This window comes from Tetrao urogallus, assembly GCF_951394365.1.
Source record: "Tetrao urogallus genome assembly, chromosome: 7".
Classification (NCBI taxonomy): Eukaryota; Metazoa; Chordata; class Aves; order Galliformes; family Phasianidae; genus Tetrao; species Tetrao urogallus.
This window is the reverse complement of record NC_136820.1, coordinates 10,929,996-11,001,356: the sequence shown is the minus strand read 5'-3', so window position 1 is coordinate 11,001,356 and position 71,361 is coordinate 10,929,996. Positions and strand designations below refer to the sequence as shown.

Sequence of the window (71,361 nt, the reverse complement as noted above, 5' to 3'; positions counted from 1 at the left end):
ATTTGTAGATGAAGCAAAATAGGGTTTCCATTTGATACAGCATTTTAACAGCTTTTCATTCAGTGCTCTGAATGCTTTATGAAGGATGGTAATTATTGCAGGTTATTGGCTGCTAAATGGAAGCACAGAGACATGAAGGAATTTGTGAAGGCTCTCAAAATGAACTCAATATGGGTTTATAGCTCATCTCTTAACTCCCAGTTCTTCATACTAAACTTTAGTGGACTGTTACTTCTCCCTGTCAAATGTAATTGTCAAATTGTGAAATGAAAGCTCTGTGTTTATTTCTGTGGGCTCTTTTTTCCTAGTCTGAAGCAAAATATAGCCACTGAAGAGGCCAATTTGAAGCCAAGTAAAAGTTCAAATTTTATGACTTAATGTATTACTTAATTGCTTCTGATAAATAAAGAACATTAATCGTGTCTGAGATTTTTCTATTTTTCACAGGACTATGATGAAATCCTAGATAATGCAGGCTATTCTACAGCCTCATTAAAGCACTTCCAGAGCTATTATTTACTGAGTGATTTTTAGTTCCACTTTAACAAATTAGCTCTAAAAAAGAGAATGGATGCTAAAGGGACCAAATAAGAAACTGGCCTATCTATGTAAATTTAAATCCCATTCTTACTGTGTGTTAGAATTGTTTCTGAATGAGAAATTCTGTTCTAGTGTGAAGATGTGCTTTGGAGGAAAAATTGGGATAGGGAGAATGAAGAAAAAGGAAGGAAAAAAGTGAACTGGTCTTACATTGGTTGTGTGAGCTGTTGTTGTGCCTTGGGAATATCTGTGGCTGTCTCATGGACCGCCTCTGCTTCTTATTCATTCTGATCGCATTTATCTTAATAATTTTCATGTAAATATTGGTTAATGCTTGAGAATTCCTGTGTTACTAGAAATGTGACTCCATTATTCTTGTACAGTTGGCAACCAGTCCTATATTTTTAATTTAGCAGAGTCACTATTCTGCTACATCAAGTCATTACTACGTAGAATGATTTGAACAGTGCCTGTTTGTAGTGTATCTGACCTCAGATAACAACACTGATGCTCCATGGCAATGAATCCATTCTTCCACTCTTAGAAATAATCTTAAATTTGGGGAGGAGTAAATGTTTCTGATTCTGTTCAATTTACTCATATGAAGTTTCAGTTGATGCACAAGTGCTATTTATTAGTATTTCATTAATGTGGATTCTCCATTTTAAAAGAACACACACTGTTTATGGCCAGTCCGTGTGGTTTCCTGTTGGGCTTATGATGACATAAGCCTGCCTTCCTGCTGAAATTGGTGGTCTCTTTCGCCCTTCTCAACGTATCACCTCTTCTGCCTCTTCTAGTTCTGGTGCTCCTAAGCCACACGATCAGCTCTTTTGTCAAGCCCATCACCTACTGAAAAAGAGTGTGTGCCTTTGTTTTCTACCAAGTAGCAAGAGTTTAGTATGGCTTAAATTTCCAGAGGAATCACACCTGAAGTAAATGAAGCAAGGGGTGGGAAAAGAAGGATATTGAGTTGTAGCTAATATGACAGGTCAGTAGTGTGGGCAGCCCTCTCTGTTGCATAGATCACCTTGTCTGTGAGGCACTTCTGCCATCCCAAAGGGAGATAAGCTTTGAATTGTGGTCTTTTGTGTTTGAGAAAGGTCTTCAGTTTGACTTAATGCAGACTTGGTACCACTACAACCACCTCACTGTTTTTTTCCTTTTTCTACTGAGCAATGGTTTGTGAAGGTCAAGTAACTTAGGTTTCTTCTCAAGCAGAGATGCATTTTCAAGTCTGGATCACTTCCGAAATATTTGAAATAAGTGTTGTGTTCACCTGATGAAGCCAGCTGTGCAACTCGAAAATGCATTGGTGTCAATCACAGGGAGAATGAGAAAGCTCAATAAAAATAAGAGATGTGGCATCTTTTGGAAACTAAACAGTAACTAGCTTAAGTCTCAGTTTTCAGGCTGTTTTGCTTAAGTTGATGTTTCCAAAGGTGTCCTGTATTGATTTTATTCAGAAGTGCAGCAGTCAGCTTGCACAGAACAGCTTGAAATCTAAAGGCATGTGTGGTTTTTCGTACTCTAACACATTAGAATGTAAGCTTATAAAAACACTGGCTAGTGCTTTAAAAATAGCAGAAACATAATTTTTCGTCTAATGTTTTTTTTTTTTCACTTCTAGAGTTCTTGTCTCAGCTCTTCAGGGCAGAGGGATATGAGGAAGTGGTCAACGAATACGTGCACCGAGAAACTGTGAATAGGAAAGAAGACTTGCGTGTTCCAAGAGTTTTTCTTCAAAGCAAATTTCAAAAGCCTTTCAGTAAGACATAAGTTCTTTCTGATTAGCAATAGCATCAATGATAGCACATAGTTTTTCCTTGTGGGTGTTTGTCTGCTTCATACTCCATAAATGGCTGCATCCTCTTGGTTTTCATCCTCAGATATGAAATATGAATGTTAATTCTAATTAAAACTTTAAGATGGTTTTGCAAAGCAGGAAAGTTGATGAGTACCTGTATTCCTGTTTTTAAAGTAAATCCTCTGCAGCACTGTCAGGTGAAAGAGATTTTAAAAATGTTTAAGTTCTAGTTTTTCTTACTAACTGGCACAATCACTATTTCCATTTTTATTAAAAACTATTTTTAAATAAGCATTCTTTTTCTATCACTTGTGTTTGTGATTGACATCTTAATGTTACAGTATTTCATCTTTCCATTTCTCCTATGAAGAAAGGTTGAGGGAACTGGAATTGTTTAGCTTGGAGAAGAGAAGGCTCCGGGGGGACCTCATTGTGGCCTTCCAGTACTTGAAGAGAGAGTATAAACAGGGGGGGAACAGCTGTTTACAAGGGTTGATAGTGATAGGACAAGGGGGAATGGTTTTAAACTGAGATGGGAGGTTTAGATTAGATATTAGGAAGAAGTTTTTCACGCAGAGGGTGGTGACACATTGGAACAGGTTGCCCAAGGAGGCTGTGGATGCCCCAACCCTGGAAGCATTCAAGGCCAGGCTGGATGTGGCTCTGGGCAGCCTGGTCTAGTGATTGACCACCAGGGCAGTTGAAACTAGATGATCTTTATGGTCCTTTTCAACCCAGGCCATTCGTGATCTTCTTATGGCATTTATAGGGCTTCTGAGTATGATTTCTCAGGTGCAAGAAATGGAATGAAATGGACTCAGTGAGGGATACTTTTAAGTTGCTTCAGTATTTTAATCTTTTTAATGTGCTCAGCGTTTAGATATTTTATATGAACATATGTAAACATATGTTCGTAATTTTATGTTGAAGGAAATCGTTAAAGAAACAATTTGTCTTTATCCCTAATTAATTTCATATGTTCTTCCTTTGCTGAGCCAAAGCAGTCAAGATTTTTCAAGTGAGTTTCCCCTTTGGAATGAAAATTTGTAAGCTAGAAGTACTTTATTTTACATTAAGTATATTCTGCTTCTCCTTTCCTGAGCAGAGGTCTTAACTCTTCTCTGTCACTCTCAGAAAAGTGTTGGTCTTTGCTCTTTCTGTCACTAAAAGGGATGCTGATGTTATGCCTCAGCCTGTCAGAGTCCTGACTGCTTGAAGGGAATTTTTCTTTTTGCTTTGGTGGCCCTGGCTCCTTGTAACGCAGAGCCACTTGTTCTTGGATGATATCTGAAAAACATGTCTGCATCTTTAATCTGCATTTTGACCAGCTGCTCTGCATCAGGGAAAGTATCTGGTGACTTGTGCAATTGGCAGCAGCGGTAATGTAACGCACACAAGTTGCAAGAAGGGAAATTTCGGAGAAATACTGTCTTTTTGGGTGTGGTTTTTTTTTTTTTTTTTTGTGGAAGGAGTGGGGAAGATGTGTGCAGGCAGATGTTGGGACAGGGCCAGAGAGGCGTGGAACCTCCTTACTTGGAAATACACGGAAGTTGACTGGGCAAGGCCTTGAGCAACCTGCTTGAGAGTGGCTCCAAATGGGGATTTGATCTCTTGTGGCATAAATTACTCAGGTTGTTGCTCCACTCAACTCGTGTGTTATTAGATGACACATGCATCTGATACAGATCAAAGGTGTTTGCTTATCTTTGACAACTATCTGCAGTGCGTGATACTGAATTTTTTTCAGCACTTATACTGACTCTGTGGGCACGGAGCCCACAAGTGATATCTTTTTCAGCGTAAGGCCTGTTACTGTTACAGAGTTAATCAGTCAGATTTTTGAACAAATGTGAGCTGTCAGAGGTCTTATACAATTTGAGAAGGTTGTAAATAAATTTTCAGGAGATCATTGCTTTGTTTCAGGGCTTTACAGCTTTCTTCTGTTTATTTTGTTGGTTTTTTTTTTGTTTGTTTGTTTTTTTGTTTTTTTGTTATCTGCTACCATAAGCCCCAAAGCTAGATTTATTGTACAATCAAACTTGGGCCTCAGTGGAAAAAGAGATTAAGCAACACAATTCTTACAACCCTTTGAGGATGGTTATTATATGATATCTCCTTATTTTATAGAGAGTATCATCCTGGGATTTATGTATTACTGATTCCCTGCTGTGCAATCCATTAGCACTTTCTGCTATACGAGCAATAAATGTCTAGTAACATTTACAATAAATGGAAAAATACATTAGAAGGGGATATAACAGTGATAGCATTATTATAATCTAAGCAATCATCATTTTGTAGCTTCCCTCAGTAAATGTTAATCTTTACTACAGCAGCTTTGCTATGATTGGATGTAGCTCTGTTGGCTTTAGAGCAGTTTGGACCCTGCAACTCCAGGTGTCCTGCAGGGCTGGTGCTTGGTCCTTTCAGAGAGATGACACATAAATGAGGCAGAAGGATTGCCCTATCATGGTTTCTTGTTACTTCAGCATTCCTGAAAAGGAACTGAAAAATAGGCAAGTATTTAAAAAAATATTAGAAGTTTTCAAGTTTGAGTCAACTCAACAGACTTTAGCTGCAGATAGCAATTAACTTCCTTTTTCACTATGAACTAAGCATTTCCTGAACAGTAGTGCACCATTTAGTGGCTGTAGCTTCAGTACTTTAGTACAATTCTTCTGAGGGAACTGTTGCCACTTTTTGTATAGGACACATTCAAATGAAAGTAGTAGTAGTCTTTTTTTTGTTCTCATTTAGTCTCAATTCCAGTCAGACCTCGAAAATGAAATAGCTTTCATTACTCTACTATGCTACCCTGCTAGAAAGGCTTTCAACTATAGTGGTCATAACGCAGAGGTGGTTTTGAGATGACTGGTCTCTATACCTCTGCTTCAATGCACTCCAAATCATTGCAAGCATTTTTAACTGTGGTAAAGTTTGAGGAAGTCGAGGGAGCTTTAAGAAGTCATCACATGAGATGTGATAACTGATGGGGATGCATGTGTCTGCTGTTGTGCTGAAAAAAGCGCTGACCCCTTCAAACCCATGCAAGCTCACTAGAGACAGTCAATAAGGACAGATGTACCTGGAATAGTCTCAAAAGGACTTGACAAAAATAATTACGTGCACCGAGTTGTGCTCACCTTGCACAAACAAGCTACTATGCCATTGCTGTAATTAATATATTGATCATTCTGTGATTGAAGTTGTCTTCAGTCAGTGAGGGCTGCTGAGACTGAATTAATTGCTTGTAGAAAACCTTCCTTTCATTTCCCTTAAGCTGAGCTAGCTGCTTTATCTGGCAGGTGCAAATAATGTGGACTCTGGTTGAAGATTTTCCTGCAGTTATGGAATCTTAAACATCACTCTCCTCTGTGGGATTCTCCAGTGTGCTCTACTAGAACCACATGTGTTAAGAGAATCTATTAGAACAAAGGCAGATGGTGACCATTTACTGTGGGGAGGCACACAGATATGTTGCAAAGATAGAAGCTATTAGCCAGGTAAGATGATTCATTAGAGAACTCTTTTCAATTCCTACTTCCCACCATTCATTGTGTTTGCACTGAGGAGAAAACGCTGCTGCTGTGAAACCGAAGAATGTAAGGCCATGAGGAAAGTGCGTGTGATTTTTCGAAAAGACTCTTGATCTTGTGTGCCTCTACATAAATGATCCTAGTTTAGGAACATCTACCCTTCTGTAAGTCATGAGTCTCATCTTAAGAAAATTTTATTTGATTTTGAAGGTCTTTGCCAAAGATTCAGTTACAGCCAAATATGTTGAAAGATTTAGAAAAGCAGCTGCATGACTGAGAAAAAATATCTAGGTTTATTTTTCTGATTTGACTTGTAAGGTGCTTAATACTTCACAGTCACTTCAGTGCTTTTTCAGAGTTCCTGCCATTCTGTGCTGTGTTATCCTTTGTCAAGCTAAGTGTGCCCTATCAACAACAGCTCAATTTTACATCTGTACTACCTAGTGGACTTGCATCTGAAATAATGGAGGGTACTCAAAGGAAAATTCACAGAGCAGACAAGCCTACCTGCTATTTGGGCTCCATTTGGTGTTTTTCTACAATCACCTTCTTTTGACTTCTAACTATCTGTAGTAGATTTGATGTACTACATGCCAGTGGGATTGTTGTACAGCTGACACTTAAGGATTTTGTTGCTACTTTTAAAATTTTTTAAAATTTTTTTCTAGCTTTAGCTTCGGGCTTCTATGTGAAAGGTGATGTTTAATCGGAATTTCTGTCATCTAACAAAAGCCTTTTAAATAAACCAGATCTGATGCTGTTATGTTAAAACCATGTTATTCAAAGGAAGGAGAAAAGAGAAGTGGGCAGAAGGAAAAGAGAGCTGTTTCCTACGCTAATACAATAGAGCATGGTTGTCCAACCCTTTGGCTTGCCTGGGCCACACTGGGTGAAGAGGAATTGTCTTGGGTCCTTGTAGCAAAAATGCTAAGGCATGGCTTGGACCTGTCATTGAGCACCTGGTGGGAAGGCAGGGCCAATCCAGAGGAGCTCAGGTGCCAGCAATGCACATGAATGACCAGAATAGGTGGAGCCAGGATCCACCCCTTCCCAGACCTCATTTAAGGGTTGGCAGTGTAGGCAAAAGTATCTTCTCTAGAGATTTCTGCATATCTGAGGCCTTTTAAAGGTAAGCAACGTTTGTTTGTTTTGTTTGTTTTGTTTGTTTTGTTTGTTTTGTTTGTTTTGTTTGTTTTGTTTGTTTTGTTTGTTTTGTTTGTTTTGTTTGTTTTGTTTGTTTTGTTTGTTTTGTTTGTTTTGTTTGTTTTGTTTGTTTTGTTTGTTTTGTTTGTTTTGTTTGTTTTGTTTGTTTTGTTTGTTTTGTTTGTTTTGTTTGTTTTGTTTGTTTTGTTTGTTTTGTTTGTTTTGTTTGTTTTGTTTGTTTTGTTTGTGTCTACTGCTGTTGCATATGAGTGAATCCTCACTTAGTGTGGCCTGGGATCTTGCTGCTCTGCTATCACTGTTGTACTTTCCATCATGTTATGCTTGGTGACTGAGGTAGATGTGACAGCAGTGCATGAATTTAGCATGGATTATCTTAAAAGCATAATGTGTTGGTTGGTTTCTGGGATCCCTAGCAGCCTGAAGAGGGAGCTCCTGGGGGAAACTCCAAGATTCCTGGCTTCCCCGTGGCTGCGTGCTTCATGGGCTATTGAAGAATAGGGACTCAATTTTCAATTAATATAAATATATCATCTGCAAATTTTCAAATGGATTGTACAGTGTTGCAGTCAGACATTAGATTCAAAGAAAATTCTAGTCGTACTTCTCTGACCAGAGAGAAACACCTTTCACTTCACAATCTCACCTTCATGGCTGCTGTTAGTGTATCAAAATGCATAAAATCACTTGTTGTAGCTTGAGCTTGCCACAATGTTAAGATTCATTTTCAATGCTTCTGTGATTTGAAGCACGGCACAAATGATCCTCATCTTGAAGATGTTGAAAATAACAAAATTTGTGAGCACTGGGCAAGTATTCTGGATATTTCTTCCACAGTGAACATGTTGGCTTATTAAATTGCTTTATAAAATAACATAAGCCCAAGTTTGATAGTTAAATACAAAAACTTGTGTATCTGCTTCATAACAAAATACATTTGTCTTCACAGGCATGCACAGTGTAGGTGGGTTGAAATATTATTGGCAATCACCATGCTAGTTGCCAACTGGCACTACACATGTAATGTACAATACGTGTGGGTTTGGATTTGATGGGGTGTGTGTGTGTGGCAGTGCTGAAAGGCAGAGTCAGCCCTGCAAGAGGCTGCCTTCCCCTTCTCCCTGCTCCCAGCACCATTAGCACAGCTTGTACTCCTTTTTGATAAACTGAAGTTGGAAAAAAAAGACTGCTCTGCAGGGAAAGTCTCATTCTTATCCAAGATGGAGCTGGTGCTGCCACGTGCAACTGTTGCTCCATGGAAGGATTTAATAGGTGTGTTCATGTGGCACTTGGGGATGTGGCTCAGTACATGAGCATCCAACCTTTGGGTTTGTCCAGGCTGCTCTGAGTGAGGAGGAATTGTCATGGGCTGCATATAAAATATACCATGAAGTTAAAGTATGTAACTAACAAAACTTAATTTTTTTTTTTTTTTTTTTTTTTTTTTTTTAATTAAAACATAAAGAGCAACAAAAACAAAACAGTGGGTTATTTGACATTGTTTTTGTGACACTAATGCATCAGTCTGGTTTGGTGGCTCTGGCTGCAACTCTCAGTCAGCTCCTAAGATGTCCATCAGAGATTTTTTTTGATGGCGTTTTCCTCTTCCTGTGATTCATCCTTGAAAACAGTCATTTACAAATGTACGTACAGCCAAAAAGCGATGCCACGCATAAGGTGTGATAGCAAAGCAAGGGGTGCATTCCCTTTGGTCAAATGAGGCTTATAAAGGTGTGGTAAAGAGACATGATCAGATAGTTGAGTTGAATGTCTGATTGCAGCTTTATACATTCTGTTTGAAAATTAGTAAGTAATGTATTCATGTCAACTGGGCAAGGGATCACAACTCTGGCAAAAAATTGACGATTTTTTTTTTTTTTCCAGCATTCTTGAAACCTATTCTCAAATTCCTTTTTGAAAACAGCACAGCTGCATATCTTTCACTATTCATAGGACTGTGTTCAATCAGCGTACCAAAATGCACACCATTATTTGGTGAAACTTGTGTCAGCACTGTCCTGTGCCCTCCCAGTGCCAGCCCAGGCAGTGTGGATCACACGCTGCTGTGTGGTTGCTCTTGAGCCAGGCCAGGCTGCTTGGTGGGCAGAGCCCCATGATGGCATGGGGTGGGGGGCAGCAAACTTAGTAACAAAATAGTTTGAAGAATATACAAAACTTTTACAGCTGTCCTTTTCTGAACTACCTTCAGAAAGTTTATTCGGAAACCTGTTCATCCTGGAGAAGGGTAGATGAGGAGGGATCTTACCAGCTCTTATGAATCACTAAATGGTGGGAGTTGTGTGGATGGAGCCAGGCTCTTCTTGTTAATGTGTAGCGATAGGATAAGGAGCGATGGCCTAAAACTAGAACACAGGAAATTCCATGCAAATATGAGGAAGAACTTCTGTACGTGAGGGTAACAGAACAGCGAAACAGGCTCCCTGGAGGGGTTGTGGAGTCTCCTTCTCTGGAGGTATTTGAGATCCATGTGAAAGCTTTTCTGTGTGACCCGCTACAGGGAACCTGCTTCAGCAGGGGCATGGACTGGATGATTCCCAGAGGACCCTTCCAAGCCCTATGATTCAATGACCAGCTGGTTTCAGTATCTAAATGCTCAACTGGCATTCAGCAGTCCGGAATGCTCTATTATATCCATTAGGACCTGTCTAGTTTTGTCATCTCTTGTCTGGATGAATATTATATGCTTACTGTAAGATGAATATGCAGGCATACGCAGATTTATTATTATTATTTTTTTTCTCTGCTCAGTCAGATACAGTTTGAGCAAAGGAATGGCATTTGGAATTTTGTTCGCAAGATGGCAGTAGTCACTAACCACCGCACTACATTACTTTTAACCCTAGTGCTCAGCTGTTGTCCCGGCATTTAATGCAGTGTAGAAAGAGCTGGTAATGGTTATATATGGACTAGACAGCCTGAGTCTTTTATGTGGTTAAGTCATCTTTTTCTCTAATTAAATAGCTCCTGGATCTTCAGGAAGGAAAGCAAAAGGTATTTAAAGAAAACATAGTATTTTAGCAATGCTTGTTATTGAGAAAGATTGTTCTTAGAATGTGAAGGAGGCTAAAGTGAAATACTATCAGCTGGTAGTAGCAGCTGGGATCCTAATTACCTCTACCTACAAGGCAGTGATTTGTTGCACTGACAATTTGCAGGTTGTTCCTGTAGAATCTGATCCCTGCTAAACTGTTGCCGTAGAAACTGCAGCGATTTAAGATAACAGCTTTCAAAGCTTTGAAGTGCAGTGCCTTAATGAGATATTTTATCAACTTCTGAAAGATATTAGACAAATCACTGTATGAATTGTTCCTGTTTTCTTTCTACAGCCATCAGAACTAAGTGAGATGCAGGGGGCCAGAGAGGTTGTGTCTCTTTCATTATTTACTGTGCTGAACTCAGCTATAGTGTCACTTGCCATTTTGCAGTTTCTGCTACTGTAGTAATCCCTATTTTGTCTCCAGCAAACCTCACTTAAATGAAATTTTATTCCATGCTTCCTTTTACCTCTTGCTGGCTTTACATCGCACTTTAAACACTGTGTTCAGTGTAATTGTTACTAGGCAGCACAAATAAGCTATGTGTAATGCTGCCTAACCCACATTTTAAGCAACAGTAATTCTTCTGGATATTTAATATCTGAATTATTGTAAACACTAATCATCTGTCACTGCAGAAGCGTAATTGGTTTGAAAAAGGAAAAAAAAGAGAAGCAGATTTTCTCTGTGCCTGTCCTGCAACATTCATGGGTAGACAGTAATAAGTAATAAGACAAGGGTGAATGGTTTTAAACTAAAAAGGGGAATATTTAGGTTAGATGTCAGGGGAAATTTTTTCACTGAGGGTGGTGAAGCAGTGGCACAGCTGCCCATAGAAACTGTGGGCCCCATCCCTGAAGGCTCTCAAGGCTGGGTTGGATGGGGCCCTGGGCAGCCTGATGCAGTGACTGATCTAGTGGTTGGCAATCCTGCCCGTATCACTGCCCGTATCAGAGTGGCTGGAACTAGGTAATTTTCGAGTTCCCTTCCAACTCAAGCCATTCTATGATTTTATGTGTGTTCATGTATATGTACAGACTGGGAGAGCAGCAGAACAAGAGGTAAAGCCAGCTGAGAGGGTGGATTTCCTGAGAGGAGAAAGGGATTCCTGTTCAGGTTAACTCAGGCTGCTAGAGTGTCACAGAGCTGTAGCACTATGGAGCTTCCCTGTTTGGATCAGGCTTGTGTTCAGCCTTGGCGTCTCTTTTTGGTAGGCTGTGAAGCAGTACCAGAGAAGGGATGTTGAGTTGGATCTGGACTGCGGCGTTTCTGTTGGCAGATTGCTCTTGTCATTGCCTACAGCTTGGAGCAGGCAACCTGCAAGAGTGAAGGATGAAACCTGCTTTCCCCTGTGCTTGCACCGTGCTAGCTACTAAGTGCCAACAGCCATAGAGCCCTGCAAGAGTGATACTAAAGCTGTCCTCTGCCCTTTATTTAACAGGTTGTACCATCCTGGCATATACTCACTGAGGCTGCATCCAAAACAGTTGTGGTCAGCACTGGTATCCCAGCCTTCATTATGTAGCCCCTTCAGTACCCCCTGGCACCAGGCAAGGCAGTGGAATGGATGACAATGTGTACCCCTGATGTCCTTTTCTGATAGTGCTTTGCTCAGATCCTAGCATCACAGTCCTGTTCCTAGCGTGAAACTGGGAACAAAAGGTAAGTAACTGGAGGCCTACAGAGTGGTTGCTCTCTCCTCTTTTCACAGAAATTGAATGGAAGCATGACTGTTCTGTGTTGTAACTAATCAGTGGTTGCAGCTGCCTCTGAGACTGTGCTGGGGTATTGTACCCTTGAGAAACTGTGGCAAAAGCAGTTGGAGTTGGATGCAGTGCTGTGGCTCACATGGTTCCAGGCTAAGAAATTAGGGCTCATTCACTTGGTAAAGGTGGATGTGGCCAGGCTTCTTAGCCATGTGTGACTTGTTCAGCAGATGGTACCTGGAGTGTAATGGATTAAGAAAATATTCTGAGTGGGAAAAATGGCACAGTTAAAAATGCCACTGCAGCTGACGTTTTCTGGAAGAGAAGAGGCCAACTGACAGGGTCTTTTATGCAGGCTGTGGGTACTGGCCAAAACAAAGACAATCATGAGATATATATATTTTTTTCTGGCAATAGTTCAGAATCATTTGACATGTCTCAGAATTCTGAGGCATGCTTCGCTTTCCAAGATTGGTTCCAGGGTAGGGACCAAACGAAGATAAGAGGGAAGGATTTTTGTATTTTTGGTGTGGAACCATAGAGCGACTTAGGTTGGAAGGGACCTTAAAGCCCCCCCCAGCTCCTGCCATGGGCAGGGCTGCTGCCACCAGCTCAGACTGCCTGGGGCCCCACCTAACCTGGCCTTGAGTGCTCCAGGGATGGGGCACCACAGCTTCTCTGGGCAGCTGTGCCAGGGCTTCATCACCATCTGAGTAAATAATTTCTTCCTAACTTCTAACCTGAATCTACGTCTCCCCTCTTTGATCTTAAAGCTATTCCCCCTTGTTCTATCACTATCAGATAGTGTAAAAAGTTGGTTCCCCTTCTGCTTATAAACTCCCTTCAAGTACTAGAAGTAGTATGGAAACACAAAATAAAAATAGAAACAGAGAAACCAGTTTTTCCAACTGAGGTAGCTGGTATAGTCCCTGATACATCGATTGGGATCTGAAACAAATCAACCTGAGAAAGATTATGAGAGAATGCAAAACCAAACAATTATGTATATCAGTTGTAATTTGCAAGGTAGAGTGGAGTGCCCAGACCAAATTACAAAATATGAAGGATGAACAAATCTCCAGCACTGAATACAGTAGAAAATTACAACTACAAGTGCTGATCTAATGCAGACAGGTGTGCCAGAACTCAAAACTGGATTCTCATGAAACAAAATGTGGTGAATGTTGCAAGCCAAGATAGTGCAGCTTTTGAAAGAATACAAGTATGCTGGTAGGTTGTATCATTCGCTACTGCCAACAGTGCATGTAGCATGGGCTGCAGAGTGGGGAGCTTCAGAAAGGAAAGAGAAGTAAATAATGCTTCAACCAAGGCTGTGCAGACTAACCTCTCTAAAACAAATGGAACACTGGAACAGGCTGCCCAGGGAGGTTGTGGAGTCGTCTTCTCTGGAGATATTCAAGACCCATCTGGACACCTACTTGTGTGACCTGCTGTAGGGAACCTGCTTTGGCAGGGGGATAGAGACTCAATGATCTCTGGAGGTCCCTTCCAACCCCTTTGATTCTGATTCTGTGAAATAGGATGTGTTAACAGAGAGTTAGCCTGTGGGCCACAGACCAGTATAACATCATAAACGGGAATATCAACACTGAGAGTGTTCATAAGCCAGAAGAGAAACAGATAAAGCCTTAGTGATAATGGTAAGACATGTGAAATGAGTATCTAGATAAACTGTGATTTGGCACTGTTACAGTTTTCTAGGGGGTGAGAGGGAGGAGGGCAGTAATTGCTAGTGAGCCTGGGACTCACCTAATAATTGACCTCCTCAAATGGGTATGCCTGCTGGAGAGATGGGGCAAAAAATGATGATAAAAGAAGTTGAGAATGTCTTTGTAGGATCAGTCTGTTTAAAAAAAACAAACAAACAAAAAAACAAATTAAAAACAAAAACAAACTTAGAGTCAGTAAAGATCTCCTTAGCCTAGGGCTGAAGTCTGGGTAGGGACCCAGAGAAACTTAATAAGAATTCTAAAAGGAGCATTTTTCTATGCCCTAGAAGACTTTAAGACATCAAATATTTCTTTTGTTGCCCCAGCGAAGTTCTGTAAGGCACACCTTACAGGATGGTGGATGTGTGTTTCCAATCCTTCTGCTTTCTTGTGGCAGTGCTGTCTCAGCTTGTAGGTACGCTCTGGGGCTCCTACCTGACAGTGAAGCACTGGAACATGTTGCTCAGAAAGGTGGTGGGTGCCCTGGAGACATTTAAGATCAGGCTGCACTTGGCTCTAAGCAACTTGATAACTCAGTAGGTGTCCCTGTTCATTGCAGGGGAGTTGGACTAGATGGCCTTCAGGGTCCCTTCCAACTCCAACATTTTTTGTTATTATATGATTCAATGCTGGTTCCAGAATGACTGAATATTGGGGTAAGCTCGTTATGCACCATTTTCTTGAAGCCCTAGTATTGCTTGGAAAGGAATGTAGCTGCATGGGCAGGGAGTGAAGGCAGGAGGACACCCACAGGTGTTTCCAAGTGACTGTTACAGAATATCCTAGTTCTGATAGCCTCAATTTATCATTTGTGATTTCCTTGCTCTTGAGCAATGTCGTTGGAAAATAGAAAGGACAACAAACGTTAAGAGAGCAAAGGTTTATACTTTATACACCAAGGCAACTACTTGGGATGTCTCTGTCCATTACAGACTAGTGTGGGATTTATATTCATAACTGACATTTATCTCTGAGTGATCAGACCCGTGCGGCGTGGGGATGCTGATGAGTGCTGGCTATGCACAGCAGGAAATGAACTGCACTTTTTGGGAGGATCTTTCTCTGGCTTCTTGTTCATCTGACTAGTGTGTTCACACAGGCTCATATCGCTCTTCACATGTGGAGATACAGACTATGCCATCCAGCCTCTTCCCTTCAGCTGTTCCCACCTCAGCAAGCTACTAGAGATCACAAATTGCATTAGTTGATCTGAATGTGCATGTAACACAGCCTGCTTTGCAAGGCTGCGCAGGAATAGAAAAAACCTCATTAAATATATGCTGATGTTCTAATTTCTTTCAGCTAACAGGTGCTTGCAGACATCTGTGCAAAGAAAAGCACAGCTCTCTGTAGGGGGAGTGATCATTTCTCAGTTTTGGGTCATGTTCCCTTTAGAAAATATGGGTGAAAAGAGGAGCAGCCCAGCTGAAGGAAGGAACTGAGAGAACTGCCTTCTCACCAGGGAGAGCAGAGGAGTATCCTGTCTGAATCTGTGGCTCCTGCAAATCAGAGAAGAGGTGCATGAGCTGATGGGCTTCTGCTTTTGGAACTCTGCTGGTTCCAAAAGACGTAAATTGTGGAAACTCGTGACTGCCAGAAAACTGTGGGTAGAAGTAACTATTACCTTCAAAGTTGCTTCAGGTGGGGGTTTGTATTATAACATGAATACAGACAAAAGGTAACAGCAGTATATGACAGCATCAGTGCTGCTCTGAGCCAGTTTGCTCTTGCCTAACTAGCTTAAAGCTGGCCAGGATTTCTTGATTTAAAACTTCTGGGCTTTTTTTTTTTTTTTTTTTTTTTTTTTTTTACTATAACACTGATATTTCACCAAACTATGCCATGTTGAATGGCTGTCTTCAGCACTCATAGTTTTGAAGCTGTCCTAGATATAATGCACATAAAGTGTATCTTGGATACTGCGGACAAGAGCATGTGCATAAGCATTTGCAGGATAGAGATCTAAGTCAGTAGGTGTGTTAGAAATACCCAGAAGAGATATCTGCTCATCTCAGAAACCACACAGTGCTGCAAACTTGAAAGCAAACTGTGTGGCAGATAAAAGCAGAATCTTTTGAACATCCCTTTTATTTTTACGGCATGTAAAGCGGTGATGAAACCTCTTAACTACATCTTTTGGAAGAAAAAGTAGTTGTTTTAAAACTCAGATTTTGTTACTGTCTCTGCATTTATATTTCCCCTTCACAGGTGTTTCTGTGGTATCCCTGTGCACACTCCCATTGCAACCTTCCATTTCAGTGCTCGAGGCAGGGGTGCAGCGGCAGAGGCATGGCTCTGGGTCAGGTTGCAGCAAGCACCAGCACAGGCATCTCGCCTCTGCTTTGAAACAGGTACTGGTGTTGCTGCAGCCAGCAGCCCCTATTCAAACCATGTGAATTTGTGAAAATATGAATTTAAAATGCCTAGCTGAAAATGTGATTAATAGGGAACTGTTTCAGTATGCTTACTAAATGATTCTGATGTAAAGTATTCTTACAGTTCCAAGAATAACCTTCCTTTAGATAGCTTAAGACCCCTTCCTGTTCCTGTTCTACTTTTTTTTTTTTTTTTCTTCAAGTAGCTTCTCACTGTTAACTATTGAATAAAGCTTTCTTACAGAAAGTGTTACTGTTTTCTACTGAATAGAAGAATCAGTGTTCTTTGTTGTGAAATCAGACTGTAGATGAGTAACTCCTGAAAGCTTAAAGTTTATCTCATGCATGAGAATACAAATTCAGGTCAGGAGTCCAATTGCCATAGTTTTCTCTATGTGTGTTTATATTTAAAGCTTCTGATTAGGATTGTGGAGAAGCAGAGTATGAACCAATAAAAGTCCCAGTGAGCTCTGATTTTGGCATTCATCTCCACTGTCCAGGATCCTAAAGTTTTGCTTATTTTCAAGCCAACTATTTGTTTTGCCTGTAGTCAAGTTGTCACATCTGTTAAAACAGTCGTTCCACCAGAGCCTGATTATGGTGATTTTTAAAATCAGATTATGTAAGTGAAGTCTGAGTTATCTGTTCTCATCAGGATAAAAAGCAGCACTCTTTCTGTGGAGGAGTTAATCTGATTATGAGCACTTGGGTACCAATTAGGAACAAACTCTCACTGTAAAAGCACAATGAAGAGGGGGTGGGAAGCTGTACGTCTAAAGGTAGAAAGGAGTTGGCATAATATCTTTTTTTACAGTTGTGTTCACACCATATGAATCAGAATATACAGTGCCTTGAGTGCAGGCTTCTGGGTGTGGGGAATATGCCCCTGAGAAGAACTCATCATCAATGAAAGGGCACTACACCACTATGAGATACCATTAACTGTTAGTGCAATGTATTTCTTGCAGACGGAGATGTGATATATCTCAAGCACGCACTGTTGTGTTGCCTGAAGGTAAAGGTGAGAGGCCCTGGGATAGTTTTTGGAGCTATTGGAACTCTTGCTTGATGGTGTTTTGTTTTTTTTTTTAATTTTTTTTTTTTTTTTTAAATCAGTAGCTTTGTTCCACAGCCCTTCCTCCATCTTGCAGCTAGAAGCAGTCTCATGCCTAGCCGCATGATGCAGCCACTGAAGTCCTGCATGCTGAACTGCAAGGTGATGGAAGATCCACCCAAGGGTGTTCAGGAAGCTGGTGGATGCAATTGCCAAGCTGCTTTCCACCATCTATTAGCAGTCCTGGTCAATGGGAGAGGTCCCAGATGACTGGAGGCTTGCCAATATGACACTCAGATTGGAAAAACTTCTCTGAAAGAGTGGTTGGGCACTGGCACAGGCTGCCCAGGGAATCACTGTTCCTGGAGGTTTTCAAGAAATGTGTAGGTGTGATACTTAGGGACATTAGTGGGTAATATTGGTGGTAGGTTGACAATTGGACTGGATGGTCTTAGAGGTCTTATCCATCTTCAATGCTCCTGTGATTCTAAGATGCCTTCAGCCTCATGCCTGTGGACTCAGACAGTGTGTAAGGGGCTCTGCAGCAGCTGTCCATGGGTGCACACCTGTACTTGAGGTAACACAGGAATTTGAGCTCACTGTTCCCTTCTTTAAGGTGTGTGTGCCTGTGCAAAGAGGATTGCACTATGTGATATCGTGATTTTTCACACGTTGGCATGTCTTTGCTAAGCCCCTTGCTTCTGTACCACATCACTGTCCTGCTGCTGACAAGGCTGTGGGCAGTTCCTTGCCATCCAAGAGTGACTCAAAGAAAGGGTCACTGCACACTCATCCTCTGTAGCCCTTCTGGCTCCAGCTGGGAAGGGGCTCAGCCCCCTCCAGCTCAGTCAGCTCTACTGATGTGCATGAGTGGCGGATATAATCCATTACTGTTAGTGCTCCCAGGGGGGTGATGGGCATCCAGATGCTATTACTGCAGGCAGGGAATAGGAAGCTGCAGTACTGTCCTTAATCTGTATCTCTGTTATGCTGTGCTGGAGTAAAAAAGTGAAGCAGCATCTTGCCTCGTCTTGCTTCTGCTGGTATTTACTCATGGATGTGACAAGCTGTCATTTTCTAGTTTGTGTGCTAAGTAACACCTAATCTCCCTCCCCCTGCTGCAACCTTGCCAGTGTGTTTGCTCCTTGCAGATATAGATTAATGTTCGTTTCCATAACAGATGTCACAGTGATTGTGTGGAATCTGCTTGGGGACATGATGATAATTGAACTGTTTGCAGGGAAGGGGAGGTGAATGCATTGGTATTTTCTGCTTCTGCTACAATACTACAGCTTTGTGTTTCAGATCCTTGATTCGCTTTTCACTTCCCATTTTGCAGGAGGAGGAGGCAAGGCTCTCAATTGTTTTCAATGCTTCAAAGATTCTGTAGAACCAAATATACATAACAAAAGTATCTCATCCTAACAAACAACATAGGTCTCTGCTGATTTCTGCTAGGAGATTCTGAATGTCTGAGCAGTGCCATATAGTGCAAGCTGCTATTTCTAAGGTGTTTTAGGCAAGGCTGGATGAGATGTACTGACATGCCATCGAGAGAATGTTTTCTGTGTTAACTTAAAGTGTTCAGGAACTGATTTTACATTCAGCACCATTATGCATCGACTGTTTTTTGATATTTAGATGCAAGAGAGAATCTGTGAATAGAAATGAATCCTATTGTTATTTAAAATAAAGTTTAATTAAAAGTAGGCTCCTCTTGCTCAGAATTTTGCAGAGAATGCCAGTCTTTTCTTTCACTTCTCAATCCAATTTACATGGAAAAATGTTTCTCTGCTGAGGAACTGACTGGAGAAGGTTTGGTGCTCTTGTAATAACCCCAGGGCACCACTTCCCCCTTTGGTTAATTATATAGCTGCTGCAAAATGATACAGGTGCCAAATTCAAGAAGAATCAGAGGCAGTTATTAAGCTGCACACATTGCTGCTGCTGTGCTATTGTTTGATAACTGTAAATTTGTTGCTGTGATTTGCAGTTTCCAGTTTGTGTGTACGTTTGCCTATATATCCTTTCAAGAGGTCCCAGCTGTCCATCATTTTCTGTCATTACAAGTGGATGCTTCTCTGTCTCTGGTTGGCTCCTGCCAAGCCTGCCCTCCTTTAATAAAGTTAACGTCAGTGGAGCTTGCCATCTTTGACCGTTTTGATACCTTTGGCACAAGGGAAATGCTGTTTCCTCCTTCTGTAAGATTACACTGCATTAAAACTGCTCTGTATGTGAAGATTAGCACACTGCTGGGTATCTGTTTTTCTTCCCTGCTCTCTTGAAGGAATTACTGCTCCAAAAGGGCACTTGTGAGGGGAGAACTGTGCTGCAGAATGGCCGACGTTGGCTTTGTTCCTTTTGCTCTCTGCAGAATGCCTGTGTCTGATAATCAATTGCATCTCCTGCTGTTTTGAGAGGGTGTTCCTGTCCTTGCATCTCACTGAAGATCTCCAGTGCTCTGCACTGAACACTGATGCACTGCTGCAGTTGCTGTTATAGGGGCTCCACTTAATTCTGCTTGCTGGGCAGCAGCACAGATACCAGGCTGGATTAGAATAACTTTCATCCCCTTGCATCAGGACTGCATTTACACTCTTGACAACAGTTCTGCCTCAGCGATCTCAGAGATAAGCTTACTGGGTCTCAAGGGTGCTCAGTACACTGAGCTCTCTCCTGGGATTGTGCCCAGGAAGGGAGATCAATCTTTCTGGTTGAGTTGCTCGTGAGAATAGCTGCATGTCAATTATATTCTCAGAATATTTTGTGATATGTGAATCCTTCTGCAAACGAGGACTAGATGATGCTCACACATGTGTTCAATGCAATTACTTTCCTTCTTACCTGCATTTTTTGGCAGATGTGAAATGAAGCCAGGATGAAGCACTTCAAAAAAGACAGTCTAGATGAAAGGCTAAGCAAGAATTAAAGAAATACTGTTAAACCTAGGTCTGGAGCTGGTCTACGCTTTCTTGGTAGAAGGAGAAAATCTGAAACAGTCCAGCTTATAGTAAGACCAGAAGCATGCGGTACAGTTATTTGTAATCTGATAACTTTAAAAATCTTTTATCCTGATTATAGGGCTCGTCATCTGGTGGAGATCTGACCCATGCTCTGACACAAAGCTTTGAAATCCTCATTGCTGCTGGCTCCTGTGCATCCATGCTGTGTTTTCCAGACATAATGTCAAGCTGCAGAGGCAGTAGTCCTCAGAAGTTCCCAAAGCAGTGGGCAGTTTTGCTTTCACTTTGGCAGAGCTTATGCTATGTCTTTTCTCTGCTGTCTCCCTTTCCCTGTGGGTGGCTGGTGGGGCATCTAACAGCCTTTGTTTTAAAGCTGACCTCCTGGGAAGCAGTGGAGAGATCTGTGTCTGATGGAGGAAAGTCAGTTTGAAGACTGGGTTGCCATGCTTGTAGGGTACTGCTGAGATCATGTTATGGTGGAAGGTTAAAGTGTGAGGAAGTGAACAAGAGATGGGGTAAAATGGGGATGTGGCAGGACAACTGGGAAGAGCGAGTAGAAAATTCTGCCTCTAAGAGAGGGGTTTCCAAGATATAAAGTTGAGGAGGTCAGAAGAAGAAGAAAAGAGGATGGAAGGACAGGGACAAATAAAGGAAAACATTTTGATGATACTTGAGGTGGTGGGAACAAGGGACGGTGGTAACCTTGTAGAGCTGCTTAAAGGCAGGGTTAGTGAGTGTTAGGAAAATGTTCTGCGCAAGAGAAGAGTGGGCACAGCCCCAGCTGCTAGAGTTCAAAGAACATTTGGACAATGCTCTCAGACACTGGGTTTAAGTTTTGGTGGTCCTGCGTGGAGCCAGGGGTTGGACCTATTGATTCTTGTTGGTCCCTTCCAACTTGGGATGTTCTGTAAGAGAGAATGCAGATCATCATTGCCTCTTACCTTGAAGTATAGCATTGAGTGCTAAAACAGAATCTGCTTCACTCCTACACACAATGTGTTCAACTGCTTGATTTTTATGTAATGAGAAGCACTGAAGACTGTGATTCTGTCAGGTGGTAGGTTGAGGGCAGAAACCTCACTGTTAACGATGGAGAGAGGGCAAAGATTCTTTGTACACGTGAAGCAGTTTACTGTTATGAAGGTGATAGGGATTGTTGTATCTGAGTATTTTAGTGGCTTTTCGATTTCCATACGTATCTGGAAGGAAGGATACACTTGAGGGGTGGATCCTGGGAATCTTGCAGACCTGAAAATCAAATTTTCACTGACAAGTGTTTCTGTATCTAGATACTTTATAAAATAAGGCTGTAATGAGCCAATGAAGAATACTAAAGAGGGTGGTAGGAAAAACATTTCTTGTTTCTCCTGTCACTGCTTATGGGTCAGCCCAATTGGGTTAGGAAGCAAAGAGACTGCAAAGAGCTTTTGATATCTTGGTAATTGGGTTTGGCTGTGGAAGGGCTGTGCTTATCCTTGGGCTGCCCAGTTGCTTTTCTTTTGGCTGCCAACCCTTCCCCACAACTTAGGAGTTCTCCTGATTGGTTGCCAGTCCCTGACTTTTATTTCTATAGACAAACCCTGTTTTTTTTTCCTTCTCTTTTTGCTTATCAGTTGGCTGTGATAATAACAAGGTCCCAAATCTTTCTGCCTTTCTGTAGCTATCTGGGCTACTCGGCTATCTGTTTGGAAGTTTATTTTCAGTATTTCTGTGGTTATCTGGGCCACTTTGTACTTGAAATATCTCTGCTGCTTCCTTATTTTTAAACAATTAGCACCACGAAGATGTGGGATTTGTAAAGAAAAACAAAGAAAAAGCTTCCCTGGATAGTTGATACCTGAATGACTGCTTACTGCTGAGCTGGAAGACTGCTCTGTGCTGAGTGCATGAAGCAGCCATCCCATGTAAGGGCTGGGTTGACAAAGCTGTCAGCAACCATTTGTGCGTCTCACAGACATACACTAGCCATGTGAATATGCAGAACCTGACCTGCTGATCTTTCCTACTTAGCATTCTAGGTTTGCCCTTGCATTTTCATATTGCCACTTTGCAGGGATTTCTGTATTAATCTGTTGGTGTTACATTCAGTATCGCGAGCAGTGTGAGATGGTGGCAATTCCCAGTGAAGGAATGTTATCCTTTAAATCCATCAGTGATGTACCTACTAATATAGTTCAGTAGGTACAAATAATTAGTCTGAACACTGAGCAAAGTACTGGAAAAATGAATGTGGCTAATGTTGTTTGAGCAATATAGGTCGTTCTTTAAATCAGTGTTTTAATGTGGTTTGCATGTATGACTAAGAGCAAAGAATAAAAGATGAGGTGGGTGCTTTTTGTACCAAATAGCAATGTTGTATCTGCCTCACTGAAGAAGCATTATCAGGTTATTGGGCTGGGTTGAGGAGAATGGCTCTTGCATCTCATGTTGGCTCTCACAAGGCACCTCTTGTCTAAAGTTCTATTCTGCATACAAATGTACACCTTTGCACTTGATCTGTCCCCATTGAAACTGATGGGAGGCTATTTATCGAGAATAGCAGACGGCAGGGCAGGGAATATGTTCAACTCAATAGAATGCAGTGTAGAGTTTTCCCTGTTAAAGTATAAAGCACTGTAAAGAGGATTTTCTTTGTATCTGGTGCTGAATGACAAGTAAGGATGTCTCATGTTACTGTGCTATTTCCTAAATCTGTAAAAGCAGCACACTTTGTACTTTTGCACTTTTGTGCAGTTGGGCAGCAGGCCTCCTTTTCTTCTCTGGAGATGCAGTGTTATTGTGATGGTGGTTTCCAGTGGGAAATTCCACACCACCCACCTGGCCATGGACAGACTGGGTGAGAAGAAAGTCCTGTGGTGGAGGTGATTCTCTACGAAACTGCAGCAAGCATCTATCGAGCTATTAGTCATGTACTGTATATTTAGTAACGCTTATGCAAATTTTATATAAATATATATTTACTCACACTCTGTATAAAGCATCATCCAGATCAGGTTTCATGATAATTAGAAAAGTAGCTAATACAAAGGGATACAAAGGTATATCCAGTATAAATTGGCCAAGAAGGTAATTGTGTTAACATATATTTAGCTTTTTTTTTTTTTTTTTTTTTTTTTTTTTTTTTTTTTTTGGAAAGTTTCTAGGCTAAGCATGGCTAGAAAGTAGACTGTACCTCTTTAAATCAGCCTCCCTTCTTTGTAGCCTTGAATGACTAGAGGGTATTTTTATTCATCCTTAAGCGATGCTTGTTAAAAAGAAGTGAACTAAATGGCGTTTTGGGATGTAGCATTTTCTTTAAATACATTCCTTGTAGGTGGAATAGTACTTTTTTTTGTATGTGTGCCATAGATGCTCAAGCCCCATTAATGTATCTTTGTGTTCACTGTTTGTGTGCAAGTTTGTAAGGTGATTGCATCATAATGTGCTGCTGTAAAAAAGAATGCTTGATTTTTTAGTGCTCCCTAAAATGCAGAGTGAGATCATGCTGCAAACGTTGGAAATATAGAACTGTGATAATTTGATTGAGAAAAAGCCAGACCACTTCTGAAGTGTTTAAATTCCTTGGATACACAGCGTATTAAAACCTTCAGTAAATGCAGCCTGTATCTTCAAGTACAAAGCATGGGCTTAGCCTCTTATCAGTAAGATTTAAGTCTTGGAGAACCAGATCTTTAAATGTACTGGGGTTGTGGGCGAGATCCTACTTAGTGCTTAAAAAATGTTTCTAACATGCGCAATATACTTCTGAGAAGTAGCAAAGCATATGGGGCTTGAAAGCTGGTAGAGCAGTGTCTTTGCTGCAGTTCAGAAGAGAGAGATGGTGACTTTGTTTTATGTGAGAACTCTCTGGGCTAAACTAATACATGGTGTAATGTTGTCAAAGTTAGTGTGTATAATTAGTAAAGCAGTCTTCAGGACTAGTTCAGTTTGTAGCAGTTACTTAGAGGATTTTATGCCCATAAGTGTATTTTGAGAGCCAAGTTGGATGTACTTTGTTAGAATTGGACTGTTTATACTTCTGTGTTTATTTGATGGTAGTTTACTTAAATTGCAATGATGTTTCAATATTTGAGACCAATGGGAAATGAGCCTCTGGCATCATAACCAACAGAAGCTGAAGAATTATCAGAGCAGAACCACTTTTCCAATCCCATTGAGAAAACAGAAGTCAATGTTCTGTAAGCAAGGCAGTGTCTTAGAATTTTTCTCCACAGGGTTTTCCAGGAACCACAAATGTGTCTTCAGTAATCAGATATGCGCCAATTAGTCCTGAACTCTGCTCAATATGTTATCTGTGTTCAAAAAGGAGATAGTAAAACTTGTTTCTGAGGAAGGAGATGCAGCTTTGATTTGTGTTTTAAGCTCTTCCTTCTAGTGCTTGGGCAGAAGCAAGCTTTGAGGACAGTATAAGCACAAATTTGAATGTAAGATAGGCTAGAAAAATACCACACATCAAAACAACAAAACAGCCCATCCCAACCCTTCCTTGAAATCTGTTGGAAACATACCATCATCAGACGTATGTAGAATTTCACTATCCATTCACTTGGATATTTTTTTCCCTGCTAAATTAACTACAGTCATTAATATGTTTTTCCAAGTGGTCCCTCACTGACACATACTTCTTCCCAGCTGATTTTATTTAAAATGTGATTTCTGTTTCCCCAGTGTCTAATCAGCTGATATAATACCTAGTCTACGAAACATCCTTCAGAACAAGGGAGAAAATTCTCCATACTCCTCCCATGCTGAAGTTTCCTGCTCTTCCCTGCCAACTGCTGCCTTTACTCTGAGGATTTCTGTGGGACCAAAAAATGGGGTTATCTAGCAGCTTCCCCTGAAAGCCAGACTGCTGTTTGGCCAGAGCGTGGCCCTCACCCAAAGGTTTCTGTGCTCCACATCTAGCATTAATGATAAAGATTGTACCCCAAATAGCAACTGTTGTGTTGCACAACACAGAAGCATTGCCTGGTGTGATTAAAGCAGTTGTTTAAGTGAGTTGGACCGTGGCTCTCCCTGTACTGGTGCTTTTCAGATGAGCTGTACCACCTCCAAAGTAACTTGTGTTGAGCCACAGCCTGGCCTCATCATTCGGTGCTGGTCCCCCGCTGTGGCTGCTCCGGAATCCATCAGTGAAAGAGAGCTCTGTTCCTTCCTGCCCCAACCTTGCTTGATAGTTAAACACTGAGTGCTTCAGACCAGGGCTTGAAATATTGATGTAGGAGAAAGTGCGCAGGCTGCCTTGGTCAAACCCATGCGGGCTTTACTCAGCTGCCTCTGTGCATGGTGGGCCAGTGAGGGAAGTGAAAAGGTCAGCGTGACTGGCTGTCTTTTTGGGGGGAAGTTTCTTACTTTTGACACATCATGTAGGAGATTTGCTGGGATGAGATGACTCATGACTATGAAAGCAATACCCAAATGCCATCATCTGCAGATGATGTCTTGTGCTGTATTGGCTTAAGTGGAGCATGGACCCTGCCTACATGCTGTGTGGGAGGGCTGCTCGCACACTCCTGGGGCTCTATGCCCATTGCATGAGACAGTGGTTTCAGTCAAAGCTAATTCATGGTGAACAGAGAAAACCAATGATGCAAATAACATTATTGAGTCTTTTATTGATATTCGTGCATTCTGAGTGGTCTCCTTTTCTCTTTAAATTCCTCCCTCAAGGCCATTTTTCTGTTTATGCCTTAGTGATGTCAAATTTGTGATCTGTGCATTCTTCAGCAATTTTTTGAAAATGAATCTCCTTGATGCACTGGTTTGATACAAACCAATCTCAGCAGCCTCGGGGCTGCATGTGAGCTTTCGGAGCCACAGGGAAAGGGACTCTGCATTCATACCATCTCTTGCACAAAGCCAAGCTGTGCGGGCAGCTCTCCCAGTACACTAACTCCAAGCACAAAAGAGGAGAGAAACAGCTTGCTCTGACACAATGGTAGCAGATTGATGGATTTGGCTTGATTTCATTTGAGTTCTGATAATCTCTGGGGCTGTCACAGTGGCAATGGAAGAATGGGGTCCTCGCTCAGACATGAGATATCCCTTGGGAAGAGCACAGCCCATGTAGGAACATTTTGGTGCCTCAGTAGCAAGCAGTGCTTTTTGTGTGATGGCTCAGACCACCTGGTTCTTGGAGAAACGGAACAAAGCTACCCTAGCTCTTCTACACGGCTGTATTTTCCACAGTAGGATTGCCAGCATTAACCCTTCCATAAGCTTCTTTGTGGTTTCTAGGATGGCTAGAGCTTTGGATGTTGAACCACATGAGAGACCGTGGGACTCTGGAGCTCTGCATTGTTTGTACACATTGAATTCCCTTAATGGCAGTCAGTAAAAACGAGCCACTTGGGTCTGGTGATGTTTTATTTTTCTTTACATGGTTTCTTTTGCTGTGAGAAATGAAGATGTGAACAGCCCATCTGCATTTTTGCAACACCTCCTCTTTTCCTTGATTATTTTGGTTTGATGGTGTCAATGTTTATAATCTTTTCAAATATTTGTGCCACTCTCTTCTTCCTCTCTATGTTGGTTTTTTTTTTTTTTTTTTTTTTTTTTTTTTTCAGTTGCTTTCATAGAAGCACAGAATTGAAGAATTGCTTGAGTTGGAAGGGACCGTTGGAGGTCATCTAGTCCAACTCACCTGCAATGAGCAGAGATACCTACAAGCTCCATCAGGTGCTCAGAGCCCTGTCCAGCTTGAACTTGAATGTCATCAGGGATGGCACATCCACCACACCTCTGGGCAACCTGTGCCAGTGCCTCACTTCCCTTAATGTGAAAAACTTCCTTATATCCAATCTAAATCTCCACTCTTTGAGTTTGAAACCATTTCCCCTTTGTCCTATCACAACAGACTGTGTTAAAGAGCCTGTCCCCTTCCTTCTTACAAGCCTCTTTAGATATGAAATGGCTGCTCTCAGGTCTCCCCAGAGCCTTCTCTTCTTCAGGCTGAACAGCCCCAGATCTCTCATCCTGTCCTCACAGGGAGTTGTCCCATCCCTGGGATCATCTTTGTGGACCTCTTCTGGATGTGCTCCGACAGGTTCATGTCTCTCTTCTGTGATGCATTCCACATCTGGACACAGTGCTCCAGGTGAGGCCTCACCAGTGCAGAGCAGAGGGGCAGGATCACCTCCCTCACCCTGCTGTCCATGCTTCTTTTGATGCAGTCTAGTATACAGTTTGAGCTGTGAGGGCACATTGCTGCCTCATGTCCAGCTTCCCACCCACCAGTACCCTCAGGTCCTTCCAGGGAGGACTGTGCTCCATCTGCACATCCCTCAGCTTGCATTGATAGTGGGGGTTGCCATGACCCAGGTGCAAGACTTGGATTTGTTGAACCTCATGGAGTTCACCTGGGCCCACTGCTCAAACTAGTCTGGGTGGTATCCCATCTCTCAGACTTTAGTTTATTTGGAAGAGCCTGAATACTTTTTTCCCCCTCCTTTGTCACCTTAGGAACATGAATTTTTCTCCTCTTGTGCTTTGCTGGATTTTTTTTTTTTTTTTTTAAATTTTCCATCTGTCAAAGGAAGCACTGTCACCAAGAATAACAACTATTTATTTATTTATTTTTGTTGTTGTTGTCTCTGGGGAATCTTCTAAAATCACATAATCATAGACTATCCCGAGTTGGAAAGGACCCATAAGGGTCATCTAATCCAATTCCTAGCTCTGCAGAGAACCACCCCCAAATCACACCATGTATCTGAGAGTAACAGAGATTGGGTTAAATTAAGAAGTGATACTTTCAAGGCAGAGATGTTCCCCGCTGATCTGAAATGAGCTGTCATCCACCAAAGGGAAGGAGGACTATTAATCTCTGTATGGGTTTTACTTTGAGAAGGGAAGAAAAGCCTCTTCTTTAAAACGGCGTTTCCCCCAGAAGGGATCCCAGCCGGGCCTGAGGAAAGCTTGAGGAGGAGCTGCTGGGGCCCAGCGCTTCTGCAAGGGGCTGCTTTGTACGGGAAACGCAAGGACGTGTGTTCAGGATGCCTGTCCTGCAGCACCCAGTCGGTACAACCGTTTCTTGCTCAGCTGCCACGCCATAGGAATCTGGTTGTCGTTTGTTGGAAGCACACAATTTTTCTTGCCTTTTCTTTCCTGCAAGTTCATCAGCAGAGCCTGCAGAAAGAGGAGAGAAATAAAAGAAGGGGGCAAAAGGAGCGGTGCGAGGTGTGGTTGGTTTCCCCAGCACCTCAAATCGCTCATCTCGGCTTCGCGTAGTGGACGTGCGTGGGCCTGCTGTGCCCGGCGGGGCAGGGAGGAACGACAAAAGAAAAATAACATAAAATAAAGGGCATAAAAATAAAGGAAAGAATTGGGAAATATCCTTTTCCCTTCCTTCTCCAGGCACAAAGGGCCGGGGGGGGCCGCGGGCAGGGAGGGGTTTCCCCGGAGGCGGGGCCACGCCGAGGTGGCCGCCGAGCGGCAGCCGGAGCGGAGCGGGCAGCGGCGGGCGGGAGCCGCCATGGAGCCGGGGGGCAGGCGCGGCCGTGCAGCCGAGGAGGCCCCGCGGCCCGAGGAGGAGGAGGTGGATCCCCGCATCCAGGTGAGGGAGCCCCGGCCGCGCCCTTCCCGCGCGCGGGGAGGTCGCGGCGCTATTCGCGAGCGGCTCGGGGCGGCTCTTTGTCGGCGTGCGGCCCCCTGCCCGGTTGCCGTCGGCCGTGACCTTGGCTGCGGAGCGGGGCCGGCACCCCGAAACGCGGGGACGGGAACGGGGTGCGGGAGGAGATGGCGTGCCGTTTTTAGTTTTTGTTTAGGAGAAGCTGTAATGGCAGCTGGCGTTTCCCCTGTGTCAGTGCCGTTCGGGAGGCTTTTTATTCTGTCGCGTTTTCACAGATGAATTTTTTCTCCCCCGAAGCAAACCGCGACCTGCTGCGTGCCGCGGGCACGGCGGGTATTTTTGGGTCTGGCTCCGCGGCTCGTCGCAGCTGGCCGTGAGGAGCCCCGCGGAGTGGGGGAGGGCTCCTCTACTTTTACCTCCAGTACGTGTTTATTCAGAGGATTTAATACCTTTCCTTTTGCTGTTAGAGATCAAAATGTTGGCTCGAAGGCAGGCTTAATAAACATCGTCATCTATCCCTCTGACTGGTTGTGTTTGAGAGAGGCTTGCCAAAATCTAGAGCACGATGTTTTCCTTGTATCTCCTGTGATCAGACCGATGTGATGCTAATATATTTGGGGGTATCTGTGCAAAGTAGCAGATGCTGGCTACCTTGACGAACAGGACACAAATTATTGTACTTGACGTTTATTTTTGATTGTGAGCAATAGGCCAGAAAAGGAAATGCGCAGCCCTATTAGAATTAAAGCAGTAGAGCTGCTCTGATTATTTTTCTTGTAGGATGCAGAATACAAGACCGGTGGCAAAGTTGTTCAAAGTGCCTCAGGTTTTCCTGTTTTCATTAAATATGTAAGCCACGGCCCTTGTGAGCTTTCTGTGGGGATGCTAACTGACTGTTCTCAGAAACATTTCCCCCAGATTTCTTCAGACGCATTCAGCGTTTTCTTTCTTTTTCAGGGGGAGCTGGAAAAGCTCAATCAATCTACAGATGTAATCAATCGGAGGGAGACGGAACTGGAGGTAGGGAATTCATCCTTGTGTTTTCCTTCTGTGCGTGTTTGGGTTTTGTAAGCAACAGAAAGAGGTTTTTGAGCAGGTTCCCTCCTGAACGGTTATCCCAAGTGGTTATTTGGCAGCAAGGAACTGATAATAATCTTGAAAGGTGTGAGTGATGCTGACAGTGTGAAAGCCCTAAGTGGAACAGCCAGCCTCCTCCACTGCCAAAACCCTATTTTTAGGATTTGAAACTAAACTAAGACAAGTCCTGTTTTCATGAGTTGCTCCCTTGGGTTTTGGTTCTTGTGATTTTCGGCAATGAAAGTTTGTTTGGTTAAAAGATCTTTGGTATAAAAATGCCTGCCATGATTTATTTAATTTGCAATTTTTTAAATTATTTATTTATTTATTTTTGGCCATTATTTCCCTAACTCAGAAAGTAATGATGGAAAGTTGAAGAACTGAAAGGAAAGACTTTCTACTCAGGGAAAAAAAGGGTTTTCTAGGCTGTTTAAAAAAAACCAGCAGTATGTTCTGGAGTGGTTGATTTGAGTTTCAGCTTTTCAGCCATTCTTCTGGAAGGCTCAGCACCGTGGATCTAATACTGGCTCAGAATTAATTGGCCCACTTGAGCATTTAAGTGTTCTTTTGTTATCTGCAAAACAAAAGATAAAACCTGTGGAAGTCTGGGGTGAAAATATTGTTAGAGGAAAGCTGGCACAATGTTCTACTTTAGATCCTAAGTAATTTTGATAACATTGCAGTATTTTGAATACTATATTCAGCTGTTCTATTCAGGTGGACAGGATGCAGCAATCCCTGAGCTTGTTGTGTGGCAGTTTTTCTTCTCTTTACTTTTTTGTTTCTGGCACGTAGATCATGAATTTATTGGCAAATAAACTTGGTGGAACTAAGGACTATTTGTTATGCAAAATTAAACTATATTTCAGCTGTGAAAAGCACTCTTGTGTCACTAGCTTCATCTGAATTTTAAGATAGAGCTTAAAAAAGCAGTATGCTAGTCGATCTGTTTAGGTGCAACAGTACCAATTAAATGCATTCCGACTCCCCTCAGGAGCAGTACTATATATGTATATATGCACGTACTATATATATATATATATATAGCTGTTGGTAGATGCAATTTAAATGGACTTAAGACATTTCTAGAGGAATGTTATTTCTGGTTTTATTTTTTTGCAACATATAAGTCCTTGCTCTTATACTGCAGACTGAAAAGGCTCCTTGCCAGAGCTCTTTTATAGGAGAAATCCACAGTTGGGAAGGAGGAGCTGAGACTTTGAAACAGTGATGCCAGTTCCCAAATCTGTGAATGCTGCTGAAGAACATGGGCTTTTGGGAGAGACATGCTGAATTTGCCTTTGAAGTTTTGACTGCTCCTAGCTGCTTGCCCCTCGTGTTGCCCATTTCTTGTTTGTGTTGTTGCTGCTATTGCAAAATGGTTCATTAGATTATGTGCTTTATTTTCCTTCCAAACAATGGAGTTATATTTATCCTGCGCTTCCGTTACTGAAAATACAAAGCGACTAATGTAGTCGTTGACTTTATAATAGTTGATGTTAATGGGAACACAGTATCATTAGGCTATTTACATTAGAGGAAGCTGATACAGAACATCTCGTGGTATTGCCTTGTGGTCCCTTCATTCCCGCTGTTGAATATTTCTTGGATGATCTGAAAAAACAAATGGAGGGTTTGAAGGGAAGGCACATTTCTTTGAAGGAAGTTCAGGAAAAAAACCCTCATGTTTTCGTGACTTGAAGTACTCTCTAATAAGCAGGAACAGTAACCTTGTGGCATCTAAATTCTGAGTCTGCTTTGGACTTCCTGCAGCTTTGCACAGCCTCTCCAGCTGGATTGCTGTGCGTGCCGGCTCTTTCCAGATCCCAGTAACAGGAAAAATGCTGTAGGCATGATGTGTTTGTAAATCCCATGCTTTCGTTCTCACTGTGCCTCAGGTCTACATCTGCAAAATGGTCATATTTACCCAATAGAAATATTCTGGGGCTAACATCAGTCAATGCTTCTAAGACTGTGACATTGCACTCTCCCTGTGCAGCCAAAGGCATGTCAGTGTTTTAATGATGACAAAGATATCGAAGTTGGCTGCTCACAGAGGTGACAGAATGAAGGATCCTGTTTAAAGTTGATCAGCTTACCTTCTTAAAACAAATGAAAATTAAGAAAAACCCAACAACCTGCACCCAAACCACCTTGTCAGAGCTGTGATTTTACACGCATGGCATGACTTGAGGAGAAATGTTGAAGTTGGCTAAATCTATTCTTTTTGGTATGAGCACTCATTTTTTGCTCTTTTGGCCTATCCCACAAAAAGCTGAAGGAATATCCTGACCTTAGGGTGGTCACAGGCTGTTCAGGACCTTCAGAGCTGATAAAGGACACTGAGTGGCTGGTAATTGTGTTCCCTTAATGTATTGCCTGTTAATGAATCTTTGGCTTCATTTGAAACCTGTCAAGCCACTCTTACTAAGTGCAGCACTGAGCGTTACTGACACAACAAAGGGATGATAAAGGCCCTCCAGAGAGTTGAACACTTGGCTTTCCCCGTGTCCCTGCTTGTGTCTGAAGAGGAGTTGGAAACATCTTGCAGTGGAGATGGAAGCAAGTTTTGACCAAATGCAAGTTAGAGCAGCACCTTGCTATTCCAGTATTTTTTCTGTTTACTGGAAATACATCTGCATGGAAATTCCCATCAGGAGCTGGAAATGCACTTAGCAAATATGCACGACGTGCCCATACATCTAACCCCTACATACTGTTGACCAGCTCCTAGAAGTCCAATTCAGCTGAGCAGATCCATCGAGGGAACCTCTGGCAGCGTTGCAGGGGGAAAAATGCAGCACATACCATTAAAATTACCAGTGGAATCTCAGCAATCCCAATGTGGTTTTTCTTAGAGCTTTTGTGTTGCTGGAACTTCAAGCCTGCTAGTGTTTGTTAAGGGACAATGATTGCACACAAAAAGTAGAGCTAAGCAGTGCTGCTTTCAGCCATGCTTGTTTAAGTGTGACTTGTCTAGGATCCTTCTTATCTGCCCGTCTAGATTCTCTAGTCCCAGTCTGCAAGGCTTCATGCTCCTTTTAGTCCTGCGTTTGTCCTAAAGGTTACTCTGGGTTGGTGTTGAACAGAGTCACAGAAAAGGACTGTATCTGCTGTGATGCTCTCGCTTGTGAGCTCTGTCAGCATGGGAACCCCTTGCAGAAGGGGAAGGGCTGTCCTTTCCACTTCCCCCTTAATGTACTTGGTTTATGGGGCTGAAGCTTCATATTTTGACCATGTCCCATGAAAGAATTTTACTGACTTTTTTTTTTTTTTTAAAGATCCACCTCCAGGTTTTAGAAGAGTGGCCTGTCAGCATCAGGAATCTCATTCTGTGCATAGTTGAATGGGCTGGGGAAATTTATCTGTAGGGTCATCAGTCACCCCATGCAGTGTTTTCCAGCATCCTGGCAAAGAGTGTTCAGCAGAAGGAGGAGCAGCTCAGCAGCCCTTCTTCCTGCTGTCTTTGGGAGCAGGATATACATGTGTGATGGATTTGTCCAGCATCAAGAGCTCTTTCCCTGTCTGTATTATCTGTTTGTTTCCATAGGAAATGGTTTCTACATGGGGATTGGTGTTAGAGTAGTTATTTTGCCTTCTGCTTTTGTCTGTGGATGAGTAAGGAAGGGCTTCTTCCTTTGCTCCTAGTGGTAGGAGCAAATGCCTGCCTGCTTGCATTTGCTGTGTGTGTAGTGGACAGCATACTTGCTCCTACCCCTGCACATTGCTGGTTCTGACCCCCATGTAAACTCTGTAACAGAGGAAGGCAGGGAGGAATGCTGCCTCCCTCCTGGAAGCACGAAGCTTGTCTCTGGAGAATCCTCATTGCCCATGCACCTCCAGGCTGGTTTAATGGGTTGTCAGAGGTTCTGCACACCAAATTGTCAGGATGGGCATAGGGCAGCCTTTGTAAATGAAATAAAGATGTGCTTGATACTAAGATGCTTCACACACAGTTGATGTGCTAGGTTTATTTTAAGAAGAAAATTGTTTGAGAAGACATGCTTCTTTTGATGGGCTGAAATAGTGATTTGTCTGTCATCTGGCTTCTAATACCAGCTCATCAGTGTTGCTCATCAGAAAGGAAAAATGAGCATGCTGTATTCTCCAGCAGATGCAGGTTAAGTGCGAAACTTCATGTTTTTTCACATTTTGTAACAAAAAAGCAAAATGGGTGTAGAGGTCCGGCATGCCCCCTACAGCCTTGCTTGGAAAATCTATCATGTGAGAGAAAAGTGCTAAGGATTTTCAGGAGGAAAGGTGACAGAAGTGGAGCTTGAACAGAACTAGAAGAAGATGCTGAAAAGTAAGTTGCTGCTCTTAACCTGATGTACCAAGTGCTGCACCCACTGGAGTGTGCGTAGCAACCACCTGTGGAGTGAGAGTCTAGTTAGGAAGGCTGTAACTTTAATGGAAGGTTTGAGGACTGTTTTTTTTTTGCATATTGCAACAGGTGTGGAGGGTAAAGTGTCTTAATCAGCTTGTGCCAGCTTTGGTAAGGTGTCTCTTTGTCTCATGGAAACAGCTATGAAGGAGAAAGTGTTGGAAACGTTAGTTTGCCAGTTGGCTTTTAATATTGCCTATGTGCTAAAGTTGGTGCTGTGTTTTTTGTAAAAGTGACCACAGAAGATTTTGAGAAAAAAGAGGAGGAAAATGGACTTTTGAAGTATTGCTTGGTGTTTGAGATGCCTTTTGTCAGCTGTATTGCTTTGGTTACACTTTATGTGGTTTGTATATGTATCCCATACAACGGTGAGAAAAACAAACCCATGATTGTTTGTTATTTCTTTTTTTTCCAAAAATGCCCAGAAATGGTGTGACTGATTCACAAGATTTGTACCTAAGCTGTGCTCTTGCTTCCTGTGCCAGCTAGCCTTTGTGCTGGGAAGCCATCCTTGTCAAGGAACTGAAGTACAGAAGCTAGAAGCTGAGGATTGTGCTAGAAAAGCTGCACAACATATGCTGTGTCGTCTTGGTGCTGCTAACAGCAGGGAATTGCAGGAGTTGTCTTTTTTTTCTTTCTCCAGTATCTGTGGTGCTGGGCGATGGTCTGAGCATAGCGAGTCTGGCAGTTCAGCAGTAACACTCACAGGGTGCTCATCACCCTGTGGGACTTGATGAGCAGCGTGAGGATGGGCTGGTGTCTGCCTAGCGCGGCTGGAAGGTTTCACCAGCGCTTGGAACCATGGGGAAACTGCGTCACCATGCTGGTGGTGAACTTGTACATTTTTGGAGTGAGTGTTTATAGAATGGTGGAATGGCTTAGGTTGGAAGGGACCTTAAAGCCCATGCATTGCCAACCCCCTGCCGTGGGCAGGGCTGCCACCCACAGGATCAGGCTGCCCATGGCCCCGTCCAACCTGGCCGTGAGTGCCTCCAGGGATGGGGCACCACAGCTTCTCTGTCTGGGGTGCTTATGGCCCTTCACATGAAGAGTAAAACCAGCTGCTATGGCTTTATTTCTTATTTAAACTTCTCTGGGGTGCCTGCCAGTCATCAAGACCATGAGAGTTGAACTGGTGGGGACTAGGTAGGCTGGCAGTGGTGAATGCACTGAGATGTGAGGAGCTCATGTGGCAGTGTGGGTGTGTAACATGGCACCCATTTGCTCTTGGTAGTGTGGCTTCAGGACAATAAAAGCAGGGTGCCTGGTGCAGAAGTGCTTAAAGGTTTACAAGTCCTGGGTACCTCAGGTGCCACTTAGAGGATGAGTTACAGTATAGTAATTTGTATGCAGTGGTGGGAGGTTTATGGATCCAGAAGTTGCACTATCCTTGGTATTTTTTGGTTTGGTTTTGCTCTTTCCTTTTCCTCTTGGATAAGCATATATGTAATAGTTACAGAAGTGTATTTGGGGTAGGTCCCTAAGCACAGATTTGCTAGTGATAATACAAAATTGCTGTTGTCAGATTTCTTTGTTCCAAGTGCTTATCTTACCAACATGGGAACTGAATTTTTTGATGATGTGCTGCATAGGGGCTGCTTATTTTTTTTTTTAACTTGATGCATTTATGTTTGTTTTTCCTTTATTCGTTTTCCACACCTGGTATCCAGATGCACAGCTTGCACAAGTTGAACACCAAACCTTCAGGTGCAGTCATTTAGAAATGATCTTTTTTATTGTATTGTTTCATTTATTTGAAAATGACTGTTTGTTCAATGTACTGCAGTACTTAGTGCTTTTCTCACATCATGCTTGCTGTCTTATGGTTTCTTGCAAAATTCATTTGAAACAGCAAACCATGCCCAGTACTTTAATTGGAAGCACTCAACCTCTTCTACTGAGGAACTCATTGACTCTGTACTTACTGTTTGAATGATACGCTTCATCCTTTCACTTCATCACTTCATCCTTGGATTACTGACTGGATTCAAGTTTTTACAATAATAAATCTGTTTTGGCTCTGCTACTCACACAAGAATTTCCTTAAAATAGATTGGAGCACCTTAAAAAAGAAAGCTTTTTTGCACCACAAAAAAATATTACTGATGCTGTTTAAGGTTTTAAATAACCTTGAAAAGGTACCAAATCAGCTTTTACTGAAGTATGTTTCCTTTTTTGTGAAACTAATGTGCTGGTGCAGACCTTTCCACTTCTGTGAGCGTAGTCATAGGCTCCAAAGTATATTAATTCTTTCAATGAATAAACAGTAGTGCATTCTAGAAATCCTCAGCAGTAGTGATGAAAATCTCCTGAATTAGAGTACATCTTCAAGCCAGCTGCTTCCTGATTTATCAGCATGTCCCTCAAGCAGGTTGCCTAAATCCTCGTCTCTAATTAGAATTACAAGGTTCACAGTAGCTCACATGGCCCTTCCTCTCAGTCTCTTTAAACCCTGGACCAGGTCTCAATCTATGTCTGCATCTCTCTGCAACATTGCCATTGATTTACAGTCTGAGTTGGATACTGAGATTGAAATCAGGATTGCTCTGCTTAATGGTGTGGAAGTTTCAGTGGAGAAGAAAAGAAAATCTAACCTCTACAGCTAATCACATAGAGGGCAACTCTTCTCACATGGAAGAAGTTGGAATTTATGGTTCTTACATAAAACAAATAACAATCAAATGGAAAGTTAAGCCTATGTCAAGTGGTACAAACCTCTTCTGAAAAGACGGGTTTTAATGATGGATGATCTTTCGTCAGTGACCTGGAAGTTTTTTGTCTCTCTCGAAGTGTTTACAAAACAGAAAGAGGGGCTGACTTGAAAATACACCACTGCCATGTAGGAAGAGTCTGATTCTTCCTCCTACAGAAACCAAATCATGTCTGTCCTCATCTGCACTATGAAGTGGTGCCTCTACTGATGACGCTTATTGGGGTGGGACGTGTGCTGAAGTGTAGGAGATGCCAGCCCTGTTTGAGTGTCAGCTTGGTGTGGGATTAGGCCTGCTTGCTAGCCCAGCTTGGTTAGTGAAAGGAGGGGCACATGCAGTGAGTAGGATGCTAGATTTTGTGTTGAAAATCTCAAGTAAATATCCAGCTATTGAAATTGATGAAGCAAGACCAAGGAGCCTTCTGACAAGTGTCCTTTGGAAAGTTTGAGGAGTCGATGGAAATGCGAAGTCGTGGCTTGAACCAGTGATTGAGCACCTGGTGGGAAGGCAGGGCCAGCCCTGGTGTATACAGTACAGCTGAGTGACCAGGTGTGGAGCCAGGATCCACCCCTTCCCAGACCTCATTTAAGGGTTGGCTGTAGAAGTGAGGGTATCAAGTAGGCAGGGATATCCAGTGAGGCCTTACAAGGGTAAGCAGGCTTTTTCCTGTGTTTCTTTGTCCACGGCTGCTGTATTGGAGCAAATCCTCACTTGCTGCAGCCTGGGGCTTTTCTACCTTGTTATCATTGCTGTGCTTTCCATTGCGTTATAGCATTACAGAGGACAAACTTGAATTTTTGTAATGCTACGTGTGCTCCTGAACCACTGTGAACAATAAGGCAGTGGAGCAGATGAGATGTTTGCCACCTAGCTGTCTCTCAGGAGTGGTTACGTTGCTGTTTGCCTCCCCTTGAATATTCTCCTAGCTCTTCCTCTCTGAGAAATTAACTGGCGTAGGCCAGCTTTGTATAAAGCTGCCTCTGGAAGACAAACATTTGCTGCCCAGGATCTCAGCATTACAATCCAGTACTGAGTTCTTCTTGTTACCTCTACTGAGCAATTCTGCCTAGCCCATATTCCAAAACTGTTTTGAATGTGTTGGCTTGCGTGCGGGTCCAAAGAGCGACCTGAAGGTAGGAAACCAGAAATTAAACTTTAAAGCTCTAATCTTTGTTCTTTTTTCTTTCCTTTTTCCCCCTTTGCAACGTTTTGAAGGATGCACGCCAGAAGTTCCGCTCTGTGCTGGTTGAAGCAACGGTAAAACTGGATGAACTGTTAAAGAAGATTGGGAAAGCTGTAGAAGATTCTAAACCTTACTGGGAAGCTCGGAGGGTGGCCAGGCAGGTAAGAACTTTCTCCCTTATAAGCTTATGCTAGAAAGCACATAGTGACAGCATCACTTTCCTGCTATTAATAACATCGTAAGTGTATGCTCTCGGCTGACGCTGGTTTTTGTCTTGGGTTGCATGTCAACCATGTGAAGCAATGGCAAAGTGTGCTGCTGCTTCATAGTCACAGCTGCACATGTTCTTCAGTCCAGCAGCAGCTACAACAGACAAGAGCTATGAATAGCAAAAGGACCGGTGCTGTTCTATTCTCATTACCAATGGCCTCTCAGAGCCTTCCTCTTGACAGCTGTAATTGTTTGAAAACACAGTGTTTGCCTTGTGTGTCTGCTTTTTCATCTTAAAGCAAAATCATGAACAGATAGAAGGCTGCAAATCGAGGCTGCTGGTGAAAAGGCTCAAGTGGGCAAACCTGGAGCCTGCAGGGTTTGGTGCTGATGAGGTTGTGCTGAAGCAGGATCATGCTCGTTGCAGGTCTAAAATTTGTTGGTATTGGTAGAAGTTGAGCTTTGCTTTTTGTATGATCATGTGGAACTTACCAGCCTCACTCCAAGTGCCAAAGCTGACTTTATTATTGATAAGCTCCAGAAATTGTTGTTGGTGTTGTTTTTTTCTTTGTTGAAAAGTCCATGTGCGGCTGAGGTGGGAAAGGATGAGGAGTGAAGGTAAGGATGTGATCCACTGGCTGCAAGGAAAACAAGAAAGCTTTTGAGATGTCAGGCAGCTTTTTCACCTTACAGGAGAATCAGCAGTGAGTTGAGCATGTGGTGGCTTAGGGAGTGCTTCTGCTTAGTGTCTGTGGTGGGTTCTGTTGGTATTGAGCCATTGTCTGAGTGAGTGGAGATGTGTGGGGATTATTAAACTTAATCATTGAGAGTAGAAACAGCATAATAAATAAGTAAACTCCACTTCTGAACACAGTGTGGTGTCTGTTGCTCTGTAGCTGCTCTGAAAGCAATCCAATCACAGGGACTGTGGTGTATGGTAGGGGCAAACCAGTCGTGACCTAGAGAAAGAGAGGAAGTTAGTAATAAAATAACATGAACAGTCAGCTCCTTAATCTTGTGCTAACTAATGTGCCTAACAATAATAAATAAAAAGGCCTTGCCTCAAATGCAATCCCATACTTCTCTTACTATAAACAGCTGTAGAATAAGAGCAGAACGCATAGGATTTCAGTAGTTACGCTTGGACAAGTCAATGATGAAAACATGTACTTTTGCAGTACCAAAAACTCAGATGGCTTTGAGGTTTGTAACATCATGCACTGGAGAGCAGTGAACTTTGTCTTCTGTCCTGAAGCTGACAGAAGATTATGTCCTGAAATGGAATTTCTTTATCCTATGTCTTTGCTGCAACCAAAATCCATTCAGTTGTAATTGTTCAAAGGTACTCTGTGAGAACTCTAAAAAAAACCCCAAACTGCTTGAAGTCCTGGGATTTGCAAAATTGCTCCTCTTGTATTGGGCTTGTTGGGAAATACTATAATTTTTCTCCAGATTCATTTTTATCATTAACTGGGTTTAAATGCTACTTATCCCAGATCTGCTAATTGGCTACATAAATCTTTTAATTCCTTAATACTTGACAGCATAACCCTTTTTTTCTTTTAGCAGAGATTCCCCTTCTTACCATTCATTTGATTTTCCTCCTCTTTGTGTACTGAGTCATGGAACAGAGCTTCCTCTCTGTATCTGCTCAGGAGAAGCTGGAAGGTTGTCTCTGGTTATCTTTAGGCTCCTTGTCTAGCATCAGTATTGAAATATGAAATATTAGGGGAAGGAGGAATGTTAGTGTTGTGAACAGAGCATGCATCTGGAAAAGGGAGATAGGAAAAAGATTGATGTCAGTGTCAGTAAGGCATCTGCCCAAAGAGTTTTTCTAGTCTTCATTTAGTCTGGAAAACTTCAGTTTAATTGGGAACAAATTTCCTATATAAAGCAGGATAGGGTATGAAACTAAAGGAAAGTACCAGAATATTAATGTGTACAGGTGCCAGCCCAACATCTTTCTTTTACACTTTGGTTTCTAAAGTTTTAGAGAAACTGTGGGCATAGCTTTCTCTTTCCATTTGAGTTTAGAAAAAACATCGAGCTTACAAAGCTTCTTTTCTATCTTCTGTCTTTTCAGCTATTCTGGAGCTAGTACACTACTTCTGAAAATGTAGGCACAAGGCTCTCAGTGGTTGAAAGAGCTTAATTAAACAATAAGTGACAGAGTGCATGACTGTGCAGAAGAGAAACGGAAGTGTAAATTCTTGTTCTCTACAAAGGGAAGTAAAAATATGATCTATAAATTGAAGTCTGCTGGAAACAAGGAGCTGAGTGATTAAAGAAACCTAGCTTGGAAGAAGTGCAGGAGTTGTCCAGTGTTATATGAGTTTAAGATGCCAATTGTGTAGGGCAAGTTAGCTTATAAAAGCTGTATTTAATCATAAAAAAGAGTGTGCTTTCACACTGCACCAGCATGATTCTCTTGTGGAGATAATTCTTATTAAGATAAAGTGCAATAAAATGGGACAAGGGATTGATGTAGGGTCAGCAAAAAACAGGTCCCCGATTCAAATACGCTGCAGAGAAGCTTTAGGACCGTGAATCATTTTGTCTCCTCACCCTTATCCTCATCTTGTGCAATCCTGTGTTGGCAGAAGATGGTGAATTCAAAACAAATGAATCCTCCTATGCAAGAGTCCTGTAGCATCTTGTTTGTGTAATGTATGCCAAGAGAATTTCAGCATGGTCTATTTTGGAGCGAAACTGCGCTCTAACAGAACAATGGTGCCTTAGTGCTTGAGAGCTTTGTCCTCGAAGTGGTGGCACAGGGAATCGCAGTGCTGCCCATTAACACCAAAGCATTGATATTCAGCTTTTACTGAGCAAGCTTTTACTGCAAGCAAAAGCAAGATAATGCTCTTGACCCTGCAGGTTTTGTGCCACTTGTGCAAGGACAACTTTGTTGTGGTTCCTTATTTGGTATTGCAGTGAGCTTTTTGGTTCACTGTGGAAATAGAGCTTTTTGATTCACATTAGTTGCTTAATTGAATTTGAATATGTCTTTGCAAGGAGTTTATTTTATTATTTTTGCGGTTGGCATATTCTCTTTTTCCATGTTGTTGTCTTTGACTTACACCATAATGCTCATGTTCAGTGGAAGAACCTTGACATATAACTGGGGCCTGTGTATGTGTGCAAGCAATGATCACACTGCAGCAATCTGAAGTTCCCCTAATCCAGAAAGTGTTGGGAAGACTGTTTTTTTGTTTTAACTTTTTTTCTTCCCCATATCTTTATTACTTTTTTTTCTCTCTCTCTTTTTTTTTTTTTTTTTTTTTTTTGCTTGGCAATCTGCATTTCTGTGACTAGTCTGAAAATATTACTTTTTTTGCCCAACGGTAATGGGAAAGAAGAAGGGCATTACCAGGAAACATTAGTAATATAAGCAAGAGCATAGGTCCTGAGCCTCTGAGGTAAGAAGTGTCCTAAGCCACTGTTGACTTAGCATTTTGAGGGGTTGGGACTGCAAAACTCCTATGCAATAGTATCCGAGAAGGCAATGAGAGTTTGAGAAGTGTTACCTCATCAGTGGCAGCATGCTCTGGGACAGGATGCTGTGCAAAAGCAAGTGTGGTCTATTGCATAAACCATTGGGCTATTCAGAGTCAATTTGGTACTGCTGCATGGCTTAGAGAAATTACTTCATCTTTCCCTTAGATCCCATGTGAAACAGAGCTGTCAGGCTGCTGTGAAGCTGAGTTCACTAAGGGAAGTGAAAGCACTTTGGGGTCATAGGGTAAAAGGTGCCTTTAAAACACTGCTGTTAGTACGTCATCACTCGTGAACCCAGAGACAAAGCAAACAGGAGAACTTCTCTGCTTTGCTTCTGATGGGGGAAAAAAAGATCTGATAAAAACATATTCCCTCACCCCCATAAGTATCGAAATCCATGTATTTGTAGTGACCCTAGTCAGAACGAAAGGAGTGTTAAAAGCAACACTTGGGAGTGTTGCTTTTAAGCAAGACTTTACTGTTACTGAGCTCTGTTTGTGTAGTGAGAGGTTATGTTTTAGTCCCCAGTACTGGCTCACATGGGAGTAGGTGTGGATGCTTTGCTCAGCTTTAGTACTGACTCTGTTTGGGAGGGTTGTGGTTATGCTTGGTGATATTCCCCATGCTCCCTTCCCTGTTTAGCTTTTATAAAAAGGGCATTAGAAAACCTGATTCAGACAAAAAGAGGTGAAATATCAATGCTAGTTTATATCTGTACATTTCTTCGCCCAAGGATCCATCTCTAACAAGTGCTCAGAAAGCAGTAATACACTGAAGGATATAAGTATTTTCATCTCTCTTGGGTTACCTGCACCGATTCTGCTTTACAGCTAGTTACGTTTTCCATGTTGTTGGTGTACTTCCTTAACAAAAACAAAACAAAACTTTTCTATCACAGAAAGCTTGGAAAAATGTGCTGGAATCAGCATTTACAATGTTGTCTTCCCTGCTGCAGGCTGGGTTTACCAAAAATTAAATAGTTTGGATGGATAAATGGATTGTGCACAGCAGGGACAGATTTCTTCCTCTCTGCAGCTCTTTGTATGTAGTCCAGCATCTTCTCCTCACTTCTACTACCTTTTAGATAGGGACAGAAGTACCCTTTCTGTCTTGTTTAAGTCCACTATAAAATATTACATCGGTTTGAAGAAGTCAGCTGGCAGGGTTAGTAATCATTAAGGGTGAGCTTTCAGATAGTCATACCTTGAGTCTCTATTCAACCTGTCTTCACTAAACGTCGGGGAACCTAGTTACCACTGAGCAATCATTTCTTCTTTCAAATATGATTTTGGTTAGATTTGAGTGATAGGATCAAAAGTTCATAGTGGGCACCAGTAGACCAAGTGGGAAAAAGGAGTCAACTTGATCAGCTGTACCTACTGAAGGGTTTAGAGTCTTGTCTCTCACCTCTGAGTAGAGCCAATAAGGGCCCAAGTGATTAGCTTAGACAGCTGCATTTGAAAAGCCTTCTAAAATACATCTCTCTTCCTTGGATGCAGAGGGAGTGTAGGCATCTCATCTCCAATTGCTTGGCCTCTGAACAATCATCAGCAGAATCCTGCAATGAGCGATTGTACAAATCTTAAATCCAAAGTGAATTAGGATGAAAAGTAGCAGCTGCAATCTTGCAGAACTGAAACTGAAGAGTAACTTCACCATTTGATGGTGAAGGTGGGAAGGGTGTAAACAGGTAAGAGCACACTTACCTTGCTGGAAGGCTTCCTCAGCTGATGGTGCTGATACTGTTCTATGCAGAAGATTGCGGTGCCTATAAATGAACACATCTTTCCAAAGTGACAACCAATCTTGGTTTCTAGGTGTTCAGCTGGAGATGTCTGAAAGCAGTATGGTTGTGCAGATGGTAACTCGCTTATCTCTGCAGATGAAGGCTTTTTATGTAGACATAACTTGGAGGTTCAAAACTGCCAATCACACCTTTAAAATTAATTAGAAATTGGAAAGTGTTGACTTTCTAGTGTTTCTTGCAGCATTCAAGTTTCCCATCCAAATCTGCTCAATGGAGGAGAGCTAATTGGTTCACAGTACCAGCTTGCTTGGCTGTGAACAAGGGGGCAGCTCTGGGTGTGAGTGACAGCTCCCAGTTCCAAATCCCTCAACAGTGCTGGTCATCCCCTCTGATTCCTACTGGTATATTGGAGGTGGTGTTGAGAAGAAATTCCTTATGGCTACTTTTTGGGTTAAAGACCTATTGTTTGTATTTAAGACAACAAGGAGTTAAGATTGGTTTCTGTTATCTAGTAAGCTTATCTTGGCAAAAAAAAAAAAAAAAAAAAAAAAAAAAGGAGAGAAGGGGAATTTGAGAAGCAAAAATTAAAATGTCAGCAGAACTGTGACAAACTTGAATTTCTGCATGGCAGCTTGCCATGGAGTAGTTGTAAAAAGCAAAATTATTGGCAAGATTACAGTGAGACAAGCAACTGATCCTTCCTGGCTGAAGGAGTATTTCTGGTTAACTGTTTAGAAACCAAAAATGAAATTTTCGAAGCAAGGATACAGAGACTTGAAAAGTGACTGTGACAAACCTTCTACAAATCTTTTCAAGTGTTTGAGGAGAAAAAAAGAACATTCAAAGCACATGGCTGCTTTTTATGACTGTAGCACTGCATTATTGCTGCTCTGTGCAGCACTGCTGCTAATGGAACTCCAGCTCTGGTCTCTCCCTGTTTGAGATGAATAAACAATAAGAGAAAGTGGTGTGTGAGCAGAAGTGCGTTTTTCATCAAAGAGAATGTCACTGTTAACACAGAGCCAGTAACTGTAAAGGTTTCTAAGAGCATTTCCAGCTGTATTGCTGCTGTTGTATCCAGCAGAAGGTACTCCGAATGTTATTTGGACAGTTGCAGTATTGTGTTCTAAGCTGATAGAACAGAACCACAGCATGGTTTGGGTAGAAGGGACTCTAAAGACCACCTAGTCCCAAACTCCTTGCCATTGGCAGGAACTTCTCCCAGTAGACCAGGTAACCTGAAGTTCCATCCAGCCTGACCTTGAAGACCTGTGGGGGATTGCTATGGCTGGGATGCTGCGGAGGAGGAGACACAGAACTTGCTGTATGGGTAGTCCAGGATCTCAGCATGGTAAATAAGTGGTAAGGAGAAAAAATCTTACGTAAGAAGTAAGACCTTGAGTGATGAAGCGTGAAGGCTGTGAGTTGTATTTACTGGTCCAAGAAGCTTTTATGTATCCTTTTTCCTTTTCTGTTTCCCATGGACCTGCTCTAGACCTCAAATCCCTTTATCCCACATATGCTTCCACATATGCTTTTTTTTTTTTTTTTTTTTTTTAGTGAAACGTGTCATGAAATTAGTCCTTCTATGGAACGTGTAGTTCCCATTGCTTTGATCCCTAGGGCACTCTCACACTATATTCATCTTCTCACGGGCATGTGGCTGGCTGTGGGACTAGGTGTCCATCTGAAGAGGAACTAAACCAAGCAAGGGGATCAGATATCAGTCATTTTATTACTGTTGTTATTGTTGGGGGAGAGAAGTCATTTCCTGGACTTGAACCATAGAACCCACTGAATTTCGTAAACTGTATTAGTAAAGCTGTATGTACTTTGTCTTAAACAAAGAGAATGTTGTGCCACACTCCGGATTTGTGGGAGTGCTTTGTGCACTCATGCTGTGTTTGCACAGTTGTGATTGAAGCCCTGCAAGTAGCTGCCCTGTGTTTGGGTATGTATGGATCAGTGTTTCACTGCTGCTGGATGGCATTGTGCTTGGTGTGTCCACCTGAAGGCTAAAAACCTGCAAACTGCATTTATAGCTCTATTGTATTTTCCTTCAAGCCAAAATTGTGAATATGCTTAGGAAGCAGGGAAATGAGATCAGAGACATTGAACCTGGATCATCCAGTTGGAGTTTGCCCAGCTGACGTAACAGTGCTGTTATTTGTTTACTTAAGTCCTCAGTCTTAGGGTTGTGTTCTGGTTGAGCAGTGTGGCATTCAAGAGTCTCAGACAGTGCCTTCAAACTGCCAAGGTGGTAATAGATGCTGCCTGGGGTGTTTTGGAAGGTTTTTCTAAAGATGAGGTCTGTGAAGGAAAGTTCTCAAAAGCATTTGCCTTCCTATCAGCTCTTCTAATGCAGGACAGTAGGTCAGAGTGACAGGCAGGTTTCTGCCATTTCAATCCCAGGCAGCTGCAAATCTACCTCGTGTTTGGGAACATGAGCAGCTGCCACTTCACACTAACTAAAAAAAACTTCCATAAATCCTTACCTGATTCATATTTAGTGCTCTGTTACTTATGTTTCCTGCAGGCTAGATAGCATTTGCAGGTGGTTTTGCTGCTGGTGCCACGTTCTTGTCACCTTTGGGATGTAGGGAGACTAATTTATAGCCACTCTATTGCTGAAATACCTGTATTGATAAATTCTGTGCACATGTTCTCTCTAGAAGTTAGACCCCCTGCATCTGTCTGTCATTCCTATGCTTCATTGAAGAGGTTGTTCTGGGTTGATATTATACATCCTGCATCTTTGTTTTGTTTGAGCATTCTCTTCTGTTGATGGATAAATATTTGTATAAGCTGCTGATGGAAAAACTGTGGTTGGTTTTATTGCTATTGTTAGAAGATGTGCCTTGGAGGGCCGTAAATTAAAGATTTTCTCTTCTGTGCTTCCTTCCAGAAGCAGAAGAAAATGCTGCTCTTCCAGCAAAGTGTTTTGATGAGTTTCTTCATAGACAAAATGAAAAAAATTCCTTGTATGTGTGTCTTTTATTCCGTTTTCTCCGAAGCATCCAAGAGTCCTTAGCTATTCGGGATGGCAGCAGCAGTACAAAGCCAGCTGGCTGTTCAACCTCCTCTCCAGTAGTTGCCAATGATAAAGTGAGATAATTATCTTCCTACTCTTCAAGAATGGCTTTTCTTGTGCTTTTTCTGTTGTGAAATGTAAGCCTTGTGCAAGTAGGTCTGGAGTATTGAAATACTGGGGTGGGTCAGTTAGTGTAGAAGTGTCCTCTCTTTGAAGTAACAGGGAGAGGCCTTGGGCAAGAAAGTTTGGCTTCTGTGTCAGATCCTGATGATAATGTAAAGGAAAGATTCCCCTGCTTTGTTTTCTCTCCCCTTCTTCCCTGTCAGTCTTCTGTGACCATTACTGATGGCTGTTTCAAGAGATTGCAAGCCACAGACGTGCTCATCTGTTAAAAATAGTAGCCAGCATTTGAGATGGGTGATGTGAGGTCAGGTCCTTCATACCTGTTTTGCGTGTTAACTGCTCAGCAGTGGCTGCTGGAAGGCAGCAAAAGTGTCCCAGCTTTGGGAAGTTGTTCTGTCCCAATCTATATTATATACAGTGGCTTAAATAGGTGGGAGTTTATTATGAAATCATAAATGCTTATGCTAGGAGTTGCTGCCAAAACAAATCTAATATGGTTATTGCCTTCTGGATGTGTTTCATTAGGACTGCTAGTAAACCAGTATGAGTTTGAGCTTGCTGAAAAATATCATCTATAGAGCTTAATGGCTGTGTATTGTCCCAGTTTCTGTAAGAAACATCACTTAATTGCAGCCAACTCACAGTCTTTATGTTAGAAGACAAATGTCACTGGAAGGTTTGGAAGCAGTATCTGTCTTGTTCAGCCGTGTCTGCTTCTCGTGCTTGTTTTTCAGTTAGAGAAAGTGCTGAGGGTTTGTTCTTACAAGAGGATTTTAAGGGGGAATTGTGAAGGGGGGAGTTGAAATTCTGTCCCTGCTGCTACCTAGTTTTCTTCCTTTGAGGAATGGTCTTAGCCCTTCATGCGTCCGGGTCACCATCTACAACTTTTCCCCTAAAGCCAAGTAGGCCTGTTATTCATATGTGCTATGGTGATGTATCTAATTCCACTAGGAGAAATTTGAAGGGTCAGTAGATGAATTGTCTTCAACAGGACCCTTAGGAATGTTCCATGGACCTCTCAGGAGTTCTCTAAGCACCTTGTACTCTGCTGAAGAGTACATGAAGCTATACATGGTCAGTCTGGGCCTCCCAGTAACATCCCTGTTACAGAGGCTGGTTGTGTAATGCTTTCTAAGAAGGGGGAGAACAAGTCCAGAGCAGCTCCTTGCCCCAGTGAAACTCCTGCCCTTGCGTCTTCTCCTTGCTTACACTGGGAGCTGTGCATGCATGAGGTGTGTTACTATAAGCAGGCTTTTGCCAACTCTCTGGAAACTTCTACAAACAAACATTTACTGCTTTGGTGGCAATTAAGTGGGATTACAATCCGGTGTTTCTCCTTTGTGTATCTGCTCTATCTGTTGAACATGGGTTATCTTGCATGATTGGCTAAATTCCATGAAGGCAGGCTGTGTAAATGTAGCAGCGTGTATCTGTGGGACTTTATCCCTTGTTTCTATATTTAATTTCAGCAAAGAAGGCTGCTGCCTGGTGCAGATGAGCATGCAGAGTGTCTGTTTCTAAACCTAGAAACCAGATGTAAACCCTGGGTTCACTGAGTCATTAACTAAGCCCTCTGTGCAGGTGAATGTTGGGAGGAGGGCTGCCGTGTTTTTTTTCCTCTTAATAAAATGATTTACATTGGAGATAAAAACTTGGACGTGTTCTATGATCCCATCTTCCAGAAGGCAGCTTTAAATTTTGAGCAGCTAACAAGCAGATGGCGATGAGTGCCCAAGAAAGCTGTGTCTGGATGGTATTGGCATGAACAATTTGGCTTATTCTGGTGCCGCAGACTCATTAAGTAGGGTAAGTAACTCCAGGCAGGCCAAGTTCTGCCTGGAGAAACAAGCTCTTGAAAAAGGCTTGATACTGTGTGCTTAGATATTTTTTTTTTCTTTCCCTTCGTAGTTCCAAAGGGAGTAGGATTCTGTCTTTGAGACCAACTGTGTATGCTGCTAACAGAACTGCTAATGAGTTGAGTGGCTGGTTGTGCCCCAAACCTCTTATTTCATGGAATATGGCTTGTGATCCTGTCTTAGAGATGCCAAATATATCACTTAACTAAGCATGGAGTTAGATATCTCAGAACATGCTTTATAGGTCTACTCTGATTTCCTGGGCCTTTTTATAGTATACAGGTTTACCAGGAAAACAACCAGAGCCAGAAGTCAGGTCAGTTCTGTAACTGAGCTGTTATTAGGCTGTTAGAAGAGGAGTGAATGCGTAAGTGGGACCAGAAAGCCCAACACAAGAACAAGATACCTGATTGACAGCAGAGACTAAGTGACATCTGGTCATCATATTCCACAGCCATTTCATTAGTTATGCAGCAGGGAGGAAATGAGTTTTGCTTACCACTTGCCTTCCTCCACCCAAATAAAATTCTTCGAATTTGCTCTTGAAAAAGCAGTTTCTAACCCGTGTAGTTTTATAGCTTTTTCAGTAAACAGCTTAGAGAATACAAGGGAGTTTCAGACTCTTGAGAGACTGCATTTTCTGTCAGTGATGCAGGCAGTCACCATAGATTAATACATAGTTCACAAAATGCCTCAGATCTGCCAAAATGAGGTCACTCCAGAGGCTTTGGATTTTGTAAGTTGTTTATAAGCATCTGTATGTAGCTTAGAACAAGAAGGGATTTCTGTCTTTACTAACTCTCAGTTCTGGTTTGGCTCTGAGTTTTTTGTGGAGAGAGGGGAATGGAAGTCATGGTCTTATGAGAGCCTCCCAGCTCCATTGCTATTCCAGTTATTAAAAAAAAAAAAAGTATTTGTGGGCTTAAGAATTTAGGAGAACATTCAACATTGGTGTAAACTTTTCTAAATGTATTCTTTGTGGCGTTGCTGGCTTTCTTTTCTGTGTGTGTGACAAACTGTAGGAAAAATTCTAGTAGTTGCTAGAAGTGCTGTTGTACAAAACCTGTGGAGGTCATCTGATCCAACCTCCTCCTCAAAGCAGGACTGTCACCATCACTGGATTATATCAGCCACAGCTGTGCCAAGTCTTAAAAGCCTCTAGAGATGGAGATTTATAGCCTCTCTGGATAACCTGAGTGTCATGGTGCCATTCTGGGAGAAAAAAATTCAATATGCGACCTGAATCTCCAAGCCACAGTTTGTTGCTCCATGTTATACTGCATGCTACCATTGAGAAGTGTTTGCTCAACTCTTTGCAACTCCCCTTCAAATTTTAGCTAGCAGCTGATTTGATTGCTTTTTAGTTTAGTCTAGCAGGGAAGAAGCCAGCCCCATCCCTCAGCACTCTTTGTAGGAGTACATTATAGACTGTTTTGATAGACCTTTGCTGGACTGAACGATGTCTTATTGCTCTTCTTGAACTGAAGGCCCCAAAGCTGAATGTGGTATTCAGTTTTCAACCACACCAAAGCTGAGTAGGGGGGAAATGATGACCTCCCAATAGTCTGGCAGCTCCATCAGCACTTGGTGGCACTTCCTGTACTTCAGTGAGCACACATGCCTTCATATTGTGGACTTCTGAGTTATTGAGCTCACTGTGGTTGTGGGCAAGGCTGGTATGCTGTGGTAGAGAAGTGATCCTGATGTCCTTGTGGGAGGTTTGTGCAGAGTATGGCAGTGCAGCCTGCAGGATGAGAATGATCACCAAGGATGTGCTGTGCTGCTGAAGCAGGGCTTAGCAGCTCTGAGAGGCAATCAGGGAGGGAGAGTTCCTACATGAAAGTGTATTCACTGTTGTACTTCACTCACCAGTTCACCGTGGGATATTGTTACAAGAATGAGAGTGAGTGGGAATGGGAATATCTGAAAGTTGCTTGCTTCTGAAAAACATTACTGGAAGCCAGTTAATCATCTGTTTTGCAGTAAGCAAGTTTTAATGGTGTCAATTAAACCATTGTTTTAAAGAAAGACGAATGAGAGTTGTTGATTTCACGTTAAGAGACAAGAGCCTCTAAGAGTAGAGAGTTATTAAGTAAATGGCCAGCATATGATTTGCTGGTGTCTTTTTCTGGGCAGCAAATATAAGTTGGATTATAAAGGGAACATAATAATTGTACTTAAAAAAAATTGTGTGTTTTTTTGGCCATGCACAAAAATGCTGAAGTAAAGCAGCTGTCAAGGCAAGTAGTGAGATGGCTTCTCATTTTGAGCAAGGCTGGTGAACCTGTTTTATAGAGTCGTGAAAGAACTCACCTTCTTTTTGAGTACTCTTTCAAATGGGAAATTTGCCAGTCGTGTTGGTGGTGCTTTTCTCATGCGTTTACGTTTTACTTGTGATCTGGTCCTTTGGAGGCTGGCTGATAGCAGTCACTACCGTGTAACCGTGTGGGCAGCAACAGAAACCGCAAAGTTAGGTGGAGTGATGAAGGTGTGTGTGTGTGTGTGTGTGTATATATTTTTTTGCATTGAAACAGAAAACTCAATCTATGTGTTGTAGAGTTGAGCAAGGGCTCTGACTGTAAGTGGGGCTTGGGGCAATAAAGGCTATGTGGGCTGAACAGAAAACTATATTTTGTAATTCAAGAGAAAAGTATAGGGTTTTGTGCTTTGAAAGTGGACAAGCTGATGTGCCTGTGCTAGCTCGAAATATGCCTGTGTGTTGCTGCCAATTCCAGAAGAATGTCTGTATTTTAAAAGGTGGTGTTCTTCTTTGGCATCCATGCCACAGCCTTGCTTTTTGTTTCCATCACTATAGCTAAATCAAGTACTACTGTTAAGCATGGCTCTCTGCTGAGTAGGGCCCTATGCAGAAGAGGTGGGGAATTTCCCATGAGGACACAGCTTCTGACTCCCCATTGGGAGCTTATTACAGCAATACATTAATAGCTTGTAATTATGAACCCTTTTGGGGTTTTAGTCACAATGTTGGAAGGCTGGATGGAGGTGTGAGCTCCTTTTGTCTGTAGTTTTAAAAGCCAAGGATGATCATGGCTGTGACCTCTTCGATCAAACCAAATGACTTGTAGGCTTGAGGCTGAGAGCATGAGAAGAATTTGCCAGTAATATGGCAGAACAACATGTACCTGCTTGAGGCAGTTCTAACTGAAGACTAATTATTGAATAACCATGCTAACTTAAAAATACTTGGGTATCCTTTTTCACATTGGCAAAACCACAGACCTGTTTTCTCTAATGACTAATGGATCTTTCTTTATCCTAGCATTTAGTTTTTTTTCTTTGCCAGGCTCTCAATAAGTTCTTTAAAACGGGACTAGTAGATGGGTGGAACTAAATTATTTGGACTAACTCTTTCGCTTAAGTCAAAAACCATTTTGCCTTCCAGAACAGTGTTTTTTCAAACTGCCCTTGCTGATTAGCATTCAACAAATACAGCTGAAAGTGTTGGTATCTATTTTTGCCTGAGCTTTCCATTTATCCATGCAGTTTTGGGACGTGCAAGAGTGGTGACTAGAATGGACCTGCCTGTTTCCATCGTTGTCTCTTCAGCGCCCTACAAATCCAGGTTTTGGAGATTCCAAGCAACTAGAAGTCCAGCTGAACTGTGAACATAGTATCTGGTTTTCTTATCACAAAAAACATTTTCTTGCTCTGTAGCCAGTTGTGCTTCAGAGGCTTCATCAAGAAAACTACCGGTAGCACAAGTTTCCATTAAGTGTCATTTTTCCTTGGGGATTTAGAAACTCGGCTCCTAATGCTCAGCTCAGTCTTTGCTGGCTTAGATGTGCTGATCTCTGACCTGGCTATCTGTGCCAACAGAAACATGCAAGTGCTGATGCAGATACGGTGAGAAAACCGTACTTCCGAATGCCCCTGGGATCTGCTTTTACTGGAATTTCAAAAGCAGACTTGGTGTGGTTCTGCCTGGGCTGGCAATGGGTCACCCATCTGTTTTTGTGTGTTTGCTGGGAATTCTTAGAGCAGGCAGGCCCTCTCCTGTAGTGGGAAAGCCACGGAGCTGAGGCCTGAGCTGGGTCTGGGCTTCAGTGGCCTCACTGCATAGGAGGCACTGGGTCCTCCTGGGTGATCTGCCATGAAAATCAGCCCTATTTTGGTACACTTCTTCCCTGTGTCCTCAGCACTGTTCAGTCACACTTGGGCCAGATTATTCTTGGAATCCTGTGTTTTATTTCACTTCTTAATGTCCTACCTCAAACTACTGTGCATTTTCGGAGTATTCAGTAGAGGGTATTTTGGGGGCTTAGGTTTGGGCTTCTTCTGTGCCCTTTATTGAAAGCTTTAGTTGAGTTTCATTTAATGATCCTCAGGAGGCTTTTCTGTGCTCAGTGAGTACCATGGTTCAGTTAATGGCTAAACAAAACATTCTTTAACCTGGTGTACTCAAATGCATCAGTACATTTGATACAAAACAGGTGACTGGTGAATGGAGCGTTGAGAAAATGTTGTGTATGGTTGGTTTAGCAAATCTGCACTGGGGTGACATTAATGGGTGCAAAGGGCCATTCCACTTCGGGATGTGTAGAGCTGCTTGGAACTGAAAGCTTATATGTTCTGTCTCTTAGTGAAAGCATTAGATATGGTGGCGAATCAGCAAAGGGCACAACTGGAGGAATTACTCGTCTGTGGAAAGCAGCAGCAACCACTTCAGGAAGAAATGCGGCAAGGACCTTGGTCAGAAGGAAATCCCTTCTCCGACTGTAACAACGTGGATTTCCCTCCTCACCTGATAGCCAAAGGACCTCTTGACACAACTCATGTTTTTCTGTGGTGGCTGTGGGGCAAAATACTTCTCTGTGTGGTAAAGGGAAGGACGTAGGAAGAGCTTGCTACTATTTCAGGGCACTGTGAGGGAAATGGCGTGCTTTATTTCCTTTCGAGACTTGTGTTTAAATTTGGAGTCCGTCTCCACCCTACCATCAGATTCGGGGGGAGAAGGAAGGCTTTTTCAGTTACCTTTATGAGTAATTGCGGGGTGTCTCATGTGAAGGTGTTTGATGCAATTGGTGTTGAGGATGTGTAGCCTGCTGTTAGCTTGGAGAAGTGTGTTGTTTTACTCATTTCCCTTTTTGTCACAGGGAATTTGGCTATTTCCCAAGTGACCGCCATTTTTCTTCACAATGAAACCTCTTCCTTTGTTCATGAAAGACTTCATCTTCCTCAAGTTTATATTCTTCATGCAATAGTCCTTTCCTCTGTTTCAGCTCCAGCTTCCTTCCCTGTGTATCACGGCATAATAAGTTTGGTCATTTTGTTCTGTCAACTGATGTCTGGTCAGAGATGTTTCCCATAGGTATAAACTTGTAATTCCCACTTGGTTAAAAAAAAATAAAAATCATTGAAGTGTAAATGATAACTGTCTTCACCAAGCTCAGTGTTCAACTAATTGAGTGTGAAGCTTACATTTGAAGGGCTTTATGTCGGTGCAAAACAGAACTGACCCACTGCTTATAAATGTATGGAACAAAAACAAAAAAAAATGTTACACTGGTGACTTGTTTGCAGAGATTCTTTGTTTGCTCATTGTAGAGTCTCCCTTTTCAAACGCTTAGGGCATGATGCTGATGGTCTGTAAAGTAGTCTGCCACTGCTCTAGAGGGAGGTGTCCCTGCCTATAGCAAGGGGGTTGAAACTATTTGATTTAAAGGTCCCTTCCAAACTATTCTATGATTCAATGATTTGATTTCCTTGGTCCAAAGTGAGAGAATCACAGCTTGTACATTGGATGGCTTCTAAGCTTGCTTCATTGATTATGTTGTGTTTTGTTTTGGAGGAGTCTTTGCTCTCACAGCAAGAGCATTTCTTCACCAGAAGGTGCTGTTCTCCCCTGCTTTTATGCAGCCACTTTAAAGCACTTCCTTCAAGCTCAAAGTTGGGGTTATTTTGCTGAAACACTTTCCAGAGGACACAAAGCCTGCATCAGTGTTTTATGTTTGTTACAAATTCCCTGGGTTGCCCTGGTCTCTGTGGTGGGGGCTTGCTGTACCAGCTGTGTCCTAGCAGCAGCAAAGGAGAAGAACATGCAGAGAACAAACTGCCACCTTCTTGGAAAAGTTGTGTATGCTTTACAGCATTGTAATAATTCTAAAGCATTTCCTTGGTATGATTAATGGTGTACCAGATAAAAATCTACCCTGACTAAACTGAGGGAGTGCCATTCTCAATGCATTCGTGACGTGCTACAAGTTTGCTATTGCATTTTTTTTTTCTTTTGTGAACATCATGAGACCGTTCCTTGCAAATTACCAGTTTGGGTGGAAACTGTTTCATCTTAGCAGCATTTACCACAGTGAGGAAATATGTGTCAGTTCTAAGCAAGCAGTTGGGAAACAGTAATGCTGGAGTAGGTGTTTTTAAAGTCCTGGGATTAGCGTGGTGGATCTCCTAAACATGACTGAGCATTCCTTTGTCTCTAATCTTGATTTCTCAATTTCTAGGCACAGCTGGAAGCCCAGAGAGCGACTCAAGATTTTCAGAGGGCAACTGAAGTGCTGCGTGCTGCAAAGGAGACTATTTCACTTGCTGAGCAGAGGCTGCTGGAGGATGACAAACGTCAGTTTGACTCTGCCTGGCAAGAGATGCTCAACCATGCTACGCAGAGGGTAATAGAAACACCAAGCAGTTTGTCCCATCACCTGTCTTTTCCACGTTCAGTTTTCTTCTTTGAGATATGATGCAAGTTTGTGAAATACCACATTTTTTGTATTGGTCCAGACATGACCTGTAGGAAACAAATCTGCAGAAAATGATGAAGCCTGAGGTTAGATGATTTGGGCCATGGGATGAACTGTAGCTCTCTAACTCTGCTCGTAGCTAGAGGAGTGTCTCTAGCTTAAAATAAATAAATAAAATCACCGTTTGTGTAATAGGGGTAAACAGCATCCTTGGGAATATCTGCATTTGAAGCTATACAAAAATAATTGCATTGGGAAAGCTTAATTGCATAGGGATGGCTTCCTGAGTGTGTGTGTTGTGGAAATTCTGACCATGGAGTACCAGGAACATGTTCCAATTTAGTGTAACCTGTTTTCAACATAACATTAGTTTCAGCATTTTTGCCTGGAGTGTATCTGCATAGAGAACTACTAAATGTGTGTTGCATTTTAAGCTTGCACACTTCTATTGTAAATTTACTTTCAAATTTAGACAGGATCTTACCTTCTCGGTAAGGTCTTTTTAAATCTACAGAAAAGATGCACTAATAGTGAAAGGCAGTATTTGTTTTAGCAGCTGACAGAATTTTCCTGTCGTTTGCCTTGTCTCTCTTTTTCCTATCTGTTAAAAATGCAGAAAGGTGGCTTTTTTTTTTTTTTTTTTAACATGAAAGAACCAAAAATCTAAGTTAAAAACCTTTGTTCTGTCAAAGTTCTCCTTGATATGTCAGAGAAGCTGAATTTGCTATTCCCAGTGTGGGGAGCGTGCTGTACAACGCTGGCATTGTCTTGCAGTCCTCAATGCAGTAGCTTTGTTCTGTTGCAGAAGCTTTTTGGTTATAAGAAAACCTCTATTTCAGACTGAATTCTGTAACCAGCTGCCAGACGATGAAACAGAGAACAAAAAGGACGTTGGCCATAGCAGGGAGAGATGGAGAAAAAACTCTCTATATACTAAAACATGAATTAAAAAACGCACAGAAATCCTCTGGGGTATAGTTGCTCTTACTGTCCCTGTCATTAAGTATTTGCAGATCTGGTAACCTCTGCTTTTCTGGAGTGAAACCTGACTTTGCAGTGCCAAGACACCATCAGCTGTCATTTTTTCCTTGGCTGTTATTCCTGTTTGATGTGAGCGAGGTCTGGAAATGCATACACTTTTTTGTTGTTGTTGTTCTTAGAGTAGATAGATGAGAAAGAAACAGAAGCTTCTAAGGACTTTCTTAGAGCTTTTCTGAGAAGTAGCTGAGATGTGATGGAGATTGAAAGCAACTGTGGATCACTTGCCTCCCTCTAGCAGGCGTGAGGGAAGAAATGCTAGGAATTTCCAGAGTTCAAATGGATTCCTCCCTTCCTTGGATATTCTTAAGGAATCCCTGTATCCTTCTGCAGCCCCTAATTGTTCTCAGACTGCCTGCAGCCAAGAGGAGTACATCTGAGATTTCCAGATGTGGTGACTTAGAGCAGAAGAGGACTTCTCACAGTGTTTGGAGCTGATGGTGTTTGCATGTATTGTCACTGAATGCACTGAATTCAGTCTGTATCGTCAGGAACAGACTGAAACTGTGACATCTCTGATGGTTGCAACTGAACAGTACATAGGAGCCTTGTGTTTATTTTGATGTAAAATCTCCTAGGCACAGATTGATTTGTATAGAGCAGCTGAGGACTTATGAGATGGAAAGTGTGTTACCCTACTCTTTCTGGTGCTGAAAATAGTCTGGGTAAACTCAGATCCCAGAAAGCATGTATCTTTGCCTTTCCAAGATGCATCACTTTTTTGAAAGAAGTACATGGAAGTTTGCCTTCTGATTTTCAGTAGCCCTTCTGGGGATCTTGAGGCTAGAGCCAGAGCCAACAAAGGTAAGGATTAAAAAAAAAAGGAAGTCTTAACTGAAAAGACCTGGCATTAGTTTGTTTGCAATACTGACTGAGGTTGTCTTCTTTAAGAACAGAGTGAATATGTTCTTCATTTCAGTGCATGCAATTAGTGAGGTTCTTGGGGTGAGGTACACAAAATAACTGGGGGGAGCCTGAGGAACAGAAAATACCATCATTCCCTACCAAGCTATGAAAGAAAAAGACGTTGGCAGATGAGATCTAATAGGACAAAGATTCTTCTTGGCTGTTGGTGTTCTTAACTCAGATCACGAACTGTTAATGACATTAGAAAATGCTAATGTTTACTAAGAGGTGAAGACTTAGGTTAAAAAAAGAATATATTCAGAATTCAGTGAATCATAGAATCATTATGGTTGGAAAAGGCCACTAAGATCACTGAGTGTATCCATCAACCCATCACTATGTTTCCATGTAGAAAATCGCTCCTGGAGAAGCTTTTTGCAATCTGGTTGCACTGTTCCTTTTTAGGTTTGCTTTTTTTTTTTTGCCTATACCTGTAAATTACATCTATTGGACAGAGCATAATCTTGTTCTGTGCCTTGTACAGCAATGAATTAAGTGCTGAAAAGCATCTCTGGGCCAAATGTCAGAAGTGAGTTACTAATTCATTTGTTTCTATATTGGTAGAAATGACAGGCAAGAGTAGTGTGCTTTTATTTGCTATTCTTAGGCAGCAGTAGCAGGCTGTATTGAATTAATCCAAAATTTGGAACAAATCTGAGCCCTAAAGCAAGCTGACAGACAGTGCAGAGAACATAAGGGTGTGGGGTAGGCAAGAGAACAAATCAGATGCATCTCTGTTTGCATAGACTTGTGTAGAAATGCATCCTGGTTGCTTTTGCACTTAACCTAATGGGTGCAGACAAAGACTTGGACTGCAGAGTACCTACCAGAAAATGTTTGCAGATCCTGGTTGAGAGGAAATGGAGCTGCATGGTGTAACTGCCTTTTGATTTCTTCATGGTTTGAAAAGATACTGTCACATTAAAAATAAGCTGTACTGGTATAATGGGATAATGTAAACTAGCCTTTTGTAGCCACTGAAGTAGAAAAATCATCTGTGTAAACTGATTAGAAATGCAAGTGTTACTGAAGATCTTCCTCTCCTGGATGGGTCAGGAGCACAGCATGTGGAAGATGTGTCTATTTGTGGAGCAGACTACCAGCATGGGTAGGTACAGGGAGTAAAGGGTGTCAGTCAGTATTTTTTTTTTTTTTGCACCTTGCATTTTGAGCTAGGTTTCCAAAAGAAGCAAAGGGTGCCTGCTGTTTAAATAGGAGCAAGATGCCAACTTGCCTGGGAAGATGCAGCTATAATCCCTTCAATGTCTGTGCTTGAGATGTGTGCTGTGCATAGAGCTGCACAAGGCTGTGAAACGATCCTGCAAGTCAGACAGCTTCTTTACTCCCTTCAGTCCTCAACCTGGTGTATGTTTTTGGGTAAATTCCTGTGTTGTTGTTTTTTCTACAAGTCAATTTCTCAAAAGATCTGGGATGGATATAGAGGTGCTTAGGCTGGGATGTCAGTTTTAGCTGTTTAGAACCTTACTTTGTACTCTGAGTTAGTTGCCTAACCTTCCACTGAACTTCCACTTGTCCGATCAGCATGTTGATGGTGTCTTGAGAACAATTCACATGACCAAATGAGGCTGTTTGCTGCAAAACGAATTCTCTGTTGGTTACACTTGCCTTGTGTGTAGGCAGGTTTGATCATAAAATCACAGAATGGTGGGCGTTGGAAGGGTCCTGCCATGGGCAGGGATTGTTAGACATCAACTTAACAGTGTTTTAGTCAATTTCAGTTTGTCTTTAAAATTTGGAGAAAATGTTTTGGATATAGAAGTCTTCCCTGTCTGTTGGTACCTGGAATTATGATGCTGTATTGGTGGCATGGGGCTACAGGAGGGCCAGTGAAAGGAGGGATGAGGGGCAGAGATCTTTGCACTTAAAATTCTGTAGGAAATCACCCTTGTATATAAATGTGTCCAAAAGAAAAGTGCTGACAGAATGTTACCTGAAATTTGAGACAAATTGGAGCAAAAAGGAAGATCCTGTGTGAGAAATTGCTATTTTCTAGTTGCCAGTGCAATTTGCAGTCTTTAAAAGACTCTGCTTTTACAGTTTTTACTGAGGTATGTTCAGTTCAAAAATTCTGGCAGGGAGAAGACATGTTTTGGCTCTTGATCATGAGACATCTTTTTAAAAAGGAAAGGGTGAGGGGGAAGCAAGGAGGGAGAAGGCATGCTCCCTCTTGCTTTAATTTGGCTTGCAAAGCTCCCTTTGATATTACACCGTGAAGTACCATCTGTTGGTGTAAAATGCGTGGGTACTTTCATGATGTGGAGAGAAGAGAGGCTTCCTTGGAGGAAAAAAGGGGGAAGAAAGCTATGAAATAAACAACAGGAATACTCACAACCATCTCTGTCCAATCTCTCGATCCCTTCACTGTGGAAGTTAAATTCAGTATTTATATTCTTCTCTCTACTATCTTTATCCCTTGTGTTGTTGATTCTGTCCTGGTTTGCTGGTGTTGCATTGTCTGTCTTATTTCTTTTATTTCTATTTCTTCTTCTAGAGAGTCACCCATTTAATTTTAGAGAAAGAAACAGATGTCCAGAGTAATTCTCTGGCTCAGATGATCAGGTTTGCTAAATTTCACTGATAAATGTTTCTTTTGCTGTTGCTATTGCTGAAATTTTCCTGAAGTCCATCTTTGACTTCAGCTCATGAAGATTTCCTGGCTGAAAGGGACAAAGCCACTTGTGCAGACCTATATGCCAAACATATATTTTGTACTGACCTTCCTTTCCCTGGCATCTGCATTGGAAACAGAGGGTAGATGAGGAAAGAGGAATTGATTGATACCTGTGTAGGTATTCTTTGGTTTTGTTTTAAACAGTTGCATCTTGCTGTCTGGGCTACCTGGGAGGATGACTCCTGCTTGGGGTGGCCATCTAGTGATGAATCATAGAATATTCCAAGTTGGAAGGGACACATAAGGATCGTGAGGTCCAACTCCTGGCTGCACACACGGCCACTTAAAGCATCTGAATCTGTGAGCGTGCTGGAAGTTCATTGGCTCTGTGTGTGTTTATGTAAGAGTGCTTCCCCTCTTCCTAGTATGAATGGCAGCTAGGATGCTGAGAGGAGAGAGGTGTCAAGAGAAGTCTCAGTTGTCATCCTCACTTTTGTCACTGGCTTTTTGTAAGTGAACTCTTGCATCTGTGATGGCCTTGGCAAGGTTTGTTGGTAGAAGCACTGTGTCTTACATTAGAAAGAAGCTTATTCAGACAGTGTGACCAAAAGCTTGTTTGATTCAATGAAGAATACTTTTTTTTTTCCCCCAAAGATATTACTGGGTCTAATAAAAGATGCTTTCCCCCCACGCAAACTTTATCTGTCCTCTACTAAGACCTTTTTAAAAGCTGAAGGTTTTCACTGGCTTGCCTTGCATAGAAACTCCACGATGTAAAGTGAACTGCGTGGTCTGCAGCTCTGTTTCTATCCACGTGTCCTGGCAGGCAGGCTCTATGTTTAGGGGCTGTTTGTCTTCTGTGAAGAAGCAGATGATCTTTTTGTTTCTTCTTGTCTGGGAGAAAGGTTTAGATACATCCTGACAGCAGGCAGCTCTGCGTGGTGATAGTGATGTGGAACAGCCTTCCAGGTACTGCAGAACCACGGCCGTGTCCTCAGCCTGGCAAACTCATCTTGGGCTGTACTCCCTCAAGCAGAACACAGCATGGTTGTGTGCCCGTTGAAGAACCACACAGCAGGGGGAGAAGCTTGCCTCCCATTGCTGATTTCCCAGGGGGATGAAGTATACAACTTTTTTCCTTTCCAAAAAGGGTAACAAATGTGGGTGTAGATATCTGGCTTCACATTCTGTATTTTGTCACATAGTTTTTGAGGTGTTTACAGTCTGTCATCCCCAAATCTGTCTTGCAGGATGAAGCATTTTTATGATGTTGGATATCAGATGTGCAAAGTCAACAAGAAAGAGAACACCTAACCTGTTAGAAGACCCTGGTACTGATAGTGCTGAAATGGTTGATTCCATGCTAATTTCACCCCAAGAATAGATGGCAAGGATTGGCATTTAATTAAAAATCAGATTTCAGCTGCTCTATTATTTTGTAGCTTCCAGCATTTTTAAATTGCAGTTGCCTTGCTGCACTACAAAGGAGCAAACCAGGTTCTGTGCAGTCTTTGGAGGCTTCGTTTTAATTCACAACAATTCCATGCTAAAACCAGCCTGGCTGACATATTACACCACGGAAAGTCTTTGCATCAGCATTGCTTTCTGAGACTTCAAGATGAGAGAATGTAGCTTGTTTTTGGGATGCAGGGGACAGTCTGCCATCAATTTGATTTATTTCTTATTTTTTAACTTCAAATGTGGATGTCTAATTCAAATGTGAAGCAGTTGAAGGTTGGTAGAGTATATTAATCAGAGGAGCCTTTGGAAACTTCATTCTTTTAGTTCACTTTTGTGTAATAACAAGTAGTGAATGCAGGGGAGCAGCTGTGGCCCCCAGTTGTGGCAGCAGGACATTCCAGCAGATGCAGTGCAGCTTTGGCCCACAGCAGTTTCACACTTGAATTTAGGTATCAGAAAGGACTGTGAACAGTTTTTCTGAGCGAAGTGGCATATCTTGCAAGCAAAAGCTGACTGTGCTCTTTTTCCCTGGTTAGTTTATTGCTGGTGCTTTATAGAACTGAGAGATTTGGTGGTAGGTTATTCAATCTAAAGATACCTTGTTGTTTTTTCATTTTATTTATTTTTTTACCTCTCTGTGTATGTGAGAGCACAGACAATGATGCTGGTGGTGGAAGCCAGCTAGAGGAAATGTGCTTGAAGTGTTTTCACAGCTGAAATACTGAAAAACTCACTTCTTGGGGAAAATAAATCTTGCCTTCCTTCTTTTTTCTGTGAATACTTGCATGGTTGAAGGAAGGGATGCCTGAAAACTGCCTGATTTCTGCTTACTGTATGACAACGGAGAGGTGTCACCGCTTCTATTCCTTTAAACAAATCAATTCTGTTTCTTGCTAGATCCTTTCTGCCAGTGCATTAAAGAAAACAGATTTTCTGATGCCTCATGCAGCTCAAATCTGCAAAATGAAAGTACCCTGGGCAGAATTATTGGGGAAATATGACTGTAGGATGTCAGGAGGGCAGCTGATGGGACTGCTGTGCTTTCGGCATCTGCCTGTCCTGGTTAGGGGCTGATCATCAGCATATCACTGCCCACCGGCATTATAGGGCACCAGTTCATGGCCCAAACCTTTTTGGATGTTGAAGTCATGACTTGAGGCTGGCCAGCTCTTTTTAGAGGAAAGGCAGCTTCCTATCCTCCTGCAAAGCAGGCTGCCTGGTAAGATGGGGGAGTCACTGCCCCTGTGGGTGCTCCAGAAGAGGGTAGATAGGGCACTGAGTAGCGTGGTTTAGTGGTATGGTGGTGATGGTTGGTGGTTGGACTAGTGGATCTCAGTGATCTTTCCAGCCTTCATGGATTCTGTGACAAAGACTGTCTCATTGGGTGGATTGCTTTCTGGTGGCTGGTGCTGCAGGTAGAGGGGCAGGCTGAACTGCGTGCAGTCCTCTTATCCCTCTGGTTGGTTTTCATCCCTCTCCTAATTTGAGAAATTATCGATATACTGGTAATAAAAATGGTAAGAAATGGATGCTTGGGTCTTGCCCCTCAATCTGTATTTTCCTTCTCACAGGTCATGGAGGCAGAACAAACCAAAACGAGAAGTGAGTTGGTTCACAAGGAGACGGCAGCCAAATACAACGCTGCCATGGGAAGGATGAAGCAGCTGGAGAAGAAGTTGAAAAGAGCCATCAATAAATCCAAGTAGGTTTCATAATTGGAGCTGAGTGTAATGGTCGAGTTTCTTTGTAGGACATAGGATTGTGTGGGATTTTGGAAACTTATGAAAAGACGTTGTCCTTTATAGCACAGATTGTACTAGGAAAGGTTCCTGGGCATACTCTTAGTTGTGTTTTCAGTGCACTGAAACCTTTCACGATGTGCGACTTGAGAACCAGGCATATGGGATTTCACAGGGATGCTGCCTACAGAGCTGCAGAGCTCTGTGTGTGTGGTGGTTTTGCAGCTTAGGATTTTTTTTTTTTTTTTGCCATTTAATTCTTACATTTAGTTAGGAAGACTACAAAGCAAGTGACAGAACCCTGAAAGGTGTGAGACTGCAGTGGGGCAGCATGCTGTACATCAGACTTGTTTACTTCCTAACACTGCTAAAGCAAAGCTGTGCGAGAGCTGTTCTTGGGGGAAGAAATGCTTTGGGGAGCATGGCTGAGCAGCATCGCTGATAAGTGTATGTGCATTTGATGAGCAGTTTTGCTCTGTTGCAGAGAAATAGAGCAGCTGTTCCTCAGAACCTATTTAAAATTTTGGCCCTGTTTACAACCAATTCTTAATCCTCTTCCTATTCACAGCCTTTCCTTGTATTTCCAGACTGTAGCTTGTCTAAACAATCTGCTTGCTGTGTTTAGCTTTTAATCCCACCATCTAAAAATGATTTTATCGGGAAATTGGTCAACTGAAAGCCTGTTTTGATTGGCGTTTGCTCAGTTTGGGAAAGGTTTAGCACTTCTCAAGGAAGATGCAGGCATGTTTGCTAAAACAGCATAGCAGCGTGGCTTCCTAGAATGAGCTGTGTGCTGTTTGTCTGGCACTGCTCAGGGCCTGAGCAAAAACATCATCAGATTGCTGAATTATAGATTCATAGGATCATAGAATCCTTAGAGTTGGGATATGGGCCTCTGAAGGCCATCTAGTCCAACTCCCTTGCCGTGAACAGGGACACCACAGCTACATCAGGGTGCCCAGGGCCTGATCCAGCCACATCTCGAAAGTCTCCAGGGACGGGGCATCGAGCACATCTCTGGGCAACCTGTTCCAGTGCCTCACCGCCCTCACTGTGAAAGAGTTTTTCCTTATATCTAATCTAAATCTTTGAGCTTGTGTTGTAACTAGCATGCAGCTGCTTTGCAGAAGGGAGCCGGTAACAGCAGGGTGCTCTGCCCCTTCCCTGGCTGCTGCTGGAGGTTGGCTGTAACTCTGGGGCACTGCAGGACCACGTTGTCCAGTCTCCTTCCCTCAGCCCCCCAGGTTGGCACATGTGTTGGAAATGTTGTTGCTTTCCATGCAAACAGTGATTTGTGTCTGCTGAGTGCTTCAGGCCGGATTAAGATGCTTAAAGCATTACTGTTCTAAAGTAAGACCGGGACGGCCCAAAGGAAAGTCATTTGGATGGTTTGCCTTGTAAGACTGACAAGTGGATGATTACAGGATTGTTTTGCTTTGGTTTTGCTTTTGATTTTGTTTCTGAGTCCTTGCTTGCAAGCTAGAGATGTACCTATGGCTGCTTGTTCTTAACATATGCCTGATCTCATGGCTCAGTGCCACTGAGCTGCAGGATAATGGACTCGCCTGTGTTAGCAAGCTTTTGGAAGTCCCTTTCTGCTCTGGTGACTTGGGCAGAGTGCCTTCTCTCTTCTGTCGTCTGCTTAGAAAGCTTTGAGCAACTCTGCAATGCCAGGTGTGCTAATTGCTGCTACGAAAGAGATCTTTCCCCCAGGCATATGGAAGCTGGTGAGAGCTCAGGATACAAGCCTGGTTTTCCTTCCCAGTTGGATTAAAAGTAGGAGCTGTGAAGTATCCTAACCACAGAGAAATGGGAATTGGTCACTTTGTGACTGTGAATAGAACTCAACCCATAGAACCATACAGGATAGGAAAGCAATAGATTCACACAGTTGTACTCTGGTGCATGGTCCGAAATGCAGCTGCAGAAGGACTTGAAGCAGGGGAAGCTGCTCTTGGCTTCTGGGTGCTGAGAGGGTGCCAGTGCAGTAGGCTGGACATTGTTTCAATGTCTTGCAGAATGTAGGCCTGAGGGAATTGTATCATCAACTCCAACAACTGGAATGTTGCAATTTGTATTTAGGTCAAAAGGCCCAGGAGAAATAAATGGGTTATAGGAGGAAAAAGAGAAGTGGAGAGCACCTGTAGGTGTTCTGTCATCTAGATAGAGGTCCCTCAGGATTATGCTGAAACACAAAGTAGCTCTGTTAATTCTGTAAAGAGAGCAACTCCCACTCCAGTTCTCTGCATTTAGTCCTGATGGTTGTAAACAGTTGTTCTTTGTTTTTCCACAGACCTTATTTTGAACTCAAGGCAAAGTACTATGTCCAACTGGAGGTAAGTGCAGAGTTCACACTGCCTTGAGACTCTTTACTGCTTGTGGTAAATATTGAAATTATGTGGAATGTGCTATCAGACTAACTGTTTACAAAGCCAATTTTGTACCAAACCTCTTATTGTGAACAGTTTGTTGAGCAGACTTTAAAGATAAAAGATGAAGAGGCCTTGTTTCCTTGTGAGCAGTAAGTTCAAACCTGTTTGAACCCTGCTCCTAGTTTTGAGGACCAAACTAATAGTTTGTCTGTCTGTGCTTCTTGTAGTCTGAAGTTTCTGGATTTCCCCCCCCACATTTTCTGCATCAGGCTGCTTTTAGTACTGAAACTCAGATTTGAATTTCGATTTTGGGAGAATGGGGCTGTCATGCAGCTGGATATGCTGCCAGAGCTTTTTTTGGCATCTCTGTGCTGCAGTGGTGTGTAGCTGTGCTTTGGTGTGGTTGGGCACACTAGCCCAGATCTGGGCACAGTAGTTGTGCATGGGATGGTTGATCCCAATGCAGCCCTAAGTCTTGGAGCTGCGAAAGATGAAAATTCAAATGCAAAGATCAGTGTGGGTTACCTCATACAATTTCTATTTGAGGCAGTTGCGCTGCGCATGGCCTGTGCTCAGGTACAATAGGGGAAGGAAATGGGGAGCTGGGTGCTCCTGAGCTCAGTACAGAGGCTGGTGCTGGAGGGTGTGGGGTAGGGTTTGGTGTTTTGTGCCATCAGCCATGGCTGCAGTGGGGTGACAGCTCAGCAGGGCCTGCCAGGGGGGCACACCATGAACTGCATGCTGTGTGTCTGTGTTGTTTATAGTGAAAGCACCTCTAACGTCTGTCTTTCTTGTTAGCAACTGAAGAAAACAGTGGACGACCTGCAGGCAAAACTCTCCCTGGCGAAGGGAGAGTATAAGACTGCCTTGAAAAACCTGGAGATGATCTCAGATGAGATTCATGAGAGGAGGCGATCCACTGCCATGGGGCCCCGGGGATGCGGTGTGGGTGCTGAAGGGAGCAACACCTCTGTGGAAGACCTGTCTGCCAGCAAACCAGAGTTGGACGCTGTCTCAAGTGAGTGCAGAGCTTTCCTTTGCCTGAGAGTATCCTGTGGGCTGCAGACTAGAGAGGAAATACTGAGATGAAGATAATCCGTGTATTGTGCAGCGTGAAGTTCAGTGGCTGTTGTGGGACTGGTTAGCTTGTTATGTTTCTGGTGATTGCAGGAGTTTATTATATCCATCAATATATCCTCAAGGGGAGGGGATATGGGTTAAAATGCATCAGCTGTTACCTCCTATTCTTTGTATAGTGCTATATGGTGGGGGGCGGAGGGGGAAAAGTGTTGCAATGTGGGGAGCTTGCACCGAGGCCCTTTTCAGTCTTTGGAGTTTGATAAAACAATATCAGCCTGGAGTGTTATGTCCCCAGACATGATGCTGCTGTGGTATGGAAGCCCAGATGGCAATAAATAAGCTGTAGTTAAAGCTATGCTGGCTGTAGCTTCACTGCTGTCAGTGCTGCTTGCCAAGGAGAGGAATCCTTTAATGGGAATCATCTCTGTTGCCCAGCTCTACTTGCTTTTACGTTCTGCAGTTACCTGTTTTGGTTCCTATGTACTGACAAAACACAGCAGGTCGAAAGAAAGGCCCACTTTGCAGTCTCAGATTTTACCTCAAAAAGCAAACCAACAAAATCCAAATCAACACAAACTCTGAGCATGAAGTGCCCTGGAGGGGGTTTTAAAACTTAGGTAACTGTTATCAATTTTGAGCTTTTGAATTTTTTTTCTAACTGAATGAATACAGACCCATGATCTGAAAATGCTGCAGAAGGAAGCTGAACATCTCTGAAATAACCACACTGACAGCTGCTTCCATTTGCACCCTTCGTGTCCGAGTGGTGCATTGGAGCCCCTGGCTGCTGGGCTGGCAGCAGAACCACTTTGAAGCCTTTCCTTTGAGTTATTTTGTTAGTGCTGCTGCTTTGCCTCTGCTGCTCTTTCATGTTGATTCTGAGCCACTCTGACAGCAGCAGGAATGGTGAGGAGGCAGAACTGCAAATGACCTCAGATCTTTGTAAATGTTTTGCTGTTCAGGGGGCTTCTTCGAACTGTTGTGATGCTGGCCCACAGGAAACCTTTTGAGCCCTGTGGGACTTGAGTGCAGAAGGTATTTGGGACACAGGTCCCATCCTGTAAATGTGTTCATTTTTAGCCAGATCTACTCTCTGTGTTTAGCACAAAATTGAACTGCCATTAATGAAAAGCTGTTGGCAACAGCTTAATCTGGAGTTGGTTTGCTGAGTTAGAATTCAGGCAGGAGCAACCATGAGCAGGGAGAGCAGTGTGTGAGTAAAATGTCAGTGATCCATGCAGAGAGAAGTCTTGGGAGTTCTGTTGGACTGTAACCGCATTAATGGGAAGAGAATGCGGAGGCAGTCTGCCCCTAAAGCTGTCTGCTGTCTAATTAGTATCTTAAATGTTCACAAGCCTGTGTGGGTGTCAGGATGCTGCTGGCCAAGACTGGTGCAGTGGAGCAGGCCCTGCTCTAAGCTATGTGCAGAAGATCCAAAGCAGACAAGGTCAGCAGAGAATGGTAAAAATCCGTAAGGAGCAGGGTGTTGCTGGCAGGTGTGCTGCTTCTCAGAGGTTTTCTCTGGAAACGGGGCTGATCCTTGTGTGAAATGCTGGGTAAAGTTTTGGGGGGGACAGATGATGAGAAACCACAGCCTGTGAGTTAGCAGTGTGTGTACGGACAAGAGGTGCAAAACTGAGAAACTACAGTTGCCCGGAAAGGCGACGATGGGGTAGGTTTGCTAATGAGAACGTATCTTTAAACACTGTAGTGGCTTCTGAAGCGTTCGAGGATGACAACGGCAGCAGCTTTGTGTCCGAGGAAGACTCAGAAACTCAGTCAGTGTCCAGCTTCAGCTCTGGGCCTACAAGCCCCAGCGAGGTGCCCGCTGCATTTCCCCCTGCGACGCGCCCTGGCACCCTGGATCTGCCCAGCCCTGTGTCCCTCTCTGAGTTTGGAGCCATCTTCCCCGTCCTTGGCCCCCGAAGTGAATGCAGCGGGGCTTCGTCTCCTGAATGTGAAGCTGAAAGAGGTGTGTGCAGCTGGATACACCCTGGGCCAATGCTGTTAAGTTTTATAAAAGGGAGCAGGAAAACCCTCTCAGCTCCCCTAGGTGTGTCACAGGCTCGCTGAGCTGCTGCTGCTTTCTTGGGGAAGGCAGTCTGTGAAGGGCCCACAGCTGCCTATGACATCTTACGTGCTTTCACTGCTCTGCTGGCTGTGCAGCTTGCCTGGTTTGGTCTCAGTGCAGCAGTGGGGTTTGAGGTTCCTCAGCAGTTGGTGGGATTCTGATATTACACTTAATTTAAGGAAAATCTGAGTTTATTTTTTAGTTGCTGTCCTGCTTTTCAGGAAAAAAAAATGTGCCAAAAGAAATCTCTGCCAGCCCTTGCTGACAAATTCAGACAGGAGAATTACCACTGTTCTTGTGTGCTGCAGCCTAAATCTGTTATGCTGTAAGATACTGATGCAGCACACAAGATGAGAACAGCTGGGAAGGCCAACTTTGCTTTAGTTAAAGCATCTTGCTCCTGCTTGTGTATTTTGTGCGCTTTGGCAGAGGAAGTTTCAGAGGCATTCACTTGAACCATGAGCTACATAATGATTTCTGGGTTTAACATCGAGTTTTGTCTTTTCTTTGCAGGGGATAGGGCGGAAGGGGCTGAGAACAAGGCAAGTGACAGAGTGAACAAGAACAGGAGCAGCAACAGGAGCGGCTCCAGCGAGGGGCTGGCTTTGGATAACCGGATGAAGCAGCTCTCCCTTCAGTGCATGAGAATCAAAGAGGGAATATGTGCGGGCAGAAAGGCTGCCCAGATTGGCTGAGTCCTCCCTGTGCCCGTCCTAATTAATAGGAATATAAATATTTATACATGAACTTCTAAGTGTTTGAAGAACATTGTGCCAATAATATATGCCAAATCTTACGCGTTTACTCTGAGAATTTAAAACTGCACTAAGAAGTCTAATTGTTGTCGAGGGCTGAAGTTTTTATTCAGTAAACCCTTTGTAGGTCAGACAAGTTATCAGCTGGTAAGCTGTGCTCCCGTGTCACAGACTTTGTAAATCGTTTTGTAGCAGCCTGGCTGAAGCAATAACCAGTAATGTTCCTGTGCAAATTCATGGCAGTGGGGGGGGGTCTGAAATTCAAGCCAGACATTTGCAGAGTGCAGTTTGGCTTTGGTTTTGTAGAATGAAATGCTCTTTAGATACATTGGATCTCCTGAGTATAAACGGCGTATTCTTTAAACATCTGTATTTGTCTGTATTATACTGAAACTGTAGAAATATTTTGTATACAGGAAAGCTGCATGTGGGGCCCTAAAAGCCTTCACTCTTCCCTTGGTGCTCACAGAAAGGATGAAGATGAGTTGTGCCTCTAAGAACCGGCCTGAGGCAGACGGGAGTGGGATGGTCCCATTCAGCAGCCACAGGCCCCTTTTTTGCCCCCTTCCTGAGCCTGGCTGGAACTCTAAGGGTGATTCCAGTGACCAAAAAGAGTTGATTGGCCCTTGCCCTCCCCCTCCCCTGAGAAGTGAAGTATTATTTTCAGCACTTTAAAGTGTTATTGCTCAAAAATGGGAGTGATAGATGTTTTCAGGAGTTACGATTAGGGGATCGCCCTTAAAATATGCATGAAGAAAAGGAACTGCCAGTGTAGATTGACAATGTGTTCTTAAATTTCTCCGTAGGTTGTACTGTGTGGGATTTCGTAACTGTAAAAGGGATTGAGGTTTAGGATGCCCTAGAGAAGTGTTTGATAAAACTAGAAAGGGCACGGGCATGTTTGCTGGCCGCTGTTAGGCAGTAGTAGTGTCTGGTCATTATAAGTGGTAGTAGAAATCCTAGGACTCTTCAGTTTTGGTGGCTAAGCATTTCTGAAAGCACCATTTTATCTAAAATGTCGGTTTATATTGTTAATTTCATGGGAATTTTAGTATTGCCCGAAGTATTTTCTATTATATGTTTTTGCAGTCCTGTTGTATTTCGTCCTTGCCACAGCTTGTGTATCTATTCTCAAAGTTAATGTAAAATTCTTCACACTACAGTAAACCTTTTTGTTTTCCACATTCTGAGTCTGTTTGAGCTCAGCGTGTCTCGAGTACTGAGAACCAGAGGCAAGGCGAGGCTTTAAATATCCACTTTCACTGAAGACCACAGCCTGGAGTCTCTCACCTTGGTGTTTAGAAACCTTTGCCGCGTGCACAACTGCAGTCTCCTGCCAGCTTTCTGATTCCTCCTGTCTGTGATTAACTTCTTACTCTGCACTACGTGAGAATGGAGATGTAGTTAAATCTTCTGAAGTCTCTTGGTATGCAAAGGAAGGAGGAAGGTACTCAACGTTATACAACAAACACCTCTGTACTTAATGCTGCTGAAATTTGCTTTAAGGTCACGTGCAACCAGAGGTCAAGAAAACTGTTTCCATACAAATTACTTTCAACACAGTGCAGCTGTTCACCTGCAGTGCTGTTGAATACGTGCATTTATGTGTTCTGAACTATTTGCAGAATTTTCCCACCCAGTGCATGCTTTGGAAAAAAGAGGTCTGTGCTTCCAGCTTCTGCTGCAGCCATAACTAAGGGAAAAGCTGGCACTGTCAGTATTAAATACGAAAAGTGGTGCCACCGTGTCACGTTATATTAAGTGTTTTACTTTTGCTTTTGTAATTGAGCTACTGTCTGTTGCCTTAGAGCAACAGAGGAGCTTCAGGCCGAGTATCTATTTTTGTCAGTCAGTATCTATTGCTCTTTTCTGGTTGCTGTTGTTGCTTTTTAAACATTTTGCTATCAGCTTTCCTCTCCCAGTGCTGGTTGTGACCAGAGACTTGCACAGCTGCGTACAAATAATGCTATGGTCAGCAGGATCAGAGAAAGTTGCGTGCGCTGCCTTGCGCTTGCTGGGATTGTTGGATTCAGCTCCCAGCAGCTTGAAGCCATTGCTGTGGAGGCGTGGGAGGGTGCAGAAGCCGCGTGCCCACACAGCCGCAGCGCAGCTCCAGGTCAGCGCGAGGAGCTCACTGCAGCAACTCTTCTTTGGTGACACCGATGCTCAGCAGGTAAACCACACTTCAGATGTACAAGCAAACAGGCACAAACGGGTCTGTTAAACTCATGGAAAACTCATTTTATTTTAAACTCTGTAAAAGCTGTAATTATAAATATG

General features: G+C 42.7%; 2 protein-coding genes across 2 annotated transcripts in view; both read left to right on the top strand.

Annotated features, from left to right (window-relative positions):
• The window catches only part of METTL6 (methyltransferase 6, tRNA N3-cytidine), a gene marked incomplete at both ends in the record, with an annotated part of 5,829 nt that extends 3,510 nt beyond the window's left edge, over nucleotides 1-2,319 (top strand). The window contains one exon of the mRNA XM_079538669.1: nucleotides 2,171-2,319. Coding sequence (XP_079394795.1) covers nucleotides 2,171-2,319 — 149 coding nt within the window. The remainder of the gene's footprint in view (nucleotides 1-2,170) is intronic.
• A 26,082-nt stretch (nucleotides 2,320-28,401) lies between these two features.
• On the top strand, nucleotides 28,402-69,021 carry SH3BP5 (SH3 domain binding protein 5; the record flags this gene model as incomplete). Its single annotated transcript, XM_079538297.1, has 9 exons — nucleotides 28,402-28,482; nucleotides 29,455-29,517; nucleotides 37,885-38,013; nucleotides 54,791-54,955; nucleotides 62,636-62,766; nucleotides 65,097-65,139; nucleotides 65,974-66,193; nucleotides 67,967-68,227; nucleotides 68,840-69,021. The coding sequence occupies 9 exons, from the start codon at nucleotides 28,402-28,404 to the stop codon at nucleotides 69,019-69,021; spliced, it is 1,275 nt and encodes a 424-aa protein (XP_079394423.1).
• Between the last annotated feature and the right edge of the window lie 2,340 nt (nucleotides 69,022-71,361).